The sequence below is a fragment of the Miscanthus floridulus genome, chromosome 5 (genome assembly GCF_019320115.1).
Source record: "Miscanthus floridulus cultivar M001 chromosome 5, ASM1932011v1, whole genome shotgun sequence".
NCBI classification, from domain to species: domain Eukaryota; kingdom Viridiplantae; phylum Streptophyta; class Magnoliopsida; order Poales; family Poaceae; genus Miscanthus; species Miscanthus floridulus.
The window spans coordinates 47,998,368-48,070,456 of NC_089584.1; the positions used below are offsets into that span (position 1 = coordinate 47,998,368).

Consider the following 72,089-nt stretch of genomic DNA (forward strand, 5'->3'; position numbering starts at 1 on the left):
CGCTAGAAGTTATTTTTAAAAATTCCGCTGCTATCTTCCACACTCTGGTATTTAGTATTGCAATAATGTACTTTTGAGAAACTCAGATGTATGAAATGGACTTGTATTGTAACTCGTTCTCATTATTGGATCCTTGGGGAAAATGTGGATCTTTCAGGCTCTCCCTCGGGGTGTGCCCGACGGACACCGCTTGCGGTAGCCTACTTTTGGGGTGCTTGGTGTCTGGTGGAAGACGAGCGCCTCCGTAAGTATGCTATTTCGGGCGGTTCTGCCACAGTTGGTACCAGAGTCAATAATGGTTACGAGTTCATCACCCTTTTTCAAAAACTTAAAAATTTGACCAACAAAAGTTTTACAAAAAGTAGGATGCGATTATATTAGGTAAATAAGTATAAGCCCTAGCAATATGGTCTATCTAGGATAGCGGCACTGGTTTTATCTAATCAATTTTCTGTAGGTACACTGACTTACGTTGCGTAAGAAATCGCTTAGTATCACGGAAAGTGAGTGTGCAATGTGCCAAAAGTTTGACGAATGTCGCTATATTCTGGCTTGAGTGAACGTATAGGTCGAAGCATGCATCATGATAATAGCATCTTACTTCAACTGAAATCCCCCTTCACGTATAATTGAATTAGTAAATTGATAGGACTAACTAACGAAAGGTTTAATAAATGTGTTGTCATCCCTCTGATTCCTTGCTTTTGATCGGGAAAGGTGATCTAATGGATGGTTCATCTCTCTTGTAGATGAATCTAAGGTCTGGACGTAGGAGCACTAGTTCTGGGGTGGCTCATGAGGGCCAGGGTGACAATGGCTGGGCCATTGAGCGCGGCAACGGGGGAGGTCAGGAGGTTCCACCTCTAGCTCCTCATCCGTTCCTGCCACCACCACCGCCTTCGCTGATGACTCCCACAGAGATAATGATGTAGCTGTTGGCTGCTCGCTAGGAGTCAGCTATTGCTCACTAGGATACAGCTCGTGCCATGGACATTATGGCACAGGCTGTCGCGGGCCTCGCCTGTGGAGGCCACAGGGGTCACGGTGGGAACGGGGGTGGTGCCCATCGTCCTAAGGGACTGTCCTCCTACTAGGACTTCCTCAAGACTCACCCACCCACCTTTACCCCATCTAATGAGCCTCTAGAGGCGGAGCACTGGCTTTGCACCATGGAACAGAAGTTTCGGCTCCTTGGAGTGGCCGACGAGCAGAAGGTGCGCTTTACAGCGCAATAGCTTTTGGGGTATGCAAGTGCATGGTGGGACACCTTCTAGGCCATGGAGCTGCTAGATCATCCGGCAACCTAGCAGGAGTTCTCCACCATGTTCCGAGAGTTCTTTATCCCTACTAGCGTCATCAACCAGAAGGTGACTGAGTTCTTGGAGCTACGCCAGGGGAATAGAACAGTGATGGAATATGTGAACAAGTTTAATCACTTAGCTTAGTATGCTGGCAGTCAAGTGGATACTGATGACAACAAGAGGGAATGCTTCTTTCGTGGTCTAGCTCCCCTCCTTTAGGAAAAGCTCTACACAGCAAACTATCATACCTTTGGGGCTCTGATGAACGCCGCCATTGCTATTGAGGGTTTTCAGCGGGAGTCATAGGCTAATTGGAAGAGGAAGTGGGTGGCAGCTAGATCCTCTAGCCACCCTCACACACAGAAGATATAGGTTGTCCGGCGGGGGCTCTATCAACCATCTGGTGGGCCTTCGTTTCGGCAACCCCAGTAGACTTTGCAAGCTTCCTCTACATAGTACCGTGCACCTCCACAGTAGGTGCAGCCACAGCAGTCTCAGGGACAGCAGGTCCCACCTTGTTAGGGGTTTGGGAATAGGCCAGGAGCTTGCTTCAAGTGTGGCAAGGATGGCCACTATGCCTAGGCCTGTCCCCAGAACTAGCCAGCTCAATCAGCTCAACCATCCACAAATTCTAGGCTTGTCAAGAGGACCATCATTAAGAAGAAAGTGCCTAGCAGGTTTGGCTAGGTGCACTTCATAGATGTTGCGCAGGTTTTACAGTAGGAGCTGGTGATGGCTGGTATGTTTACCATCGACTCCCATCTAGCTTTGGTGTTATTCGATTCTGGTGCATCACATTCCTTTTTGAGCATGGGGTTTGTAGAGCGGCACAACTTATCACTTATGGCTATACCATATGCCTATAAGATCTGTACTGTGGGTTCACAATTGTTCATCAATACCCGCACGGATATAGTAAGTTTGGTATTAACCACCCACACTTACCGCCTACAGTTCATGGTCATGCCTGGGCAAGGCATTGATGCTATTCTTGGAATGAACTGGTTGCGGGTGTATGGGGTAGTATTGGATATGTAGAGAAGTGTGGAGTTATGACTTCCTTCTTCTAAGGATAGGATGTCTCTTATTGTACCCTCAGAACCAGTCTTACCTGTTGCTGCCCATGCTAAAGTTGCTCCTGATCTTACCTCCATTCTGGTAGTATGCGAGTTCCTGGATGTTTTCCCTAAAGATCTTCCTAGGTTGCCACTGGACCATGAGGTAGAATTCTCCATTGAGCTTGAGCCTGGTACTGCTCCCATCTCTAGATGCACGTATCGCATGGCTCTAAGAGAACTAGCGGAAATGAAGAAGCAACTAGAAGAGTTAATGGACAAAGGTTTCATCCGTCCTAGTTCTTCACCATGTGGTTGCCCGGCTATTTTTGTGAAGAAGAAGGATGGCACCTTGCGGATGTGTGTGGATTACCGCCCTCTTAATGCGATAACCAGTAAGAACAAGTATCCTTTGCCCCACATAGATACTTTGTTCGACCAATTAGCTGGTGCCAAGGTATTTTCAAAGATAGATCTCCGATCAGGCTATCATCAGATCAAGATCAGGCCACATGATATACCAAAGACAACTTTCTCTACTAGGTATGGGCCGTATGAGTACCTAGTGATGTCTTTTAGTCTCACCAATGCTTCTGCCTTCTTCATGTACCTGATGAATTCAGTTTTCATACCGGAGCTAGATAAGTTTGTGGTGGTTTTCATTGATGACATCCTAATCTATTCCAAGAATGATGAAGAGCATGCCCGACACCTCCGGATAGTACTGACTCGACTAAGGGAGCATAAGCTATATGCTAAATTTAGCAAGTGTAAGTTTTGGTTAGATCGAGTGCAGTTTTTGGGGCATGTGTTGACACCTGAAGGCGTATCTGTAGATCCTAGCAAGGTTCAAGATGTATTGGATTGGAAGTCTCCCAAGTCTGTGCACCAGATCCATCAGTTCCTTGGTCTAGCTAGATATTATCGGCATTTCATTCCTGATTTCTCCAAGATAGCCTAGCCCATGATCAAGCTACTCTAGAAAGAAAATAAGTTTGATTGGAGTCCAGCTTGTGAAGAAGCTTTTCAATCTCTAAAGACTTTACTGACCACTGCTCCTGTGTTGGCCCAACCTGATATTGATAGGCCCTTTGATGTATACTGTGATGCCTCAAATACGGGGTTGGGGTGTGTGCTTATGCAAGATGTTCGTGTGATAGCTTATGCTTCACGCCAACTGAAGAAGCACGAGGTGAACTACCCCACTCATGACTTAGAGTTGGCTACTATTGTCCATGCTCTGAAGATTTGGAGGCATTATCTGTTGGGCAACAAAGTGCACATCTTCACGGACCACAAGAGCCTCAAGTATATTTTTACTCAGTCTGAGTTGAACATGAGGCAAAGGAGATGGTTAGAGTTGATAAAGGATTATAATTTGGAAGTCCATTACCACCCAGGAAAGGCCAATGTTGTAGCAGATGCTTTGAGCCAAAAGTCACATTAGGTTGAGGAAATACCTTTGTCTCTCAACCACACAGAGGTGTTAGCTCATACTGCATTGACCTCAGAATTGCTAGAGCAGATTATTCAGGAGCAGAAGGAAGACCCCGAAGAGATTCCTCAAAATAGGAAATTGATGGCCGAAGGTCGTGGCCCTCACTTTAGCATTGATGAGCAAGGGGTCGTGAGATACAAGGATAGACTGGTGGTTCCATCTAATGAAGAGCTGAAAAGAAAAATTTTGAATGAAGCTCACCATTCAAAGTTGTCTATTCATCATGGCAGTAACAAGATGTATCATGATCTGCACCACTTATACTGGTGGTCTAACATGAAGCAGGACATCACTTGGCACATCACGGAGTGCGACACTTGTGGCAGGGTTAAAGCAGATCATATGCATACTCCTGGATATCTACAACCCTTGCCCATTCCTGTTTGGAAATGGGAGGATATTTTCATGGATTCATTGTGGGTTTACCCTGCACATCCATAGGTTACGATTCTATCTGGGTCATTGTGGACTATCTCACCAAGTCTGCTCACTTTATCCTAGTGGACACTAGATATACTGCTAAGAGGTATGCTGAGATATATTTCAATCAGATTGTGACCCTACATGGAGTTCCTCTTACTATCATTTCTGATAGAGGATCAGTTTTTGTCTCTCGTTTCTGGGAGCAGCTACAACACTGTCTGGGTACTCATCTTCTTAGAAGCTCAGCATACCACCCACAAACTAATGGTCAGACTAAAAGGGTGAACTAGGTGCTTGAGGATATGTTGAGGGTTTGTACCATTTCTTTTCCTAAGAAGTGGGGTAAGTGTTTGAAGTTAGCTGAATTTCCATATAATAATAGTTATCAGGAAAGCATCCGCATGGCACCATTTGAAGCTCTATACAGAAGGAAGTGTAGGACGCCACTCAACTGGGTTAAAGTGGGAGACCACGGATACTTTGGGCCTGAGCTCATCCAAGTGGCTCGGGATCAAGTGAGCATTATTTAGAGTCACTTGAAGGCAGCTCAAAGCCGACAGAAAGCTTATGCTGATAAGCGGACAAGGCCCTTGGAGTTTGTAGCTGGAGATTATGTATATCTCAAGGTGTCTCCTATGAGAGGGGTGCATCGGTTTGGCATTCATGGCAAGCTAGCCCCTCGATATGTGGGTCCATATCAGGTGTTGGAGCGATGTGATCTAGTTGCTTACCATCTACAACTTCTAGATATTCTATCTGCAGTACTTAATGTGTTCCATGTATCACAACTGAAGAAGTGCTTGCGGGTTCCTGATGAAGCGGTGGAAATGGAAGGACTTTCTCTCTAGCCAGATTTAATGTATGTGGAGCACCCTATCAAAATCTTGGATGAGAAGGAGAGGGTGATCAGGAATAGAGTGGTAAAATTCTACAAGGTGCAGTGGCAAAATCATTCAGAGGCTGAAGCCACTTGGGAACAAGAGAGTTACCTATTGTAGCATTACCCTCACCTTCTCGCCGGCTCGGATAGTTAGTGATGCGCCAAAAATGTATTTCCTGTCTTTTTCTCACACTAGGCACACAAAATCTTGGGTTGAGATTTTGTTTTAGGGGGATAGATTTGTAACACCCTCAGTGTTATATTGTACTATTCTTGCTAACATCGCATGAGCATCATATTTATGTGCATCTGTGTATAAAACGAATTATAAATCAATGTTAGATACTTGAAACATTTATGTGAAACATGAAACAATGTTACACGTCATGTCACTTGATTGAATTTTGTCGAAAAAAAATGTATAGAACGTTCTGCGAACGGCGATGAAACATGTGCGGTCGAGGACAAGGATAACTCACTAGTACATCTCGTAGGTCGGATTTGGGATTCGACGTGAAATCGTTCGAATCGACGTCATTCCGCGTAAGTTTTAAAAAGGTCTACGAAGCCATCTTTGGCAATAATTATAGAGCGATCGGCTTAGGAAGTGGTATGATATCTGGACTCCGATCAACAGCCAACGTACCCTCTTATGCATCGAACAGTTGGTTTGGCCTTTGGAGCATCGTGTACAAGTTTTCAAGCTACTTTAAAAAGCGTGCACGGCACATGACTGGGCTCTGGGCGCGGTCACCACTTGGCCTGGCACCACTGCTGGCTTGCCAACGCACTCTCAACGCCGGCAAGGTCCCGTTGCCATGCCACCTTTGCCCCACCACCACGTCTGTGCACACACGTGGCCTTGCGCTGTGTGCCAAGGACATCTTCCACCATACGCCGACCGTCTGCGACGCGCGCTAACCGCGGCCATCGTCGCTGCTGGCCGTGTCCGCCGCTGCTGGCTCACCCAAACGCGCGTGCACTGTTGCAATGGCCGCATCCGCGCTGCCACCGTCGAGGCACCTGCGCGCTGGGTCATGGCGTGGCTACCTTGTCCGTCCGTTGGCACTTGTTGGCATGCGGGTCATAGCACCGCGGTTGACGCGCTACGCCCGGGCCATCGACCAAGCTCTGTTGAGCCATGCCTTGCCCTGCTTTGGCCATAGGCGTGTCGGGTCCCGCGCTACACTCCACCAGCGGCCACGCATGGCACTGCTCTGCTGACTCACCTTGGCTGTTCACCTGAAGGACGACAGCCTGCTCCGCCATCACCTCCGCGTCACTCACACTGTGTTTTCCTTGTCTAGCACTACCGCTGTGACGCCGTGCTAAGCCTCATCGGCTTGTAGCCACGGTCGTGTGGAGAGTCACCTGGAGCACGTCCCACAGTCCCCCATCATGGCACGTGTTTGTCTATTGCATTGACATCCGCAGTCGGACCGAGCCAAGCCACGCCAGGACCTCCCCTGCCTCCGCTGTCTTCGTGGCCGTCGGGGCAGTTCTTTCAAATTCGTCGTGCTAGAAGTGCCCTGTTACAAATTGACTATGTCCTCGACTCTGCTAGGTAGCCTGCAGTCCTACCGACCCCACATTGCTGCCTATAGCTCCGTCCTAAGTTTCAATTTTGTAACGCCACACCATTGGGTCCATAAGACTAGGGCGGTCTGCGCCATCAACTTACCTCGCAACCAAGGCACCCTGTGGCAATTCAGTGCACCACTAGCCCTGCTTTACCCTCCTAAGCAACCTATGCACCTCGGTTGTAGTGTTGTAGTAGTCCAACCTTCCCTAACACGGCCGTGTCATCGCCGTGCGCCACTGTAGTGTCAGTGTGCACGCGGCCAGCTCGGCTCGGGCCATCTCCGACCGTACCATCAACATGAAGGTATTCGTGGGTAGTCCCTTGAGCTCTCTAGCTTAGTTGCTTGCTCCATCTTTGCTGTCACTCACGGGAACACGCCCGCCATCGTAGGGAAGGGACCACCGCCGAGGAGGGTGCTCAGCACGGCGCCCCTGTTAGCCGTGAAGCCTCCAATCGCCGCGCTTTGTCCCTAAGGTAATCATTGGCCCCTTAGTTAGGTAGTAGAGGCTCTGATGATGTCGGCGTGACCGCCCGGTGCCCGCGCCGTCGCGCCAGTGAGCGCACAGGTGCCGAGGGACTTCGCTGCGGTAAAGAAGGAGAAAGAGGAGGGTGCAGCTGTAAAACCATAGACTGGTGGAATAGTGTCCTAGAGCTCGCTGTGAATACAAAGTACTTCGGGGGTGTCCGTGCATATTTTCCATCACACGCGGGTCTTCCCTCATCATGGGCCGTTGGCCGGCTAGGCCGTGCTATGGCGGGCCGAGGGGTAGGATTCGGTTTCCTTAAATTCCAGTAAATTAGAAATGTTTATTTATTTTAGTTATGAATTGAACTTTGATAAATCATAGTAAATTGCATAGTTGTCCAAAAATAGCAAGACTAATTTTGTTAGGTTCACAAAAACACCATCTATCTGTTAGTGTAGTTAAGTTCACAGTTAGTTGTTATGATGATAGGCTCGTAAATTCTAATTAGAAAGCTTGGTATTATGTAGATTCATATTTGTAGGAATATTTGTGGAAAATTGGTGATAGCTATCGACATAAAAATTTTACAGTAGGTTCCCTAGGCCATTATGTGCTAGTTGTAAATTTTGTAGCCTTAGAATGAGTTGTTAGATAGAGTAGCTATTACCTTTGCTTTATCGTATATTGCGTAAATTAGCATTAGGAGTAAGAATACCTATAGTTGCTATAAGAATGAATGTCATGTTTCATACTTGTTAGTGGTGATGGTATGTAGCTTAGCCTTTAGTGGGTAGACCTCACTTAGTAGTTTAATTGATGTACTTTTATTTTAAGAATTTCTATTGCCGTATTATTAAACGTTGCATCGTCATTTCATATAGATCATGAACTAGTAGACTTCATGCCCGTCGACAAGTTGGAGTACGACGAGGTGATCGATGAGTACGAGGAGGAGATCCTCGTGCAGGAGGAAGCCTAGGAGCCTGTTGGTGCTGACCCTACTGACCCGATGCCTGCCCAAGGCAAGCCCCAGAGCATAACCCATATTTTTATGATCACTGAATATATATATGTGATGTGCATTTAAGTTACAGGCATTTTGTGGAAACTACCTAGATAAACTTACTTACCCATGAGTCCTATTAGTACAGGCCAAGTAGCTGCTATGCTCAGGATACCAGTAGCATGAGTAACCTACCGTTACTCGCAAATAGATAATAAAATATGAACACTCATGATAAAATGGTGGAAAGGAAAATGGTGACCGGGCAGGGATATGGATTGGGTATTGGTGGGTATAAGGAGTTGTGTCATGTGGCCAACAGGGCATGACTTGGTTACACTTTTTCCCTGTCCGTGTTGATTAAGGACCGGTCATTGCATATGGCTCTAGGCAAGTCACAGATTATTTGTCCCGAGCACATACTTGGGTATGGGTGCTTGGAAGACTTGTTGCTCTCTTGTTGTGGATCTGGCTCTTTCCAGGCTGACTGATTGGAGGCAAGGATGGTGGAGGTCCTTGCACCACACGGAGTCCGGGACTCAGGATGTGGGGGCTTGGAATCTAAGTTTGGACGGGGACCTGGACACCCGGGACAGGAGAGTGATGGGTTAGTCCTGCTTGTGCCTGGGGCACAAGCGGGGCGTGTGTTTTCGGGGCACCTAGCTGGGCACATTGATTCATGAATCACCAGGAAATCTGGTACGACTTGTTTACGGTTTAGCACCATAGTAAGAACTAAAAGTGGAAAGGAGAAGAAATATAACTGATTGCTCAACTCTTGCTTGAAAATAGAATAGATGCTTATATAGACTGGCTAGATGATAGCTTAATACGGTTGATAATAATAATATATAAATAAGGATTCACTATTAGTATAGCTTTCTGCTAAAGAAAACCAGCAAACCATAAAGCCTATCATATTCCTTGGAGTCAGGAAATTATGCCCACTAGTCGGATAAGTCTTGTGAGTATATTGTGTACTTAGGGTTTCTTTACCCCTATTGCAGGTGATGCTTGAAGAGTACCTTTATATGGAGGATCCTTCTGCTAGGCTCAGACGGAATCCTCGCCTCTACCGCTAGATGTTATTTTTAAAAATTCTGCTGCTGTCATTCCGTAGTCTGGTATTTGGTATTGTAATAATGTACTTTTGAGAAACTCAGATGTATGAAATGGACTTGTATTGTAACTCGATCTCATTATTGGATCCTTGGCAAAATATGGATCTTTCGGGCTCTCCCTCAAGGTGTGCCCGATGGACACCGCTCATGGTAGCCTGCTTTCGAGGTGCTTAGTGTCTGGTGGAAGACGAGCGCCTCCATAAGTACGCTATTTCGGGCAGTTCTGCCACAAGCGTCCAGTCATGTGATGTGTGCCACTTGTCCCTTGCTTCAAACGTTGATTGCTCAATCTCAATGGTCATCAGTACATTTAGGTTGTGACTAGACACACTGCTTTGAAGTGACCAGACATAGAACCCCAGCGTCCGGTCATTTCCAGTAAGCATCCATTCACGAAAATCCATGACTAGACTCACCCAGCATCTGGTCACTCGGCATCTCCTCTGTGTGCTACCATGTCAGTAGGACCAGACGCACCCCGTCAGCATTCGGTCATAAAGTGACCTAGTGTCTGGTCGAAGACCAACGCCAGCGTCTTCACTCTTCCACTGATCGGATGCACTGGTCCTACCGAGACCAGTGTCCGGTCACTTACAGCGACTTCTGTCTTTTTTGTATAGAGCGTCGGTGGCACCGTCGGACTATCCGTACTCTATGGGCGAACACTCCACTGGTGAAGTTTCTAACCCTTGCTCAAATGTACCAACCACCAAGTGTATCACCTTGCGCACATGTGTTAGCATGTTTTCACAAACATTTTCAAGGGTGTTAGCACTCCACTAGATCCTAAATGCATATGCAATGAGTTAGAGCATCTAGTGGCACTTTTGATAACCACATTTTGATACGAGTTTCACCCCTCTTAATAGTACGGCTATCGATCCTAAATGTGATCACACTCGCTAAGTGTCAAAATGGCTCCTACTATTTATACATTTGCCATGAGCCTTTTGTTTTTCTCTTTTTTCTTTTCCAAGTTCAAGCATTTGATCATCACCATGCCATCACCATCATCATGATCTTCACCATTGCTTATTACTTGGAGTAGTGCTACCTATCTCATAATCACTTTGATAAACTAGGTTAGCACTTAGGGTTTCATCAATTAACCAAAACCAAACTAGAGCTTTCAATCTTTCCCTTTTTGGTAATTGGTGACAACCCTTACACAAAGATATGAATTGAGATTTAATTGAATCCATGTTGCTTGCCCAAGCATATTTACCATGTGTAAAAGGATATAGACAAGTTTCATGAATCCCATTTGGTAGCAATTGCTCCCCCTACATATGTGCTAAGAGTTTGGATTAAAGCTTGCACATATGCTTAGATAGTAAATATAGGAGACAATGTCTACCAAATGATGCTAAGGTATAAGAGATGGACCTTTTGAAGCGTGATACCAATCGGAGTGCACCAATATACCATCCTTAGCACCATTAGTAACTATACATACGCAAAAACTAGAATACCCCATGAGATCAACATTACAAGCAAGGGTCTAGTTTCCATAAAATAAACATAAATCTAGTTAATTTAGCCAATGCATGCTAGTTTTTCATTTCACCATTCAAGCATATAACTAGCATACACCACACAAGCATGGATAATTGAAATTTAAAACTTGTGCCATGCAAGCAAATATATGAAATACACATTTTAATGCAATATACAAGTTTATGAGCTTGCTCCCCCTACTTGTGTGCATTTTTTATTGATCCCCTTACAATGTCATTTCATTTCATTTGTTTGGTCCTTCTATCTTACTATCTTTGTGAGTTTCTCTCCCCCTTTGTCAACAATTAGCACAAAAAGGTGAGATCAAATTATAGATAGGTGGGGTGAAACCATGTGAAATGAGGATAATTTTCCCAATTTGGTTCAATCTAGATCACTTGCAAAAGATATTTAACTTGGTTTGATCCAAGGACAAGCTTCTTCACACCTCCAAATAAAGGGTTATCTTGTACCATGTTGAGTTAAACACTTATAGCTTATTTTCTAGATCAAACACTAGGTTTACAAGCCCACAAATATGTCATATGCTACCACTAGATCATTTCAAACATACAAGCAATAGTGATACCATACAAGCATCAAATTCATTTAATTTTTATGAATGAGCCTAGGATATGATAGGAATGACTAGATGCACTAAACAAGTCCTTAGCAATGGATGGATGACATGACAATCAACTTTACCTTGCTTTGTTCGAAGGAGAGGCATGTCATATAATGGGGGGTGCATCAACACATATTGGAGAAGTCAAGTATGTTCAATTCATTCCTTATTTTGCAAAACATCTTCTCATCAAGTGGCTTGGTGAAGATATCGGCAAGTTGATCTTCAGTGCCCACACTCTTAATGCAAATGCCCTCTTTTTGTTGGTGATCTCTTATGAAATGATGGTAGACATCAATGTGCTTTGTTCTTGAATGTTGAACTGGGTTGTTGGTGAGCTTTACGGCACTCTTATTATCACATAGCAATGACACTTGCTTGAATTTGATTCCAAAGTCACACAAAGTAGCCTTCAACCAAAGTAATTGAGCACAACAACTACCGGCCAAAATGTACTCTGCTTCGGTGGTTGAAAGTGCTATACTATTTTGTTTCTTTGATGACCAAGACACAAGTGATCTTCCCAATAGTTGACATGTGCCCGATGTGCTCTTTCTCTCAACCTTGCATCCCACATAATCGGAGTTCGAATATCCAGTCAACTCAAATCTTGCTCCTTTGGGATACCATAATCCAACATTTTGTGTATGCTTCAAGTACCTTAATATTCTATTTGTTGCCTTCAAATGACTTTCTCTTGGTGAGGCTTAAAATCTAGCACACATGCATACATTAAACATTCCATCCGGCCTTGATGCGGTCACATAGAGTAGGCTTCCAATCATAGACCGATACATCTTTTGATCCACCATGTTGCCACTAGCATCACTATCCAAGCTTCCACTTGTCCCCATCGATGTACTAATAGCTTTAGCATCATCCATTCCAAACTTCTTGAGCATGTCCTTGATATACTTGCCTTGACTCACAAATGTACCATTATTTATTTGCTTGATTTGAAGACCAAGGAAGTAGCTAAGCTCTCCAATCATGGACATCTCAAACTCACTTGCCATCATCTTACCAAACTTCTCACAAAAATCTTGATTTGTTGACCCAAATATGATATCATCAACATAGATTTGCATTACAAACAAGTCATTTTCAAGCTTCTTGGTGAAGAGAGTGGTATCAACCTTTCCCATCTTGAATCCCTTAGAGAGTAGGAAATCCCTCAATCTCTCATACCATTGAGAAATGTACTCTTCACATTCATTTGGTACAACTTGATGTTGTGGGCACAAGCATAGGCTAACAAGATCCTAATTGCTTCCAATCTTGCAACTGGGGCATATGTTTCTCCAAAGTCAATACCTTCAACTTGAGTGTATCCTTGAGCCACTAATCTTGCTTTGTTCCTTATTACTATTCCATCTTGATCTTGATTGTTCTGAAAGACTCACTTGGTTCCTATCACATTATGATCCTTAGGCCTATCAACTAACTTTCATACTTGGTTTCTTGTGAAGTTGTTTAGTTCTTCATGTATAGCATTGACCCAATCAACATCCTTCAAAGCTTCATCTATCTTCTTAGGTTCAATGGATGACACAAATGAGAAATGTTCACAAAATGAAGCCAACCTTGATCTAGTTTGCACACCTCTTGAAATATCACCAATGATAGTGTTTAATGGATGATCTCTTGCAACATTTGTTGGTTGAAGCACTTGCACTTGATTGCTTGCATTTGATTGATCACTTGGTTGAGATGATGAACAAGCCACTTGTTGTTGATCTTGCATTTTGTCATTACTAGTACTTGCTTAAACTTGATCATGAGAACCACTAGCTTGCACATTTGAGTTAGAGAGCACTTGATTTTTGTCATCTTCAACATCAATTACCTCTCTAGGCCTTATATCACCAATGTCCATATTCTTCATTGCATTGACCAATTGAGTGCCTCTTACATCATCTAGATTCTCGTCTTCCTCTTGAGAACCATTTGTTTCATCAAATTCCACATCATGAACCTCCTCAAGAGTACCACTAGCCAAATTCCAAACTCTATATACCTTGCTAGTAGTGGAGTAACCAAGCAAGAAACCTTCATCACATTTCTTTTCAAACTTGCTCAATCTAGTGCCTTTCTTCAATATGTAGCATTTACAACCAAAGACCCAAAAGCATGCTATATTGGGCTTTCTTACATTCAATTGCTCATAAGGTGTCTTTTCCATCATGGGGTGATAATAGAGTCGGTTGCTATAATAGCAAGCCATGTTAATTACTTTAGCCCAAAATGAATGACTCACATTGTACTCATTCAACATTGATCTTGCCATGTTAATCAAAGTTCTATTCTTTCTTTCAACTAGGCCATTTGATTGTGGAGTGTACTTGGTCGAGAATTGATGTCTAATTCCAAATTCATCATACAACTTATCAATTCTTGTGTTCTTGAACTCACTTCCATTGTCACTTCTCGCTTTCTTGATGGTTGTTTCAAACTCATTATGAATGCCATTGACAAATGATTTGAATGTTGCAAACATATCACTCTTATCCACTAGAAAGAATACCCATGTGTATCTAGTGAAATCATCAACAATCACAAATCCATATTTTATTTCTACCAATGCTAGCGTATGTGGTTGGTCCAAACAAGTCCATGTGCATCAACTCAAATGCCTTAGATGTGCTCATCATGCTCTTCTTAGGATGTGTGTTACCAACTTGCTTTCTGGCTTGACATGCACTACATAGCTTATCCTTTTCAAATGTGACATCTTTCAAGCCTCTAAGTCATGCTTGATTAACTTGTTCAATTGTTTTATTCCAACATGACCAAGCCTTCTATGCCATAACCAACCCATGCTAGACTTAGTGATCAAACATGTTGGCAATTGAGCTTCTCTAGCATTGAAATCAACCAAGTATAGATTCTCATATCTAAATCCTTTGAATATCAAGTTAGAGCCATCTACACTTTTGATCTCTACATCATCCACACCAAAAATGCACTTAAAACCAAGATCACATAATTGAGCTACCGACAATAGATTGAAGTTCAAGCTCTCTACAAGTAGCACATTTAAAATGCTCAAGTCATTGGATATTGCAATCTTACAAAGACCTTTGACCTTGCCTTTGCCATTGTCACCAAATGTGATACTATCAATCTCATTGCTCTTATTTTCATTGATTGAATTGAACATTCTTGGATCACCGGTAATGTGTTGTGTGCACCCACTATCAAGCACCCAATGCCTTCCTTCGGCTTTATAATTGACCTACAAAAGAAGATCAATTCTTTTTAGGTACCCAAATTTGCTTGGGTCCTTGAAGGTTAGTTACCAAGGTCTTTGGTACCCAAATGGCCTTCTTCTTTGGGCCCAAAATTGGTGTACCAATGAACTTAGCCTTCACACCATTGGCACCCTTAACAAGCATATAACAATAATCAAATTTAATTTAGGATACATTAGGTAGCTTGTTCTTGTTAATCTTGCAATATTACTCTACATGCCCAACTTGCTTGCATCTATTGCAAAACCGACCATTGCCCTTCACAAAGCTAACTTTGGGAGTGACAAAGGCCGCATTGCCTTTCTTAGAGGTATAGTGATGAGGACATCGCCAAGATGGAGTCGAGGATGACTCCAATTCAAGAAGGGGAGGATGATGAGGACATCGCCACGCTGGACATACCGACACCATGGTCTCCCCCAAGTTGCAATCCGTCCCCAACTCAGCTGCCACGTCGACCTCGGATTTAGCAGACACGTCGTCACTGTTTCGGTCATAACTTTCTCATACGACATCGAAACAGGCCGTTCTTGGATGCGTTGGAAAGGGGACGACGACGCCGTCGTTTTGGATCTAGTCCCAGCTCCAGAAGGTCCATGGATCATTCTATGTGACCACGGCAAGGTGCTGCATCACCTATTTGGGCCAACTTGGCCATGTATCGTGTCGGGCCTTAAGCCCAAGTTGTGGGCGCCCAACCCCTGGCCGTCCCCAACCCTAGGTCGAGTCTTAGACTATAAACACAGCCTCCGCCGCTGCTACACAATTGGGTTTTGTTTAGAGTTTAGTTTTCCATCGAGAAACTGAATCGTTCATTGTAACTGTGGTGACAAATCCTTTTACAGTGATCCAGGGCCCCCGTTCTTGATCTCCTCCACTGTGTCGATTAGTCCTTTGGAACCAAGTTCTTGAACCCTCTATTGATATTCGCGTCATTCATATTTGCAATTTCAGATTGCGTGTTTTACCTTCTTGCTTGTGCTCTTCGATTCGCTTGCAGGAAAAGCCTTCTTGGCGAGGTCAATCAAGTTGTGCTTGGTTGATAACCAACGGAGCAGTGGTGTAACGGTTGCAGGGTTCGAATCGCGTCTGATTTGAAGCCGGACCGCCAACGTCGAGATCTCCACAAATCGAACTTACTGGCTACCTCTCAGAAGATCGGGCCTATACTCTTCAATTGGTATCAGATATTTCAGGTTTCCCGCGAGGTATAATCTCGTTTGCCTTAGATTCATATTTGTTCATTACCAAGAGTCCACAAAAAGCCCAAACATATTTCAATTTCCGCTGTCCTATCGCCCTTTGTGCCTTTGCAATTTCGTTTCAGATTCGTGTTGTTGAGTTTGTGTCCGTGGTCGAGTCTTGTTGCTGGTTTAGGATTGTGTTCGTGGTCGTAGTTCAATCGCCCGTTGCTGTGCTTTTTGTTTTCCGCCGCTATCCCATCCACCATTCCCAAACAACAAGTCGAAGCCACCACATTACTTGACTTGCCCCGCTAGCCGCCTTGTGTAACTTCTCGCCGCCGCGCAAACCCTAGATAGGTTGCCAGCCGCTCTTATTTTGCCTGCATCGTAGCCCTCCTTACATCATCAGGTGAATACCTACTGTTGTTAGTCACAGTGACGATCCTGTGATCGCAGCCCTAACTGCCGCCGCCGTGTTGTGCCTCCCGGACAACATACCTTGAGATACCTTCGGTAAAACAGGCATAACTTTTCGCTCGTTTATCCGAAAAATCTGAAATTTTTTCAGCAGCTTCTTGACACCATTTGGAGCCGACCCAAACTGGGCTTTGCCCTCCTTGGTTTCATCAAAATTGCCAAAAAAATTCGGAAAAATAAAGAAAAAAAATTGTCAAAGTTTTTGCACGCTTTTCAGAGAACGTGTTGAATTTCTGTAGACCACATCCCACCTCAGTTGTAGGTGCCAATTTTTGTGGTTGCATCTTTTGTGATCCTTGTTCAGAGAAAAGTATAAAAAATAGTGAAAAAATAAAAAAGTTTGTGTTCCTACTAGTGCCTTTTGAAAAAATCTGGGAAAAAATTCAGGAAAAAGGAGAAATCCAGGCTATTTGCTTGTTCTTTGTTTTCACCTTGTTGCGCTACGTCTCGACACGTCTTAGCCAGCACCTGTGACTTGTACTTTGGATCCGGATTGAACAATCGTTAATCTACACTCGTTAATTGCTAATCCTTGCTGTCATATTGTGTGCCTACCCATAGCTCCATATATTCTTCTGTCAGCACAGGTTCATCTTGCAACTGTTACCCACGCTCGACAACAGATTGCTTCGCCACTTTGGTTTTGCTCCTGTTTGGCGTTGGTAAGAATACAGGCAAGACGGTGGTAAGCCGCTTGTGATTTTGCATTCCACTTTCACGACCATCACCACCACCACTTGTTTCCTTTTAGTTGATAGGGATAATACTTTGGTGTTGTCTTTTTCTATCTTTTAACCATGGCAGGTAATCCGACGGACTTCAATGAGTGTGTGTCCAAGGGTGAGCTTACAACGTTCATGACTGAACAACGCGATCTTATGACTGAGCTGACGCGCAACGTGAACAATCTGGTCACCCGCATTGAACAGCTTGAGCAACGCCCTCCACCTTATCGTGCTGATGATGAAGATGTGGATGCTTTTGGTGATGAAGATGCGTATGCTGACGGTGGTGCCCGTCGCCGCCTCAACTTCAATCGTCGCGGTATGGGAGGTAATAATCATGGTAATAATGATTCTTTTGCTAAAATTAAATTTAGTCTACCTCCTTTTGCTGGTAATGTTGATCTAGAGGCATATTTAGATTGGGAGCTTGTTGTTCAACAAAAATTTGATTCTCATAATGTTCCTCCTGAGCATAGAGTTAGACTTGCTACTAGCGAGTTTACTAATTTTGCTTTGTTCTGGTGGAGTGATCTTTGCAATGCCAATAATGCTGCTGCTGTGCCTCAAACTTGGAATGTTTTAAAGCAACGTATGAAATCTCGTTTTGTTCCTCCTTATTACCAACGTGATTTACGTTTGAAACTACAAACTTTAAAACAAGGTGATAAAGGAGTAGAAGCATACTATCAAGAATTGCTTATTGGTTTAGCACATTGTGGTATAAATGAAGATGATGATGATGCTAGTGCTAGATTTTTTGGTGGTTTAAACCATGATATACAGAACATACTTGATTATAAAGAATTGCGCAATTTTTCCCAATTGTATCATCTTGCTATTAAGGCAGAATGAGAAGTACAGGGACGCAAACAACACCAGCCTTTCAGGTCTACCAATGGGAGGAATTTTCAGCAGCGTTCCGAGCTGGAGATGCCCAAGCTTCCTGTTGCACCACAGCCATCTACACCTCCATTTCCTTCCGGGGTAAGTAAATTGTCTAATGTGTAGTTTCCACAGCTGAAGAAAGGTGCCACTCCGGGTGCTTCTACTAGCTCCTCCTCGTCCAGCTCTAAAATCATTTGCCACCGATGCAAAGGCATGGGACATGTCATGAAGGAGTGCCCCAGTCGTCGCGCTTTCATTGCTACCGAGGATGGATATGTAAGTGCTAGTGATGTTGAAGATGATTTAGCCCTTGCTGCTAACTTTGATGCAGATCCCACCGAGGGCGATCAAGATAAGGAGGCCATCACCATTGACTCCGTGGCTGCTGTCACGGACTACCCTAGCCTTCTTGTACAGCGTGTGTTGAGTACACGTGTGGGACATGAAGAAGAGATGAAGATCCAACGCCACAATTTGTTCCACATGTATCTCATTGTGCAGGGTTGTCGTGTTCTCACTATCATTGATAGCGGGAGTTGCAACAACTTGGTGAGTTCAGATTTGGTTGACAAGCTTGGCTTGACCACACGACAACATTCGTATCTATATAAACTTCAATGGTTCAATAATAGTGGTAAGACTAAGGTAACTAAATCAGCACGCATTAGCTTTTTCACAGGCTCTTATCATGATACTGCTGATTTTGATGTTGTTCTTATGCAAGCTTGTTCCATTTTGTTAGGTCGACCATGGGAATTTGATAATGATGCTTTACACCATGGTAGAACTAATACATACACTATCATACATAAGGACAAGAAAATTGCATTGCTGCCTTTGTCTCCTACAGATATTATTAAACATGCTAATGAGATTAAAAATAAACATCCAGTAGACATTGTTAAAGATAATGGGATTAAGTTAAAAGGAGGTGCTTTTCTTGCTACAACTTCTGCTACTGCTGAGTTATGTGATAATCCTGATGCACCATGTTATACTATATTTTGTCAACCTTTTATGTCTGGTGCATTGCCTGCTGTCACTAACCTTTTGTAGGAGTTCGCTGATAATGGGATGGAGTCGAGGACGACTCTAATTCTAGAAGGAGGGGATGATGAGGACATCACCAAGATGGAGTCGAGGACGACTCCAATTCGAGAAGGGGAGGATGATGAGGACATCGCCACGCTGGACATACCGACACCATGGTCTTCCCCAAGTTGCAATCTGTCCCCAACTCAGCTGCCACATCGCCCTCGGATTTAGCAGACACGTCGTCACTGTTTCGGTCATAACTTTCTCATACGACATCGAAACGGGCCATTCTTGGATGCATTGGAAAGGGGACGACGACGCCGTCGTTTTGGATCTGGTCCCAGCTCCAGAAGGTCCGTGGATCATTCTGTGTGACCATGGCAAGGTGCTGCGTCACCTATTTGGGCCAACTTGGCCATGTATCGTGTCGGGCCTTAAGCCCAAGTTGTGGGCGCCCAACCCCTGGCCGTCCCCAACCCTAGGTCGAGTCTTAGACTATAAACACAGCCGCCACCGCTGCTACACAATTGGGTTTTGTTTAGAGTTTAGTTTTCCATCGAGAAACTGAATCGTTCATTGTAACTGTGGTGACAAATCCTTTTACAGTGATCCAGGGCCTCCGTTCTTGATCTCCTCTACTGTGTCGATTAGTCCTTTGGAACCGAGTTCTTGAACCCTCTATTGATATTCACGTCATTCATATTTGCAATTTTAGATTGCATGTTTTACCTTCTTGCTTGTGCTCTTCGATTCGCTTGTAGGAAAAGCCTTCTTGGTGAGGTCAATCAAGTTGTGCTTGGTTGATAACCAACGGAGCAGTGATGTAACGATTGTAGGGTTCGAATCGCATCTGATTTGAAGCCGGACTGCCAACGTCGAGATCTCCACAAATCGAACTTACCGGTTACCTCTCGGAAGATCGGGCCTGTACTCATCATATAGCCTAATCTCTCTTTGTTGAGAGAAAACATTTTGCTACCCAAGCACTTTAGCAAGCGGGCATCTCCACCATAGGCATTGCCTAAGGCATGAGTGAGCTCATTCACCTCCTTCTTAAGGGTCTCATTTTCCACCATTAGTGAGGCATCACAAGTGAGACCATCACTCAAACGTGAAGTAGCAGTAGTAGTGCTACAAGAAGTGTTAGTGGGAGCAACTACAATGGGTTTATAAAAAGATTCATCAATAATATCACATGTTAGTCCCACATCACAAGACATAATCACTTGCTCCTTCATGGCTTCCTCTATTTTGACTTGCTCGATGAGAGAGGAGTGAGCCTTTTCAATCTTAGAGTGAGCTTTGCCAAGCTTCTCATGGGCTTCCATTAGCCTCTCATGAGTGACATTGAGCTCATCAAAGGATTGCTCAAGAAATTTGACTTTCTTGCGTAATTCTTTGCACTCCTTTCTCTTCATTTCAACGCAAGTGTGCACTTGCTCACACATATCCAAGAGCTCCTCCTTGGTGTACTCCTCCTCCTCCTCATCATCATCATCATCACTCCTACAAGCATCACTTTTACATTCATCATCATCACTCACATCATATTTTACCTTAGTAGGCTTTGCCATGAGGCATGTCGATGGAGTGTCAAAGATGGAGGGCTTGTTGTTGATGGCAATGCTTGCTAGTGCTTTCTTGATAGATTTATTGTTATCATCACTAGAGCTATCACTATCTGAAGAGCCATCACTATCCCATATGACCACATAGCCTCCACCTTTCTTATTCTTTTGGAAGGTCATTCTCTTCCCCTTCTTCTCCTTCTTTTCTTTCTTGTCCTTCTTGTGCTTCTTTTCATCCCCATCATTGTCACTATTGTAGGGACAATTTGCTACAATGTGATCAGGGCTCTTACAATTGTAGCATCTTCTCATATATTCTTTGCTTTTGGTGTGATCTCTTCTCTTTCTTGTACCATAGCCCTTCTTCTTCATGAATTTTTCCATCTTGCGTACAAAGAGGGCCATAGCTTCATCATGAATATCACTAAGATCATCATCATCACTTGATTCTTTCTTGGACTTTCCCTTGTTCTTGGATGATGATGAGCTAGCCTTGAATGCTATACTCTTCTTCTTCTTGTCTTCTTCTTCCTTCTTGTCATCCTTGTCATCCCCTCCCTTTCCACACGGTATATCTCTTGTGTCATGACATCATCTAGTACTTAGTTAGGGGTAATCTCCTTCAATCCTCCTCTTATGATAAGCAATCTCAACATCTCAAATCTTGGAGGTTGGCACATTAAGAACCGATGAGAGACATCATCATCCTTGATCTTCTCTCCCAAAGCCTTCAAGTCATTGACAATTACTTGCAACCGATAGAACATCTCCGGAATGCTCTCATCATCGTTCATCTTGAAGCTTATCAACTTATCCTTGAGGATGTACAACTTGGTACTCTTCACTGCCGGTGTGCCCTCATATGTTTTCTCCAATCTCCTCCACACCTCATTAGCTCTTTCACAATCCTTGATTTGCTCAAACACCTTGGAATCAATGGCATTGTATATAGTATTGAGAGCCATTGTATAGCATTACTTGTTGGTCTTATCTTGGTTGGTGGGATTGTCGGCATGAATGATAGCATAGTCATTCTTGGTCACCTCCCATACTTGATCATTGATTGAACCAAGATACATCATCATCTTTCTTTTCCAATAATCATAGCATGTGTCATTAAAGAACGGTGGTTTGCCCCTCACATAGTTGAACACAACTTGAGCCATAATTTGACACCAAAGTTGTTAAGCCTTTAATCAAACGATGACCATGGCTCCAATACCACTTGAAAGGTCCTAATATGGCTAGAGGGGGTGATGAGTATAGGCCCGATCTTCCGAGAGGTAACTGGTAAGTTCAATTTGTGGAGATCTTGACGTTGGTGGTCCGGCTTCAAATCAGACGCGATTCGAACCCTGCAACCGTTACACCACTGCTCCGTTGGTTATCAACCAAGCACAACTTGATTGACCTCGCTAAGAAGGCTTTTCCTGCAAGCGAATCGAAGAGCACAAGCAAGAAGGTAAAACACGCAATCTGAAATTGCAAATATGAATGACGCGAATATCAATAGAGGGTTCAAGAACTCGGTTCCAAAGGACTAATCGACACAGTGGAGGAGATCAAGAACGGGGGCCCTGGATCACTGTAAAAGGATTTGTCACCACAGTTACAATGAACGATTCAGTTTCTCGATGGAAAACTAAACTCTAAACAAAACCCAATTGTGTAGCAGCGGCGGCGGCTATGTTTATAGTCTAAGACTCGACCTATGGTTGGGGACGGCCAGGGGTTGGGCGCCCACAACTTGGGCTTAAGGCCCGACACGATACATGGCCAAGTTGGCCCAAATAGGTGACGCAGCACCTTGCCGTGGTCACACAGAATGATCCACGGACCTTCTGGAGGTGGGACCAGATCCAAAACGACGGCGTCGTCATCCCCTTTCCAACGCATCCAAGAACGGCCCGTTTCGATGTCGTATGAGAAAGTTATGACCGAAACAGTGACGACGTGTCTGCTGAATCCGAGGGCGACGTGGCAGCTGAGTTGGGGACGGATTGCAACTTGGGGAAGACCATGGTGTTAGTATGTCCAGCGTGGCGATGTCCTAATCAGGGGGGGTGAATAGCCTATTTAAAAATCTACAAATCAATTAGAGCAATTTGATTAGTATAACAAATAGCGAAAAATAAACTTGATCTAGCTCTACAAGGGTTGCAAGCCACCTATCCAACAATTCTAGTTGTTATGATCACTAGGCACACAATCTACTAGGTCACTACTCACTAAGAGCTCTCACAAATGCTACACTAAAGAGCTCCACTAGATGAACTTAATCCACAAAGCAAGCTCTCAATTCTAGCTACACTAAATAGCTTGTTATAGCTAGTTTGCGGGAATATAAATGAGTAAGTGAGGTGATTATACCACCGCGTAGAGGAGTGAACCAATCACAAGATGAATACTTTATCAATCACCAGGAGAATACCAAATGGCAAGAGACAACCAATTTTCTTCCGAAGTTCACGTGCTTGCCAACACGCTATGTCCCTATTGTGTCGACCAACACTTGGTGGTTCGACGGCTAAGAGTTGTTGCACGAACCTGGTCCACACAATTGGACACCACAAGAACCTACCCACAAGTGAGGTAACTCAATGACACAAGCAATCCACTAGAGTTACCTTTCAGCGCTTCGCCAGGAAAGGCACAAGACCCCTCACAATCACCACCATCAGAGCCGGAGAGAATCACCAACCTCCGCTCAATGATCCTCGCTGCTCTAAGCCATCTAGGTGACGGCAACCACCAATAGTAACAAGTGAATCCTGTAGCAAAATACGAATACCAAGTGCGACTAGATGCAATCACTCAAGCAATGCACTTGGATTCTCTCCCAATCTCACAAAGATGATGAATCAATGATGGAGATGAGTGGGAGGGCTTTGGCTAAGCTCATAAGGTTGCTATGTCAATGCAAATAGCCAAGAGAGTGAGCTTGAGCCGGCCATGTGGCTTAAATAGAAGCCCCCATGAAATTGAGTCGTTGGCTCCTCAGTCCACTGAAAAACAGGATGACCGGACACGCAAGTCGATCGATCGGATGTTGGACCCCAGCGTCCGGTCACGCGATGTGTGCCATGTGTCTCTAGCTTCAAACGCTGATCGCCCAATATCAATGGTCATCAGTACATTTAAGTTATGACCGGACGCGCTGCTTCGAAGTGGCTAGATGCAGAATCCCAGCGCCCGGTCGTTTCTAGTAAGCATCCATTCGCTAAAATCCATGATGCTCGACCAGACTCACCCAGCATCCGATCACTCGGTGTCTCCTCTATGTACTGCCACGTCAGTAGGACTGGACGCACCCCATCAACGTCTGGTCACAAAGTGACCCAGCGTCCAGTCGAAGACCGACACCAGCATCTTCATGCTTCCACTGACCAGACGTGCCGGTCCTACCGAGACCAGCGTCCGGTCACTTACAGTGACTTCCGTCTTTTCTGTATAGAGCGCTGGTGGCACCATCGGATTGTCCACACTCTATGGGCGGACACTCCACTGGTGATGTTTCTAACCCTTGCTCAAATGTGCCAACCACCAAGTGTATCACCTTGTGCACATGTGTTAGCATATTTTCATAAACATTTTCAAGGGTGTTAGCACTCCACTAGATCCTAAATGCATATGCAATGAGTTAGAGCATCTAGTGGAACTTTTGATAACCGCATTTTGATATGAGTTTCACCCCTCTTAATACAACGACTATCGATCCTAAATATGATCGCACTCGCTAAGTGTCTCAATCATTAAAACAAAATGGCTCCTACTATTTATACCTTTGCCTTGAGCCTTTTGTTTTTCTTTCTTCTTTTCCAAGTTCAAGCATTTGATCATCACCATGCCATCACCATCATCATAATCTTCACCGTTGCTTATTACTTGGAGTAGTGCTACCTATCTCATAATCACTTTGATAAACTAGGTTAGCACTTAGGGTTTCATCAATTAACGAAAACCAAACTAGAGCTTTCACGTTAGCTCAGCCCCTCTGGTTGTGGAAACCGAGGATGGGGTGACGCGTGAAACACGGTCAACCCCCATCAGACCCCAAGGGGCTCGGAGGCTCGAGCCACCCGATCCTAGATCGAGAGACCAAGGTTCGAAGGCCGACCCGTGAAGGGCCCGAGGCCACCTCACGTCAAACAAGAGCTAGGGAGAAAAGACAGATGAGCCTCAGCGGCCTTCGCCCAACCCACATAGAGGCGGATAGGGTCATCTCAACCTTCTCATTCGATCCAGCCTCTAGCTGAGCCCATAGAATCCCCATTGAGGGGGAATCTATTGGAATGCGGGTTAAGGAGCAACGAAATGCCACTCGAGGGCTTTGCCGACCCTGTCACGAGCGACAGAACCGGATTCCGTTCAAATATCTCCGTTAACGAGCTCATCAAGCGTGTCACTCAAGCCACCGAGGTAAGTGACATCGCCTCAACCCCTCTGGTTGCGAAAACCACGGATGGGACAATGGTCACAAAAACGAGCCGACCCTTGATCGAATCCCCGCCACACGCAGGGCTCAAGGAAAGTTGGACTTACAAAGAGACCAAGCGCACGATCATAGAACGATAGCTAAAATCCTAAGGAAGGGGGACGTGCGAGTACAAAAGTAGTTTCACTATCCCCTCTTCGGTCTTCAGTGACATTCGACCCTAGCAACCGCAAGGGGTCGGATCTCACTCGGGGGCTGATAAAGGTATTTTTTTTGAAACAGTCGTTACGTCGGACCTCTTCCTCATGTTAAAATTAGTGGCAAGGTTTGTGGGAACAAATAATCGAGCGTGCCTGGTCAGACTGTAAAAAACCCATGCCCTGATGTCTATGGTAATTTTGCTCACCAGCATGCGAGTGCCACCCCTTGTTAGAGGTCGACAGACGCATCGGTGGGTACTCGTTGACCTGGTTGTTGCGGAGCTGAATGCCGGCGCATCCCATCGACATGCTCAGCTCTTGCCTCTTCTCTCGCTTCTTTAGGAGGGTGATGGCGAAGAAATGCCGCCATAGGTCAAAGTGGGGACTAATCCCCAAGAACTGCTCACACAGGGTGACGAACTCTGTAATGTGTTGGATCCCATTAGGAGTAAGGTGCTACAGCTCCACATTATAGTAATTCAGCAACCCCCAAAGGAACTTGTGGACGGGGATGGCGAATCCTCGCTCGTGGAAGTGAGCGACGGACACAACATAGCCTTCGGGCGGCGACGGCGCGTCCTCATTGTCGGGAAGCCACCACTTCTCGGCGGCGGTCCATGCGCAAAGAAGGCTGCGATGAACGAGGCCCTCCAGGCATTGGAGGGTGACATCAGATCTACACCATGGCTCTATCGAATGATTGGGGAGGGTGGATGTGAACTTGACGGCAGCTGAGATGCGGATGCAGAAGTCTTAAGCGATTGACGATGGAGGTTGTAGATGCAAAGGCAACAAGGCGATGTACGAAACCCTAGGGTGAACCCTTTGGTTTTATAGGGGAGACAGATGCGAGGAAGGCAATCATCCGCCTGGCTCTCCGTGCCTACCACGATTTGTCACCACATCACCATGCGGGATATGCGCCCGTAATCCCTATCCTTTCCCATCAAAGTCACGCCGAACATTTTGCCTTACAGGCCAGACCAGGACTCTTTTACCGCAGATAGGATATAGGTCAAAAAGTGTTTCTTTAGCCCGCCTAGGCCCAGGAGTTTGAGGGTTGGCCCAATGGTTTCGACGGTCGTCCCAACAACGGGATGGGCCCGCAAGCGGTCAAAACTCAGGCGCGTGAGCTTCAAGAGAGTCTCGATCCACGATCGAGTCTCAACCGGGCTGACCCTGGACGAATCCCCACGAACGAGATACTAGGGTTCCCTTTAAGCTATCCAACTAGCAAAAAACACCAAATCTCATAGCCATACCCATGAAGGGTTCGAATTACCCACTAGGTGATTCTGTCCAAATCACCCAGGGGCTTGGGGGCTACACCCGATGGGTGCGCGCGCGAATCGAAATACCCCCAGGCGATTCTATCCAAATCACCCGGGGCTCGGGGGCTACACCCATCGGGTGCGCTCGCGTGCACCCTCTGGCAAGTCGAAATCACCCCCGGGCGATTCTATCCAAATCACCCGGGGGCTCAGGGGCTACTGTCGGGGACCGAATACTGGGGTACAAAAGAGGAGGAGCTAATAACCATCAAACGTTGATGCTTCCGAATAGACAAGAACACAACTACACTTCTTGCCCAACAACCGAAGGTTGGCTCCGCCTCGCCCGACCCCTGAGGGCCGGTTCCGCTTCGCCCGACCCCTAAGGGCTGGTTCCGCTTCGCCCAACCCCTACGGGTCGGTTCCGCCTCGCCCGATGTCTGGAGGCATACTCCGCCTCGCCCGACCCCTGAGGGTTGGACTCTGCCTCGCCCAATGTCTGGGAGCAGACTCTGCCTCGCCCGACGTCTGGGCATGCTCCGCCACGCTTGACATCCGAGGGCAGGCTCCGCCTTACCCGACGTCTGAGGGAAGGCTCCACCTCGCCCGACATCAAGGGGCTGGGCTCCGCTTCGCCCAACATCCGAGGACAGGCTCCACCTCGCCCGACGCCTGTGCGCTGCTCCTTCATAACCATGCGTGCGGATAAGGTAGGGCACTCAAGTCAGCCGCAATACTAAGGACCATACCCTGCACGCCTATAGGGAAGTACCATCAGGATATGACCAAATAGGCGCTTTAAGCACTTCTAGGCATGTCAGAGCCCCAACAGTGTTGCGGACACCGACATTTATCGTACAGTGTTATGGACGCCAGCATTTGCCCTCGGACACGAATCCTGACGGAAACATACGACAACCGCTACGATCCAAGAAGGAAACTCATGTAATCTACAATAACGAACATGGGGCCTCTACGCCATCTGCTCCCTATGGGGTCGTGGCTCGGCACCCTGGCGCGCCACGTCGCCCATCGGAGTGGTCTGGGACGTGACCACTTGCTGAACGAAGCCAAAGCACGGCCCTATCTGGATCAGTGAACGTGCTATCCCTGGCACCGTCTGCCATTTCAGCAGGGCAGGCTCAAAGGAAAATGAAGACCCGACACCTTTGAAGGACCTTCTCTGCCTCTAGTTTTTCCTCTTTCTTTTATTTGTAATCCCTGCTCCCCCTTGATCTATAAAAGAGAGGGCAGGACCCCCCACTAAGGAGACGGACAAATTCAACACACCACGCATCACATAACACACAGCTGAGCAGCAACCGAGCTCTCTGCACCCGTTTGATCTTTTCATCAGAGACTTGGAACTCGTCCCTCTCTCAACCGTGTGTACCCCCTACTACGAACCTTTCAGTGCTAACAACACGAACAGCAGCAGTAAACTGGACGTAGGGATATTCTGTCCGAACCAGTATAAACCTTGTGTCTTTTAGCACACCATCCGGGCTCAACGCGCAACAAATACAAATTTACTAGTTGGTGTTTATTCGAAACACCGACATGTTTTTTATGCAGATGTTGCATATGTTTCACACATCTGTTGCAACAGTATGTTTCAAATGTTTTAGCTGTTTTTCTGTCTTATATTGCAGCAAGTGGTTTCATGTTGCAAGTTGAAAATCTGAAAGTTTCGTGTGTTTCACACACATGTTGCAAGTATATGTTTCAAATGTTTTATCTACTTTCACATGGCCGGGGCGAGCGGACTGGGCGAGCGGAAACATGAGGTGATGCATCATGGGTCTATTCTTAAATTTAGGCTATGTTTTGTTCAGCATTTGGAAAGTGTTTTTCTATAAAAAAAAGCAGAACAAGAACCAATTTGGTAGAACATGAAGCTGCTTTCTCAGAAATAACTGCTTTCATGTCGTCTAATTTTCGCAGCATCTTGAACCGTGCTTTTGTTTTTTTCTTTTGGATTTTCCAAATGGGTGGAAATAGAGATGTTTCGTAGTAGTTTCAAGGAAGATATAGAGTGGGTAGATTTCGTAGGTGTTTCAGCCAAATAGTTTACAAAAAAAATTATAGAACATAGGTCATAATAGCTTTTTTCCATAGTTTACAGAATAAAATAGCGTTTTCATAACTCACAACTGATGAAATAGATTTTAGAGGAGTAACTTCATTTCTTATACTAAGCCCGTGTTTAGTTCCAAAAGAAGTTTAAAAAAAGTGCTACAGTATCCATCACATCGAATCTTGCGATGCATGCATGGAGCATTAAATGTAGATGAAAAAAAACTAATTACACAGTTTGGTGGAAAATTGCGAGACGAACGTTTTGAGCCTAATTAGTCTACGATTGAACACTAATTGTCAAATAAAAATGAAAGTGCTGCCGTAGCCAAATTCCAACTTTCCCCCCAACTAAACAAGGGCTAATGCTAATTATTAGCTGTGGAGAAATAAAACAGTGATAAATCAACACATTTTAACAAAGAATTATAAAATGAAACGATAACAGACGACCTCATCATTCCATAATGAAACAAAACACCGCAGTTGTTAAAAAAAACAAAACACCGCAGTAATTTGGCAAAATCTGATCATCGCAGGAAAGAAAAGGGAGAAATAGCTAAACCCAACTCAACGCGTCCGTTGGGTAAAGCCGGCCCAAAATAATTGAGCCGATGCCACGCTAGAGTCCTGTGAAAACGGCAGGGCCGGAGGCCCGGCAGGGCCCTGCTTTTCTTCTCCGGTTCCCCTGATTACGCTCTCTCACAGGTTCTCCCGTGTCCCCTCCCTCGTCTCTGCTCTCGTTGCGACGACTGGGCGATCGCCGCCGCCCGCCGCCCCCGGCTCCCCGCTCTCCTACGCCAGGTGCCCAGGTCGTCGTCGGGCCCTTCGCCGGCGATGAACACCCAACAGGTACGTCTACCCCTTCTCTTCTTTTCCCTTCCTTCTGTGCGAAACCGAGCGCCCAAACCCTAACTTAAGCTATTTGCATTCGGATCTGTTCTATCATATAGTATTATTAATCCTACCATATTTCCTTTTTTCTTTTTTGCAAAAGTTATCGCGTGTAAATGTGTACACCCATGTTCCTTACTGGGTCCGCCCCTGTTGCAGGAGGTTACTGAGAACTATGCAAATCCTAAGACATGCTTCTTCCATGTGCTCTTCAAGGTACACTGCCTGCAGTTTCTGATCTTATATGCAGCAGAACCGTGGCTAGGTTTTAGCTGATTCTGATTGTTTCTCTGTGAAGGCATCGGCACTGGCGTTCTACATACTGTCCACACTGTTCGTGAACAACTTCGTCATCATCTTTGTCATCACTGTGCTCCTCGCAGCACTTGACTTCTGGGTCGTGAAGAATGTCAGCGGAAGGATACTGGTTGGGTTGCGGTGGTGGAATGAGATTAACGACGAGGGAGAGAGCGTCTGGAAGTTTGAGTGCCTTGACGGAGAGGTTTGAATTTCGCAAATTTTCGTTCTTGCTTCCCTTGTTGCCTCTTTTGCCCCAACTGTGTACACCCTGAATTCAATTATTCTTTTTGTTGCAGTCCCTGGCTAGGATGAACAAGAAGGACTCATGGCTGTTCTGGTGGACTCTATATTTGACTGTAAGTGCTGTAGAGGTCACTATTTATTATTATATATTCAGATAGGAATCATAATTAGTACTATTAAAAGTTTCATGTTGCTTGAAGTATTGCTTAATGCACCTCTATATTTAGATGGCATGCAATCAGTCAGTTTCTTAGGCAAGTAACAATGAGATACAGAGCCTAGGTAAAACTACACCCACCCCCACCACCACTACACCTAAATTTACATGGAATGATGGAAACCTATAAACTCGGTAGAAGTATGCAAGATTCCTCCGCATAGAGTTATTAGTTAAGAGTACTGATGAGTACTCATATATATAAACTATAAAGTGCTACTTGTACTTCTTACTTGCTGCTGTCATTAAAATTGATATGAATTTATAGGTTCGTAGGAATTCTTGAAGATGTTGGTTGTAATTTTATAAGTGTATGGTTATTGTAAACTTTATTTCCTTTGAATCTTGGTACTGCTGAAGTTACCCTTCACCAGAAAAAAGGGGCTGAATCTAGGTATGCGCAGATGTGTGATAGACTTAGTGTTAGATACATGTCTTCAGTTTAATATATTTCTCTGTACCTGTATCCTGTGGGATAACCATCCAAAAACGAGTAGAGTATTTAATATAGTATCAACATGTGAATGTTTTCCATGTATGGTGCTAAGCCAGCTGTACATTTCACTCTTCTTTTATCTACTAACTGTATAGTAGTTTGGAAAAAATATGAAAATTAATATTTTCCTTGATATATAATTGCAATGGATGGAATATAATATGAATTGAATGGGTTAGCATGGCAATCTGTGGTTTTGAGGAGTTGGTCCAATGTGCCATACATCCAGCTCCCATGACCATGATTAAACCAAGCTGTTTGAAGCATAATAAGTAGTAACTTCTGGTTAAGCCTTTTCTACCAAGTTGTGGCAAAAGCACAAGTGTACATGTTCTATCAAGAGGTTAGACTTGAGCCAATGTGGTTGCTGGTCTGTTATAGTGGGAAATGAAAGTTTGGGGGCATTTCTATAGATTTTATATCTTTATATTTTATTTGTTGAGCAAATGCGGTTATGGTTCATTATTGAAAGTAGAGTCCCGGCGAAGGTTAGGTTTGAGAATTCATGAATCATTTCAATACCATGCTTGGAGATTACGGGCATGCTTGGTTCTTTTTCTAGCCTTGCCTTGCCTAGCTAGCCTTGCCTTATCCAGCCTTGCCCAGCCAAGAGAGCCATTTTGGCTCTCCCTTGCTGGCAAGGAAATCCTTGCTCGCACAGGTCCCGAGACACCCTGGCAAGGAATCCAAACAAGCAGCTTCACTGCATATCCTTGCTTGGCAAGGTTACACAGTAACTAGCCATGGATCCAAGCAGGCCCTAACACGATCACTATGGAAAATATCGATTAAGCGCACTGCTAAGTGCCCAGGCCATAGCTCTGTTTTTCTTTCTATTTTGGAGTAAAATGGACCTGTTGAATTGTCATAGTGTGCTGTGTTTCATACAGAACTTCAGATAATTCCATTTTCTTAATTTGGAATTAGGACAAAATTCAAATAGAGCACAATTCTGTCACAATAGATTGACTGGAAGGCAGAGGCTTGGATGTTGTGGAAACACCGCAAAGATTGTGTTCAATGGAACCAATGCTAGTATATCCTCAGACAGATTTTTTATAAGGAGGCTCACCTCTGGTGTCTAGCAGGTGCCAGGTGCTTATCTCTTGGAGGTGGTTGCCATGTAGGTGTTGGTGATTTGTTTGGTCAGTTTTTATTTATTTATCTTAGAATCGAATGTGACTAAAGTCCTGCCGTGTGGGTGCATTTGTGTGTGTGTGTGCGTTGTATACTCCATGTTCTTCTTAATGAAGTGATCACAGCTCTCATGCGTATTCAAGAAAAAAGGAACTGGGAAGCAGAGGTGAAGAAAAATATGGCAAACTTTATGTAGTGAAAATGATATTCATTTGTATCCCCACATTTTCCCATACTTATCTTTTTGCTTGATATGTAGTCCATCATAGAGAGATACAACTTAAGTTTAAAGTATTTGAAAAATACCATTCCTTCCATGTTTCAGGCTGCTGCATGGATTATACTTGGGATATTCTCGCTCATCAGACTTCAAGCTGATTACCTTCTTGTTGTTGGAGTTTGCTTGAGCCTCAGCATCGCAAATATTATTGGGTTCACCAAATGCAACAAAGGTGCACATTCTCCTGTACTTCATCCAATGCTACCTTGTTGGAAAACTCATGATTGTTGAAAGTAAACCACACAATTCCTTCAAGCTGATCAATCAGTCCTATAATTCTTTTCTGAATAAACTGATCAAAAGTTCGGTTTACTATTTGCAAAGTGGATAGGTAGCAGCAGAATATTGTGGACTATTCTTGTCTGGATCTGTTGCTACATCGTGAACCCTGAAGTTATCTTTCTATTGCTTCGTTATCTAATGCTGCCCTGATCAACTTAGATGGCCCCCTCTCTAGCTTGTTTTCTATTACTCACTATTCTTGTTGTTGACCATTTACTCCAGTCTAAATAATATGGGATTGATTTCACCTGAGCATCCTTTCAGAAATAGTTTTACACCATCTTGCCTGCATACTGTCTGCTTAGTTCTAACATGTAGCACATCTGACATCTCATGTGAACTATGCACAATTTCGTGGGTTGTCAAAGATGTTAGACCTCTTCAATTACATTACATACTTAAATTCATGCCTGCAACGATGCATGCCATGCTCTGTTCTAAGCTTGACCTTGTATTGCTATGCTTAGGCCTTGTTTAAATCCAGGGTGTAAAGTTTTGGGGTGGTACATCGGGTGTCACATGTGGGTGTCGCATGGGGTGTTGGAATCCAAAAAAAAAAACAAATTAATCCGCAAGACGAATTTATTAAGGCTAATTAAGCTGTCATTAGCACATGTGTTACTGTAGCATACCATTGTCGAATCATGGCCTAATTACGCTTAAAAGATTCGTCTTGCAAATTAGTCACAAACTGTGCAATTAGTTATTTGTTTAGTCTATATTTAATACTTCATGCATGTGTCCAAACATTCGATGGGACGTGAAGTAAACTCGGGAGCAACTAAACAAGGCCTTATATTGCAGATGCCAAGAAGAACATCCAGGATTGGACAACGAATGCCCTTCTATCAGGGAGCGTCAGGTCGCATCTGCAGTCAGCATTTGGTGTCTGAACAGCAACCTACTCCTACGACCTAGTTATACGTATGGTGCTGTACAATTTACAGATAACATGATTGGTCACAAGAATGCGTTTGTTTTGGTGTTTTCTGTTGGCTATGTGCATCTTGCTAGGCAGAGGTCGGAAGAACTTTTTTTAAAGCCGTGTATCGTATACTGCTATTGACATTTTAATAAAATCTTCCTTTATCAAAAAACAGTTTACAGATAACATGATAATGCATTTATATTTTATCCATCTTGTCTAGTTTCATCTCTTGCAAAGCCTTGCTGTAGTAGTATGCGGTTTATCCTGTCAACTCTTGTTCGTAAGAGGTATTTTGTAGTGTAGATGAGAGAGCAGCTTGGTAGAGTGATTAGTAATTTTCGTCTCTGTCTGTCTGCGTTTTTGGGCAACGTCAGAGATGACGTTAGCCAGAGCTTAGGTTGATGCGGCGTCAAGAGGATTGTGTTTGGTCAGGATCAGGCGTCCTACATTCCAACTTATTCTAGGTTTTTGTTTCCACAAAACCTGCTTTTTCTTTAGGTAGGCTTATTCTATATCTTTGCTTAGAAGTAACTGCAATATGTTGCGAATGCCTACTTATTTATCTTTCCAATAGTCGAGTGGCCTCAATCATTCTTCATCTGCAGGAGGAATTGAAAAAAAATCAAAACGAATGAGGGGTTCATCTAATTCCAAAACAAATTAACTCATGAATTACCGTGGAATTACCGATTTACAACCTACAATGTTGTGACAGTCCATTTTTGCAGTAGCGATTGGCAGGCCCTCATTTTCTTCAGACACTTCTCCATATATATGAATTCACGTGCTGCATATTATTAGTCCATACTGTATGCAACGCAAATCTTTGATATTTGTTCATCCCACAAGGATGAGCGACGTCCGGTGTATGCTACTGTAGATATTTGATGGGTCGCCCCCAAAGGTAAAAAAATGTTTCCGCGACAAACACACACGATTGCACCGGCGGTCGCAATGGCAACACGGGATTCTGGGATTTTTCGCTCGCCTGGGCCGTCTCTGAAAGCGACGCGTTTCTCTTTCTTGGAGCTTGTGTGCAGAAGCAGAATCCCTGCAAAAATTCAGAAATTCATTCAAGAACAGCGACGAGCCCATGGCTCTCAGCCAAGTCGCTGCATCCCCAGCGTTAGCATCACCTCTTCGGATCCGTGTGGGCAACAAACATTTTTCTCCTCTCTCACGCTGGCCGTGTCGTTTTCGCGTAAACCGTTCGAAAAAAAAGATATATTACCTATATATATAGCAATTGTTTGCTCGCCACATGATTTTGCCACGCGACTTCATCGGCGCACGACGGTGACCATTGCTCCAATAAGGACCGACCCCTGTGCAATAGTGTCGTTGTCTCGCACCGTGTCGTTTCTTAGCTCCCGATCCCTTTTCTGCCAGAAAACCCTAGGGAGCAACAAAATTAGCATTGCGGAGAAAAAGGTCACATGGTCACAGCGCACGCTGGAAAAAACGTCCAAAATGCCGGCCACGTCATCCCATAAACCTTATCCACTTAAAATTCCTTTCTTTCTTTTATTTTTATTAGTTTTCCTTGCTGGCCAATGTGGACTAAATTCAGATTTAGATTTCTCGGCAACCTTACATGCCAGACTGGTGGCGCCTAAATTCAGATTCAGATTTCTCGGCAGCCGTACATGCCTGAAGCTGGATTTTTTTTTCTTGTTCTTTTGGGTTCTGCATTACTCAAGGGAAGATTCTAAGGGCCTGTTGGGTAGGGATCTAGATTTTCATAGAAACATTTCAGCTCCAGATTCTTTTAGAAACGTTTTGGATGACGAATCAGAATCACTGTACCGTTTGGCTGCCGAATCAAAATAACTGTGAAACCACGTTTTCATAGATTCATGTACACGCAGCAAAATGCGAATCGCTTGAAACCGTTTCAAACTGAAACGTTTCAGCTATAAGCTGTTTGGCACCGTTTCTTCGGATCCTACCTAGAATCGGAAACGTTTCAGTCAGCCAAATGGTGCCTAAATATCAAGCACTTTATTTTTGGCGTTTGCTGACCGGGCAGCAAATCTCTTGGCTGGAAAATAATGCTGGCGCCAGCTTAGGAGAAAAGGTGTCCAAGAAACGCCTCCACGTCAACCCCCAAGCCTTATCCACTTGAAATTCTATCCCCATTTCTTCTTGATCGCCCATTGTTTCTGCCTTGGTTTGGTGCTTGAGATTCAGAGATATGAACATAAGTAGAAAGAAATGTGCCTTCAGATTAAGATCGTTTATGCATTTTGCACCTTTTGCGGGGAAAAAGTTGCCGGATTTCAAGTTACATTGACCCAGAAGCAAAATTACGTGGCTGGAAATGCTTCTGCGTTTAATTTCAAGAATCAATTGAAGCTAGTATTACTTATAGAAACAACATGTTTTTATCATGCGACTTGCTAGCGCCCCGACGTATGATCCGGACGCTAGCGTCCAGACGCTGCCCTTACAGGGGCGAGTGAGCACCTAGCGCATCGGGTTCATGACCGAGCGCACCAGTAGTGGGCCTGCGCTGCCCCCGGACGTCGCCCGCGCTGCTGGCCGCTTCCCACATGCATCCCATGTGCAACACCCGATCTACTTGTGAAACATTCAGATGCAACCGTTGCAACATACAACTTGCGAAAACGTCTGAAAACACGTGCGAAAACGTATGAAACACTTGCGAAAGAAGACAAATGAAACACTTGAAACAAGCATATACAACACTTGCGAAAAACACCTGAAAACATTTGAAAACCATTGCAAACATATGCAACATCCAGATAAAATACTTGCAAGCATACGTATGAAACTCCTGAAAACACTTGAAACATATGCTTGCAACATGTATGTATATGCAACATCCAGATCTACTTTTGCAACATTCAGATAAACACACTTGCAACATTCGTCTAGAATAGATGAAACATTTGGAACATACACTTGAAACATACGTGTATAGCCATTATAACATGTGTAACATCTCGATCTACTTTTGCAACATCCGTATGAAACACTTGAAACAGACATCTGAAATAACTAAAAGTCTAAAACACTTAAAACATAGGCTTGCAACATGTCTGAAAACGCCTAAAAAATACAGCATTGCCGGCGGCCACGGCGTACCTGGTGGGGAACTGCAGTGGCGCAGGCCTCCCCTTCCTATAGACAATGCGAGGTGGATGGTGGCACAGGCGCAGGCACAGGCCTCCCCAGGCGCAAGCGCAGGCCTCCCCTCCCTTCCCTTCCACGACGGGCGAGGTGGATGGGGGTGCGGCGCTGGATGGTGGCGTGGCGCGGTGCGGGCTAGCGGAGGGGCCGGGTGCCTCTCCGGAAGGGCCGGCCACGCACGAGAGACGCTAGAGCAGGCGCTTCATGCTGGGGAGGAAACGGGGAAGAGAGAGAGAGAGAGAGCGCCCTGCTGCGGGACCTTGCGGCGGCGGGGTCGGGCGGAGGTGCAGTGCGGCGAGGGGCTTGGAGCAGTTGAGGAGGACACCACGGGCCGGTGGGAAATTCTTCTTTTTTTAGAGGAGTCGGACGGGATGGGACGGGCGTGGCCGAGCATTTCCGTTTTATCAGGATGACATCAACGAAAATTTTGAGTAGCCCCTAGACATAGCGCATCGATGTCCCACATTGTAGGAAGCATGTACCTAACCTAGTGCACGGTTAATTACTGTACACTGAATTAGTGCAGAGCGAGCACTAGCCCCATATGTTTTGTTTTTCGAAGGGGCTGTACTACGTCTCAGAGAATTTGAGATGCTTTTGGCACGACCGTACCATGTGGGCACATGGGGTGATCAGTTCTCTGTCCAAATCACTGTTATCTGTTAAGTAGACAGGCGCACAACATTTGCAGGTGACACGCTACCTACTTAGGGCCTATTTAGTTCCCATCCAAAATGCCAAATTTTTCAAGATTTCCCGTCACATCGAATCTTTGGACGCATGCATGAAGCATTAAATATAAATAAAAAATAAAACTAATTACACAGTTTAGACGAAATCCACGAGACGAATCTTTTAAGCCTAATTAGACTATGATTGAACACTAATTGCCAAATAACAACGAAAATACTACAGTGTCGTTTGCCAAAATTTTCGGCAACTAAACTGAGCCTTATCAAAAGAGAAAGTAAACTGGCAGTTGTGCGCTGTGTCTCCAGATCCAATATGACACGTTTCCCATCTGTATAAATGGTGGAAGTCGCCGAGTAGAATTTGTACACTTGGCGTCCATTTTAAAGGTACTACGTATGAAGGGTGCATCTAATCTAATAATCTAGTAAGAGTAAAATACACTAACGATTGGTCCTTAAACTTGTGTTGCATGAGGATTCAATGGAGGAGAGTTGCTTTGTACCATCCAACTAAATCTACATTGTGCAATGCCATGGTATTTGAGGGAGAAACCAAATAAACAAATGATTAGGATGACAAATAGTAACACCATTTTCAGCAAATGTTAGAATGAGTACCACTCTTCTCTAAATGTCTCCCAGGGCGACGAGTACAGTGGTGGTGGTCGGAAACGACGGCGTGCACCAATGCAAAGGACAGACAGAGTGCGAGAGGAAGGAAGAAGGGATCGGAAGTCTGATAGCAGAATGTTGGCAACTTGAGGAAGAAGAACAAGGGAGACACAACAGAAGAGGCGAATTGGGGGAATTGAGGATTCAGAGTTATGTTTATAGGGTTCATCAGCCTGTTCGGTTGGCTGGTTCATATCGTTGCTGGTTCGTGAAGAAGTACTGCTGGCTGGTTTGTGTGAGAAAAAAATACTGTTCCGGCTCTGTCAAAATTTACGATCGTTTATGACAAGTCTAGCCAAACGAACAGGCTCTGTCACCTATGCTAGCTTGAGTAGTAGGGAATTAAACCTATTCTGGGCGTGCGCGCTCGCTTGGGCTGTCCACTAGGAACTTCAGGATCCAGCTCTGGTTCAGTATCCACTTCGCTTGTTGCCGGTTGGTAGACAGGGGTAGCTTCAGGCCCTATTTAAAATTTGACTAAATTTATGAAAATGCTATCATCATTTATATCTTTAAATATATTTATTATGAAGATATATTTTATGTAGTACATAATAATATCATAAATATTTAATTAAAATTGAGATTTATTGACGCTTTGAAAGCGAGAATGTGGCGTATGTACGGATGTAGACTTACACATATAGGAACCTGCTTGGAACCTTCCAAAGTTGAAAATTCCAGAGTCTGCAGCATTTAGTTTTGAGAAAAAGGCTCCTGGTATTTTGGAGAGAGAAAAAAATGAAACGAGCAGTCGCAAAAGTCACGTACACGGTAGATGGTACACGCTGCGTATGCATTTCACCGTGAGAATCCCTGGTACCGACCACCTTTTACCACCCATTTGGCCATTTACCCTTTCCGACCTTTCGGTCCCTATGTATTATATACAGTAACGATGTACCCCTCCGTGTATGCTGATTACGTTTACTATAATAAAAAAATGTTGTTCAAACTCCTGTTCGCGCCGCCTGTGCCAGTCCGTTGAATCGGCTATGATTATGATCTGCTCCGGGTAAAAAAAAAAATCTGGCAGGGATACCTAATTAAACGCGTCACGGGCTGTCGGGGGGCGAGCGGTGGACGGTGCGCGCACACGTGACTGACTTTGCGTACGCATGGCACCAACAGAGTAGTCACAGACAAGTGGGCAATGGCCTTTCCTAGAACTGTAGGGGACCCACAGTCAGGGATCGTGCCGGTGCCGTGCGCCTTTCGGTCAGTACTGGTGGTGGTAGTCTGGTAGCGATTCGACGGGTCGCGGCATCCCGCCCGTCGCACGAGACTTGTCATGCTGGCCCTGGGGGGTGTCCGCCCCGGTTCTGAGCGTGCAATTACAGGAATACCCAACCATCATTTTCGCTATCCTCCGCGGCTCCGCCCAAAGTCAAGAAATCCCTTCATCCAAACAATCTAACAATTTTAAGTTTGACCACAAAAGATCACTAACATTTATAATACTTAATCGATATCATTAGATTAATTATCAAATAAGTATTATTTTTATAGCAAATGTAATTAGAGACATAATGTTGATATTTTTTAGAGACTCTTTTTACTATATAAACTTGGTCAAGCATAGAAAGTTTAACTTGTCCGAAACCTAGAATTATATTCTTTTTGAGGCAGAGCGAGTACTAATGTATTACTGGATGGATCATGAAATATATTTTCATAATAAACATATTCTAAAAATACAAATATTGAGTATATTTTCTATAAACTAAAGTTTAACTTAGTCGAATTCTTTTGAGACGGAGGCGGTATTTAGCATATGCACGTGTGTTTTTTCTTGCCACCATATTGGCACATGTCGAAATACATGGTCCTAAAAACATCATGTTCATTAGCCATGTTTTCTTTTATGCCACCCGTCGAAATACATGGCACTCCATCTCACGAAAGTAAACATCATGTCATTTAAAAAAAGGCAACATATTTCTAAAATAAATGCGCATACACTTATACGTCGAGTCTGTTCGGTTCCCTCGGTTTCCCCATCAAGACTCTATGGACCAAACTTGGTCTATGCGGTTGGTTGAAATAGGCCTCTAGGCTAGGGTCCAACAATGCCCATACCATGTTGAAGCCAGGCCAAGTGAAAGTGAAGGGGGGGGGGGGGGAGGGGGGGACAGGGGGTGAGCATTTTCCCATATCCAGGCCTAAAATGAGAACCAAACACACCCATTGTATATAAGTTCACCACTACTACTACTATGTATGCACTTATATACGTCACGTCCTACCAAAACTTTTCAGAAACTAGGTCAACTGGTAGACGGTTACATCCCTACCACTGAAAATATAAACCAGTTGTAAAAACTTAAGTGGACATGTTCGATGATTGAGAAGCAAATAAGGTGATCTATACTAAATTCATGTAACACGACCTTTTACCATCATAAATAATTCTAAATCATGCCCTTTTGGACACGAAGAACTAAAATTAATTCCATTTTGTCTTGCTCATCCTCAAGCTAGCATGAAAACTTTCCATCTTATCTTTTTATCGATTAAAAATTTTTCATGATCCCTTTGCTCAAAGGGACAACGTAATACTGATCGTTCAGTATAATTATGGGCCAGTGAACCTTCACATATCTTGGTTCCAAAGTGGAGAAGCAAACACCATAAACCAAAGTTTATATTCACCGAGTGCCATCCTCCATGTACTCTCTCTGTCATTTGTCATTTTAGTTTCATCCTAAGTCAAACTTCTCTTTTTTTTGTGTAAGCTAAGTCAAACTTCTCTAATTTAACTAGATCTATAAAAGAATCATCAACATTTTAAAACATCACACATCACAAAATGTGTTTTGATAGTATATTTAACCATCTGCTTGGTCTGTCTACCTAATGTAAAGACGAGACCGAGAGATTTAGTCACATTTATTAAGTTTATACACAGTGGCAATCCAAAATTAGACCGTAAATTTCTTCAAGTGAATTACAAGAACACATCACAAAAATACATTGCACGAACATAATTTCCACGGTGGTAATTTCACCCAACCATGCAACCGTTTCCCCATTTAGCCAACGGGCATGTTGGGAAATATAAAAACTTCAGAACTTTAAATCCAGGGTGGACCCCACCAACCACCGCCCCCATCTTTATAAAAGCCCTCCCCCCGTCCCTGCTCTCCTCTGCGTTACGCTCACCACCTAACCCAAACCGAGCTGGCCTTTCGCAGATCGAACCCTCGCCGACCAAGTATTTCGCACAGGTTACCTTTGCCTGCATTGCCTTTTTGGGCGTAGCCCCCTGAAGGTTTCTCCGCCGCGCGCCCGTGTCCTTCGCCGGAGCTTGCCATATGAATGGTCAAACCCCGATGGGGCTCGCCGCCGCAGCAGCCGCAGCAGCGAGGCCGTGCCGCCGCCGCCTCCTCTCGTCCGCCTCCACCTCCGCGGCGTCAAAGACGGCGGCGGGCACCGCGACCCGGCTCTTCCCCAAATTGCCCCACCCGCACCAGCCCCCGTACGGCCGGCGCCTCCCCTTCCTCGTCTCCGCGGCGTCGCAGTCGCAGGCCGGCCCGGCCACCCCTGTACCGGTCCCCGTCCCCTCCGACCCCCGCGCCGCCGTTTCCGGCAACCTCCCTTTCTTCGACCGCGTCCTCTTCCCGGACTCGTTCCCGCTCGAGACCCCGCCTGCCAGGGAGGAGGAGGACGCGGCGGCGGTGCAGACCGATGAGGCGGTGGAGCCGGCCGTGCCCTTGAGGGAGGAGACGGAGACGGAGAGGGAGGCGTGGAGGCTGCTGCGGAGGGCGGTCGTCAGCTACTGCGGCGAGCCCGTGGGGACCGTGGCGGCGGAGGACCCCGAGTGCACGGAGACGCTCAACTACGACCAGGTTTTCATCAGGGACTTCGTGCCCTCCGCGCTCGCCTTCCTCATGCGCGGCGAGACCGAGATCGTCCGCAACTTCCTCCTCCACACCCTCCAGCTTCAGGTGAGCTGATCCCGATCCTGCTTACTAGTTCCTCGTCTGGTCAAAATTTAAAATTCCAAAAGAATTTAGTTCTACATGAAGTACTTAGTTAGTACTAGTGTCAATGGCGTGTACGGCAATAACTTGTTTTTGTTAGTTGTGGATGGAAATAGACACCGAAGTTTGCATCGCTAGGATATATTTGGGATTTTTTATTATATCATTTTCGGTCGTTTATTTATATGGGCAAGTGAAAGTTATCATTGATTTACTGAATCCGTACCAGTTTGTGGTTATTTAGGTCATGAGATCTTCTATGCAGATTTCTTTTCATGTGGGAAGTATGATAAGATTTCTATGTTGTTGTATTAATTATGTCAGCTTTCGCATAAGAGTGCCATGAAGTAACATGGTTTACTGTGAGCTTGTTTCACACTTCAAATAAATATAAGATTTTACCACAGGATCTCGGAGCTGTTTGGCCAGTAAAATGCAAAAGCAGAGGTTCCAATTGAATAATTAAAATTAGTAGTAAGTGAAGTTAAGATTTCATGGTATGAGTCTGAGAAGAACAATAACTAAACTTTGGACAAGCAATATGCTAATTCTATCACATGTTTTTGCAATTGTTGTTCTTTTGTTGAACTAGATAGATTGCAATAACCAATGCTAGAATGATGAAAGGAATGTGAAATGTTTTTCCTCTGAAGATTCTGAAAGCTGATTCAAACAGACTAAGACCATGTAACAAGATTTCACTTGATCTATACCACTAAGAGGCAACACTAATATTTTCTATTAAAGCGAATAAAAAAGATTTTGTGTTTGCTGAACTCCTCTCTGGTTGCTTGTTTATGTGATGTTTCTCTTGAGCTAGTCACTAATTACTCCTTTCTTTTATGATTAGAGCTGGGAGAAAACTGTTGATTGTTACAGCCCTGGGCAAGGATTGATGCCAGCTAGCTTTAAGATTAGGACTGTACCACTTGATGAGAACAATGAAGGATTTGAGGAGGTCTTGGACCCTGACTTCGGTGAGGCAGCCATTGGCCGTGTAGCTCCTGTGGATTCTGGTATGTATCTTGTTCCTACTTAAGCTGCATATAAGAATTCGTTTTGAAGTTACTGTTATCATGCATCTTTGATCTCCTACTTCAACCTTATTTATCTTTTTGCAGGACTGTGGTGGATTATTTTGTTGAGAGCTTACTGCAAGATTACAGGAGACAATGCTTTGCTAGAAAGAGTTGATGTGCAGACAGGAATTCAATTGATACTGAGTTTGTGTTTGGCTGATGGGTTTGACATGTTCCCAACATTACTAGTTACAGATGGATCATGCATGATAGACAGGAGGATGGGAATACATGGGCATCCTCTGGAAATCCAAGTAAGTTGAGTTTAATTGCAACAACAACAACAACAACAAAGCCTTTAAGTCCCAAACAAGTTGGGGTAGGCTAGAGTTAAAACCCAGCAGAAGCAATCAAGGTTCAGGCACGTGAATAGCCGTTTTCCAAGCACTCCTATCTAAGGCTAAGTCTTTGGGTATATTCCATCCTTTCAAGTCTCCTTTTATTGCCTCTACCCAAGTCAACTTCGGTCTTCCTCTGCCTCTCTTTACGTTACTATCCTGGCTTAGGATTCCACTATGCACCGGTGCCTCTGGAGGTCTCTGTTGGACATGTCCAAACCATCTCAACCGGTGTTGGATAAGCTTTTCTTCAATTGGTGCTACCCCTAATCTATCATGTATATCATCGTTCCAAACTCGATCCCTTCTTATGACCGTAAATCCAACGCAACATACGCATTTCCGCGACACTTATCTGTTGAACATGTCGTCTTTTCGTAGGCCAACATTCTGTACCATACAACATAGCAGCTCTAATCGCCGTTCTATAAAACTTGCCTTTTAGCTTCTGTGGTACCCTTTTGTCACATAGGACACCAGATGCTTGGCGCCACTTCATCCATCCTGCTTTGATTCTATGGCTAACATCTTCAAAGTTGAGTTTAATTTCTTATGGCTTAATTCACTGGATCCTGGAATAATGATCTATAATGTTATTCAACAATAGGAAAAATATGCTGCCATGTAGGGACCATTTTTTTTCTTGTGCAGGACTAATTTAATTTGTAACAAAAAGAAATAGTTATGCTATTCTTCCTTTATAAACCTAGATCTATTTGGCATATGAAGATCTGTACTTACAAGTTCTTTCTGTTACGCAGGCTTTGTTCTACTCTGCTTTACGATGCTCACGAGAAATGCTTGTTGTGAACAATGGATCGAAAAACCTCATCCGTGCCATTAACAACAGGCTCAGTGCATTGTCCTTTCACATCAGAGAATATTACTGGGTTGACATGAAGAAGATAAATGAGATATACAGATACAAGACAGAAGAATACTCCCATGATGCCACTAACAAATTCAACATTTACCCTGAGCAAATCCCTTCCTGGCTTGTTGACTGGATTCCTGAGAAAGGAGGTTACCTTATAGGGAATCTGCAGCCAGCTCACATGGATTTTAGGTTCTTCTCTCTTGGCAACCTTTGGGCCATAGCTTCATCTCTAACTACTCCAAAACAAGCTGAGGGAATTCTTAGCCTTATTGAAGAAAAATGGGATGATCTTGTAGCAAACATGCCCCTCAAGATATGCTACCCTGCAATGGAAGATGATGAATGGCGCATTATTACTGGCAGTGATCCTAAGAATACGTAAGCATCCTTGCTTGTAGAATCAATCTTTTGTTCTGTCCTTCCATGTCTTTCGGTTTGTCATATCTCCCTTTTGTGGTTCTCTATCTATTTTTTTTTAAGATTAAACTTCTCTTTTGTAAACATCACATCAATTGTTGACATGTGTCCACTTTGTGCATGTGCAGCCCATGGTCATATCATAATGGTGGATCTTGGCCAACCCTATTGTGGCAGGTAAATATCAACACAATGCTTTCAAATTTCTCTTTCATTTTCGTCCTTCTAGATCATTGCTGACTTATCCTTGTTGCTGTTCACATAGTTCACATTGGCGTGCATAAAAATGGGTAGACCAGAATTGGCCCGGAGAGCCATTGCAGTGGCCGAGGAGAGACTCTCAGATGACAAGTGGCCGGAATACTACGACACCCGATCTGGGAGGTTCATTGGGAAGCAATCCCGATCTTATCAGACATGGACTATTGCTGGTTTTCTGACCTCAAAAATGTTGCTGGAGAACCCAGAGCTGGCTTCTATTCTGACCTGTGATGAGGACCTTGAGCTGCTTGAAGGCTGTGCTTGCTGCCTGTCCACAAAGAGGACCAGGTGCTCACGCCGGGCAGCCAAGTCACATTCTGGGTGAAGCTGTGAAGCTCATGTTGTTCTTTCTACTGTGGGCGCACAATGTATACTACCGACTGAGAATTAACCAAGACACTCTTCAGCTGTAAATTAGTATAGGTTTATGTTAGATACCCATCCATTCATTTCCTCAGTGGCTGCTCATTCTTTTTTGCTGAGCTACCACTGATGGGAACTACCCTGGGTGATACTGGTGGTTGAAAGAAGAGAGCAAAACATATTCAAAGTTTGTGCTCTCATATACACAGAAAATGAAATCTGTTATTATTTGAGCCGCCTGCTGCTCGTTTGGGAGCGCTGTTGAAGCCCCTAACCATTGTATGTCTTGTTGGTACTTGAAAGTAATATGTGGTGTCATTTGCAAACCAAACTGTGACACTGTATCATGTTCATCTCATATTATTGTTACACCTTTGTTGTATTGGATTATGCTTGGATTTGCCATATGCGGTGTGTGTGTATGGTCAGCACATTGTGTTGTTTTTGGCCGATGAATCTGAATGCTGCAGCAGCTGACGAATCTGACACTGCTGTTGCTAAACTATTTGAACCAGACCATCTTGATAGTTCTTGTCAAACCTAAATGTTGGATTATGCTTGGATTTGCCATATGCGCCATGTGTGTATGGTCAGCACATTGTGTTGTTTTTGGTCGATGAATCTGAATGCTGCAGCAGCTGACGAATCTGACACTGCTGTTGCTAAACTATTTGAACCAGACCATCTTGATAGTTCTTGTCAAACCCAACTGTTGAAAATAAAACCCAGCGGGAGATGTCTTTAACCCAAGCTTGCTGAATCATCCATTCATCCCTACTAAACTTGACATAGTCATTGTTTTCAGTAACCAGAACCTGAAACTGAGTTGTGTTCTTTCACACCAAAAGCCGCATAGGGTGCAAAGTATTCCCAAGGGAGACAGGGCCATGCTATGCTACCTTAGCCACCAAATAGCCAAAGACAACTTGATGGAATGAACAGAAATGTATTGGTAATCTTTCTGCAGATACTAAAATATCACCAAAAGCTCCAAACTGGGTTTATGATATTCAGCCTGCCACGTCATAAAAATCCTTAAACAAAAGCTCTAAATAGGGTTCACTACTAACTTAAAACTATGGTAAGCACTTCTTTCGACTCATTTAACTTAAACTAGTTGGGAGTTAGCACAAGTTATCTTTCACTCCTGCAGAGTTAATGGAAGCTGAACATTCAGCCTTTTGTTCTTTACCACACACATGGACATAACACGTACGAGGAACCAGTGGAACAAAAACTCCAAGTTGACTAGTATAAAAATTTCATTTCTACAAGTAGCATAAGTCCAACGCCTTTCCCTTCCACTGATGATTCTAGAGTGCAAACCACCTACATATGAAAAAAACATAGAAACCAATTCAAAAAACGTACTTTAGTTGTTCAAAAAAAAATCTGAAATTTAGCACATCCATACTGCATACAAATCTGTACTCATATGCAAGAGTTGATACATGCTTAATATGGCATTGTTATATTATTGCCAACATTATCATTTGCATTAATGTTTGATAGTTGTTCTTCCTATACAATGCACAGGCATGTTTTATTAGTTTTTGTTAGAACCTGGAACAATCCATGGTCCAATTAATCAAACCATAAACTAAAATCTTATGCAATTTATTGTATAATCCAAATAAATGTATCTCCAAGCTGCACATATGTACTAGTGCAATCCCTGCTACCACGTGAAAAATCAAGAGGTCTTGCTCATAATCATTGGCAAACATACTAATCCTTGAAACACTTTAATCAGATATTTAGAATTTCAAATTTTATGGGTCCTTAAAGTTAGTCATGAAACTCTATTTAACTATACCAACAGCGAACACATGTATATTTGGATAACAAGAAATGAAGTGGTTTTTGACAAGTGTAGACCGAAAACTTTTTTGTAGGTATTATTCAGGGGAACCCATTGGCTAAGGCAATGGGCAAGACTGCAGCGGCATGATGATCTTCGAGACCAATTGACCCTTGCTGCACAACATTTGGAGACGTCGACATTGCATTTTTTTTAGTTCCAATGGGTGGTTGTCATCTAAGTTTATTGGTCTATAGTGGTCAGGATCTGCTTCACGCTTTGTTATCCTCGAGTCTGGTTGTAGACTCATTTTGGTTCTTGTGCGTCGGCCGTCGGGCCAAACTTTTTAATAATTGACCTGATTCTACCCTGGTGTAGATGAAGCCGAATATAAACTATCCTTTATCTAAAAAAATGTATATATGAATATTAAAGTTATGATATATTTATGAGTAAATATTTTTAAAAAGTTTATCAAAATTATATTTTAATTCGATATAAGCTTAATAAATATTGTCATAGACTTATATTATAGATGTCATGGTCATTATGAAATAAATTATAGCTTTTTAAATTTTATGAAATAGATAAAACATAAATAGATATTTACCATTTCTATCTCGTTCTCTTTTGTTTTTCTTCCGTTGCACTGCATGAGCATGTTCGCTAGTGCTCGATAAAGAGAAACAGAGGGAATAACATTTATCAACAAATGGCTCCAATCAGAAAATGCATGTGAATACCATGCTAATGTCAGGTGTTAGAAACATGTGTTATATTCTCCACTAAATCTAGCATTGCCATTTGAAGTCAAGAGTGTCCGCCTCTACAAAACTCAACAGGAATTCAGAAATATGTAAGTGTATCTCCATTGAGTAGGATTTACATCTCAGTAGCAAGATCAAGACTGTCTACCAAGCTCGACATGAACTCATCGATATATAACCTCATTTCCAATGAGTAGGATATACATCTTGGTAGCAACATCAAGAGAGTTAACCTCAACAGGAACACATAGATTTGTAACCATATTTCCATTAAGAGTAGGATCAATATCTACAAACTTCACAAGCTATCAGCCAAACTTTAGAGTCCTTGACATGAGAAGTCTTCTCCGCAGTTACCTGTAGATTTAAAGTTCAAGGTTTATGGGCATGGATAACAAAATAGCATTAGCCTCTCAACAATTCTTCAAAAGATGAATGCCATCCATGCGTACATAAACAAATTTATTGGAAATAAGAACCTGATTGACCAATGCCATGTGGCCAGTTAGCATTATATTAACTTTTGGATAACAGACATGATAATTCCATTATTGCACTGGAACTCTGAAGGTACAAAGCTTGTGACAGCTCAAATTAATCATAGTAGTTAAGTTCCCCAGGTAGAACAGAAAAAAGGTAAAACCTGTCCAGATCAATGCATACTCTCAGTTCTTTTGATTCGAACTACCCTGTTTTTAACCCTCCAAGACAAAATAACTTGTTTACTTCTTGCAAGACTCACAAGTCATTAGCAGCAGGTTAATGTGGCACAACCACATTCCATCCGTCAGCTATTGCTATTAGCAGTGCAAATGTTGAACCATTAAATTGCAATTGTTGTGCTCAAGTGGGGTGTGTGTGAAAAATAACTTCTATATTCTTGTGTATAATTGGAAACAAAAATCCACTGTGAGAACTCATCCATGATAACTTATAGTTAGTCATAACTTCATTTCAGGTTTACATAAATCCTGCAGGCCTAAAGAAGTCTAATGTCTCATAAAAGCACAAGGAATTGTTTTCCCTGTAGGTATTCACGAGTCACAGAACTTCAGTTTTCTGCAGAGTGATGAGCAAGAATCGAACTACAACATCATGGAATGAAAAAAGTTCTATTCACACAGATACGGACAAATTCTTGAGATAGTCATTATATTGCATTCCCTTACTAGCATAATCTGGACTAAGACACGCAGCATACACAAAAAAATGCACAAAGTAAACGCAAGTAAAAAAAATATTTCTGAACTGTTAAACTGACAAGGAAAGTTTGTTACCTAGTTTAGGTCAATTTTCAGTTCATACAGATCACTTGAAACTGTACTCTGATTGCACTCTGAAACTACTCTCTCAAGGTCAACAGGCACATTTGAAACAAACACAAGAAGCGGCTTCTTTCTTGGAACAGGAAGTAACTCATTCTTGCCCTCCAGTATACCTAGGACTGTCCTCATGACAGGTCTCTCTTCTGAGAACGGATTCACACAGCTCAAACCTAGAAGAAGTAGCCTCATCATTTGCTCATTGTCATACTGTCCACTAAGATATGGATCCGCAGCATCCAGAAGCTTGACTTCTGAGTGCAAATTCCAAACCCAATCAACAGTATTCAACATGTTCATACTGCTGGGAGCTTCTATCTCTATTGGCCGCATGCCTGTGCAGATCTCAAGCAGCACAACCTCATAGCTGTAGACATCGCTCTTTTCTGTAGCTTTACCCATCTGGAGATACTCAGGTGCAAGGTAACCAAGAGTCCCTGCTGCCAGGGTCGACCGAGGACTTGTGTCATGATCCTTTAACCTCGCAAGCCCAAAATCTCCCAATCTTGGACTAAAACACGAGTCAAGAAGTATGTTACTGCACTTTATATCCCTGTGGATCACCTGCTTGTCATGTTCTTCATGTAGGTATGCCACCGCAGAAGCGATGCCAACAGCAACGTTGTACCGCTGAGACCAGTCAAGGGTGACATAACGCTCCGTGCCTGTTCGTTTCGGCTGAATTGGCTTATAAACCATGGCTGAAAGTACTGCTGGCTGGTTTGGGGTGAGAGAAAAACACTGTTCAAGCGGTGGATTATAAGCCAGATACGAGCGAATAAGCCGAAACGAACAGGCCGAAGGGTGGAGAGCCTCATCTAGGCTGCCGTTGGACATAAACTCATAGACAAGCAGCAGCTCGTCCCTTTCTGTACACCACCCTTGGAGCTGAACCAGATTGGGGTGCTTCAGGTCAGCAATAATGGTAAGCTCGGCACTGAACTCATTGTACTCTCTGGATTGCTTCGACCTCTGGACCGCGTACGTGACCCCAGAGTGTGGGCACACTGCCTTGTACACTGTACCGAAACCACCGCTGCCTACCACCATAGAGGGATCGAATCCATTTGTAGCCGAGAAGAGATCTTGGTACATGAACTGCCTCGGTTTACCTGTTATCTTTGCTCCGTTTCCCTTGTTAACCACTACAGTACTCCACCTCCACTTCTTCAGAGACATTACCACGAACACCGTGAGTGCACCAAGGAACACAATGGACAAGGGGACGGCAAGCCCCAATACTAGTTTCCTGCGGCGCCCACCCTTCAGGTTCAGGGTGGTTACCCCAGGCGTCGCGGGCGTGCTGGGGATGCTGTCGGACATGCTGTGCGCGGGCCGGGATGCCGTGTCGACAGGTGGCGTCCCGGCCGTGAGGAAGGTCCAGCTCTCGACGACGAAGCCGCCGTCGCCGCTGCTCGCGTTGTCCGACGACACCTCGAGGACGACGAACATGAACTCGGAGAAGCGGACGCCAAGGTCCGCGGCGTCTGAGGACAGAGCTGGCGTCCGGGGCTGCACGCTCGCGTGGCTGAGGAATACCTCGAGGCGCGCCCGGCGCGCCTCGTAGATGACCCAGGAACCGACCCCGTTGCCGTTCCGAAGATTCACAGCGCCGGTGGAGTTCCCGGCAAGTCTCTCACCGGCGGAGTACGCGGAGACGAGGCCCTTGGACGCGTCCAGGGTGACCTCGAGCGGCAGGGACCGGTTTTTGGCCGTGGCGCCGACCGTGAGCGGGTCGGGGATGAGGAGGAAGGAGAGGCGCGAAGCGGGGTGCGTGGAGGCGGGCGCGGCGAAGAGGAAGGAGGTGGAGAAGGAGGCATTGGGTGGGAACGGGAGCGGGCGCGGGAAGAGCGCATGGGAGGAGGGCGGCGGGAGCGAGGCCCCGCCGAGGAGGGTGAGGCTGCGGAGGGAGAAAGATGGAAAGGAGAACGAGATGGGGGTTTCAGCCGCCTTGGAGGATGGCGCGAGGAGGAGGGCAGCGGTGTCGGGTGCAGGCGGACTGGTGAGGTTGTTGGAGCCATGGAACGGAAGTTCGGAAGAGAGCAGCAGAGAGGGTGGCGATCGAGGGCCGGGTTTACATTTTGGAGCAGAGACTCTGTATACTTTTAGAACAAATATACGTTTGGTAAAAAATCCAACAGTTTTTTAATTAGATATTCAAATACAACTACCCTCTGTCTCGAATTTCTGGCTAGCAAAAAAAAAAAGAGAGCGAGGCTAACTTTTTAGAATACACACGAGATATAATAAAATTATTAGAAAGTAAATATATATAAAAAACGGTAATGCTTCAGAGCATTTGTCCGCCCGGACGGCTATCCAGGATGAAATGAAGCAAGCCTAAGCTAGCGTGCAAACATTGGCCATCCGTATGGTACATTGTCATCAGTCATCACATGCATGACGTGCGTTGGATAGTTCAAATGGGCAAGCTGTGTAGTTGGAGCTTAGAAAGTACTCGTTGCCGTGTTGACAGCGTGTAAAGACGCTCTCGCACACCGTGGCCCAACAGGCCTCCTGCTCTCTACGTCTCCTCCTCTCTCTTAAAAATATCTCCACACTTTGCTCGTCCATCGGCACCGTGCGGTCATCCGCTCACCCCAATCCATATCGCTGCCGCGGCCATCTCCTTGCGCGTGCCACCATCCCTAAGCCGCGTCGCGCCACTCTTCCTCGCCGCCGCGGACAGCTCCCCGCGTATGCACCCATCATGCGCCGCGCCACCCACTCCGCCTCGCCGCGCCACTCACTCTGCCTTGCTGCGCGGCCATCCACCGCCCCGCCGCCCCACTTTGCCTCGCCGCCGCGACCATCCACTGCTGCGCCCCACTCCGCGTTCGCCTGTCGCGGCCACAGCGTGCACTGCGCCGCCATCACCCTGATGCCACTAGGTGAAGGTCATCGCTGGCTAGGACATTGTCTCCCGCGGTTTGTCGAAGACACCACGACAAGAAGAAGCGCGTGTTGTAAGCGTATATTTCAAGTGTTTCAGAGGTATGTTGCAAGTATTGTATATGGATGTTGCAAAAGTAGATTGTGATATTGCATATGTTGTAATAGCTATACACATATATTGCAAGCATTTGTTCAAAATGTTTCATCTATTTTTTAGACATATGTTGCAAGTATTTTATCTGGGTGTTGCATATGTTTTCACACAGATGTTGCACGCGTTTGTTCAAAATATTTCATCCATTTCAGATGCATGTTTCAAGTGTTTCATCTTGATGTTGTATATGTTTCACACAAATATTTTACGTGTTTGTCCAAATGTTTCATCTGTTCCAGACGTATGTTGCAGCAAGTTTTTTTTTGTTGCAAGTGTTTTCATGTTTCAAGCGTAATAGGACGGCCAGAGTCACACGACGCACATTTGTCGGCGGGGGTGCAAGCTCGATACGAAGTAGGCGTAGGTGGTCCCCTCGTGCATGATATGGAGTGGGGCATAGGCGGTACCCACCTGCATGAGGGAAGCGGGGCGGAAGTGTGCAGTTCCTGTGTACGAGTGGGTGGTGCAGGCAGGGCGAGGCATCCAGGCGATGCGAGCACAGGAAATGAAGGAGGTCGTGGGAAAAGGAGATGCACGCGACACGTGGTGCAAGCGCGAGCGTCCAAACATCCCGGCACTAGCATCCCCGTATAAAAAATAATTTTTATTCAAGTGACTCTAGTCAGAGTGGACTCTTAAAAATACTATTAGTGATTCATAGAAGAATGGAGGGTCGGATGGATAAGGTGCTATGGAGTATCCACTCGCACCAAATTGACTACTCCCTCCATCGCTAAATAAATCAATTCTAGTCCGAAGTTAAACTTTTTATGTTTGAATAATTTTATAGAAAAGGACACATATATTTATGAAGCCAATAAGCATATTGTAAAAATATATTTTATGGTGTATCTAATAATACTAATTTAGTGTCATAAATCTCTATATTATATTGTATAAATTCAATTAAACTTAAAAATTAACTTAAGACAACTCTAGGAATTTACTTATTCAGGGACAAAAGTAGTATCTGATAAAATTTTATGCCCGCATCTATTTCATCTGTGTCTGTAGGGTAAGATTTTGTATCCATACTCGTGCCTGTCGGGTATGATACTCACGGGTACCCGTACCCGCAAATTAAATTATCATTATAATACATGTAATTGTTTATAATTTTTAGCATTGATAGGTGAAGTGACATAAGCCCAGTTCGTTTGGCTGATAAGCCATAGCTGAAAGTATTGTTGGCTGATTTGTTGTGAGAGAAAAATACTGTTCGTTGGCTGAAAAAGTACGGCTTATAAGTCAAGCGAACATGGCGATACTCGCATCTATATCTACGCGTAGAATCTTGTACTCGTTCCATACCCGCATGTGAAATTCCAACGCCTACAACTATCGACTACAGTACCATAGGTACTCGGTAGGATTGCTATCCCTAATAAAGGCTCGAAGAGGTCTAGGCGAGGTAACCGAAAAGGTTTTCTCTATGGTGATGCCGCACCACTAGCCTCGCTAGCAACTTGCATACAAGGCCAATGAACTAGGCCGCTGTCATCGCTACCAACAGTTCGAGCTGATCCCCGCTGTCAAGCGACACCTCCTCTTCTCGCTGAAGTATCTAGAGACAGAATCACTGAGGCGGCTGTTTGGATTGAACCTTAGGTTAGTTATTTTTACCGGGAAGCTAATGTGTCTCCAAGTAACAAAAATGTTACACTTGAGAATGCTTTTCCTGTCAGGCAGGTTTCCATAAAGTATCTTCTAGATATCTGGGGATGCTTTTCCTGCTAGGCAGGTTTCATAAAGTATCTTCTGGATATGCGGGTATCGAGTTTTGCTCTCGGCAAGCATCTGGCTAAGGAAGTAAACCCGACGTTGGACAAACTATATGTGCCCAGCTTCTTCTCTTTCAACTGCTATAGCTACACTAACCACCTGGGTGGTGGCTGCTCTATGTAGAGCAGTAATGGCTCCTCATTGAGGGGAGCGACTAAAATGGGAGGTTTAGTGAGAAAATTCTCGAGGTCATCGAAGGTTTCCTAGGCCTCCTGAGTCCATCATATCACCAGTTTGGCGTCTTGCAAAGAAGTTTATACAATGGGAAACCCCTCTCGCCTAGTCGTGAGATGAAGCTGCTTAAAGACGCCAGGCACCCCATTAGCTTCTGGGCATCCTTGATTTCTCTAGGTGGACCCCATGTTGAGGATAGATTTTACCTTAACAGGGTAGGTCTCAATCCCTCGTGCTGAGACAATGATCCCAACAGTGAAGGAACACCAAAGGTGCACTTCTCCGGGTTTAACTTTATATCAAATTTTCAGAGGTTATCGTTCGAGTGGTCCCGATTCCCGAATGAGGTCCTCAGCCATTTTTGACTTGACAACTATGCCATGGACATAGGCTTCTACGTTTCTACCGTTCTACGCATGCAAATAGCGCTGCATGCACCGCTAGTATGTAGCCCACACATTCTTTAGCCCAGAAGGCATTGTTATGTAACAATATGAGCCGATCGGGTAATGAACAATGTAGCTAGCTAGTCATACTCCTTCATTCAAATATGGTGATAACCAGAGTAGGTGTCGAGGAAACAGACAACTCAGAACATGCAATGGAGTCGATGACTTGATCTATATGAGGTAAACGATAAGGATCCTTGGGACATGCCTTGTTCAGGCCCGTATAGTCGACACACATTCTCCATTGATTTTTTCCTTAGGTAAGGATTGGATTTGCTAACCAGTCTAGATGCAAAACCTCCCTAATAAAACCTACATCTTTAAGTTTTCCTACTTCCTCTTCTACAGCTCTACACTTCTCGTCGTTGAACATTCGTAAGCATTGCCTAACCAACTTAGAACCAAACTTTATCTTTAGGAAGTGCTTGGTGACTTCTCTCAGAACTCCCGACATGTTTGAAGGTTTCTATGTAAAGATATCTAGATTTTTTTAGAGAAAGTCGATGAGCACACCCTTCTATGCTTGAGGTAGTCTCATCTTGACGCTTGTGGTCTTGTCATCCTTCTTCCCCTCAAGCTGTATCTTCTTCAAGTCGTCTCCTAGGATGAACGTCGGAGGTGCAGTTGAGAGTGGAGGTGGTAGAGCCAACTTGGGTGTTACGTCTCCTATTTGTTCAATTGGTCCTGCTCGAGCTGACGCTCATACGCTTCAGTGTGAAGGATGCGATCAACATGCTTGACGCATGCTCTATCACACTTGTAGGTGTTTGGGATGAAGCTTTCGGTCATCGTGATGATGCCACGTGGGCCTAAAATCTTGAGCTTGAGGTAGACATAGTTTGGGATAGCCATGAACATGGTGTAGCATATATGGCCTCACAAGAATGGCATGGTATGTCTCGCTAAAGTCAACCACCTTGATCGTGAGCATCTCTTTGCAGTAGTTTACGGCACCACCGAAGGTGACTATGAGGATGATGGTGCCCAAAGGCATCATGCGTTGGCCTAGGACGACTCCATGGAATGGCACCATCGACGGGTGGAGCTTCGATGGATCAATGGTGAGCCCGTTGAAGGCGTCCTTGTAGAGTATGTTGATGCCACTGCCACCATCCATGAGGACCTTCGTCATATTGATGTTATCGATCATCATGCTGACCACCAAGGGGAACCGACCTACCACAACAATGTGGTCAGGGTGGTCACTCCCGCTCTTGTCAAAAGTGATCACTCTCTGGGACCAACAAGGTAGATGGGAGTGGCGGGTGCGGTGGTGGCCAACTTCTATCACCGCCTGTCGTCGTAAGATTTGGGGCCGCCAAAGATGAGCATGACCTATCACAATTCGAACTCATGACGATCAAAGCCGTCTTCTTTATTAGTGGGCTTCTTAGTGTTCGATTGGTCCCCTTTACCCTTCGCTTATGAAGCTGCAAACTGCCTTTTAAAGGTAGTATAGTCTTTAGCAAGGTGAGTTACCTTAAAGCCATGATTTTGACTTGTTCATGATCTTGTCGAACTTGTCCTTGTTGCTCTACTTCTGCTTGCCACCGCCCTGTCTGCGGTGCCAATGAAATCGTCTTTGCACTTGCGATACTTCCTCTTTGGGGAAGAGGGGGCTTTGCTGCTTCTTTTGTTGGTAATTCTGGACCCTCAGATCAAACCGACTTTAATAAATGGCGTAGATACAATCCTTAAGGTGGTGGAGAATCGACATATGAAATGGGGGCTGACACGTGGGCCCCAGGGGCCGGCCGGCCTATAGGTGGGGCTGGCAGTGCCTTGGCCTTCGCTTTGATGTGGTGTCTTTCCGAATCTTCTGGGGTAGTTTTCGCTGCGGATAAGCGCGATTTATTTGATGATTTGATCCTCCTTGATGTTTTTCTAGATAAACCCTGCTGAAAATGCAGATTCACCAAAACTCGTGAAAATTGTCAGTTTAAACCCCTAAGTCTATGTTGGTCATCATTTTCATGCATGATTTCAAGTTATATTGACGGTTTATGATAGATGATAACTACCATCAACAAACTCCTCCAAGATTAACCATTGCTCGTCCCTGAGCAATGTCAAATTTAGCAATGAATCAGTAATTTAGGATCTTTGAAAACATTGTAGCAACTCTTCAAAAGTACACATGGGTTCAAACAAAAATTCTCCTCTGGATTAGAACAACTTATCTGACTTTCAAACTTATTAATATTACCTTCAACCATGGGGCTTGTAGCCTTCACTTGGGTCTTGAGTAATTGAAAGACAGAACGATCAAGTCAAGCACTATGTCTCAAGTTCTTTTTAGTTATTGACTCTTAAAAATAGAAATTTAAAGCAAACTTTATACACACTCTTTTTATTTGGTTTTCATTTTTTAGATCACACCTTACTAATATAAAAGGCAAATTTTTATTTTGTTTTTGAGTTATGCATTTTTTCCTTTTAATATATAATAAAGACAAACTTGGAAAACAAATAAAAGGAAAAGGAAACAAAATACTAGAAAAGAAAAGAAAACTTACCTGAGGTAAATAGGGGCTCCTTCCCCAAGCTGGGTGTTGCTGTGATCGGTAGATTAGAATGGTGGGTCAATGTTGAGACCCTAGAATAGGTAATGCCAATTCTCGTTTTCCTACTCCTGGTGCTGCTTGATGTTGGTGATGCGTTCTCCCATTTCTACTTGCCATTGGGAGTGCTGGTGAAGCGTGTTCTGGATGTCTTGCTGCATCTCTTCGATAGTTGTTAGCCTAGTGTCGAGGCGGGGGTGCTCCATCTGCTACTCATGATAACCCATGGGCTGGTCATGGTAACCAAAGGCAGAGAAGCACATACGTCTTCTCTGATGGCCACTCAAGACTTCTTCATATTGCTGTGTCGACACATCATTTTGTCTCGTGCCGAGGACATATGTAGCAAGTCGGAAGGGTCCGCTCGATGGAGCTGGAGATCCGCCTAGCTTCAGCGCAAGGGTGGTCGATCATGCGCACTCCTCCCAAGACGTGCCAGTCAATTTCATCCTACAATTGACAGGAGAGAAAGCTTATCAGTAATTAAGGGCGGAACATGCCGGTGTTGCCAGATAGTCCCGAATGTGTGGCTCTGAGAGCCGATATGAAAGGAGATTGACTAAATAGCCGAGTCCAGCATATTCATAAGAATAAATCGGTTAAAGCTCATGGGGTTGTGTAAGAAGAATTGGTTATCATTATGAATGTCGTTGTTTAACCAAATACTGGTCACTGGCAAAAAGATATCAACAGTAATTAGTTTATGCTAAGCCAATGACTACAAGTAACCGAACTCCTTTATAAAAGAAACAGTTCATCATCATTCAACCATTTAATAGAAATAAATCTAATGAACATATTAGATCTCATCTATTGCTATGACCAGTGGGGCATGAGGCAGAATCAAGCAGGCCATAGAAACAACAATAGACTCGACGACCCTAACTTATTACTAGTATCAGTGGGGCATGAGGCAGAATCTTGCAGGCCGTAATATAATAATAAGATCAAGGGGCTAACACATCTTTTAACCTATCGCTACTTCAACGATCTTGTGATGCGAACTGTTCGTGAAAGCGCTCGATATCGGCTAAAACAGCCGATTCAGGCATAGCGCACAGTTAAGGTCATGCCCTCTCAAGAACAGATCTACCAAATAACAATCCCTACTCCACGGTGCTAATAGTGGGGTGTGAGGCAGAATCACATAGGCCATGATAACGTGCCATGGAACAGTTTTCGCTAACCAATAGATCTACTCAAGATCAAACATGCCTTAACCGCACGCTATGCACGATCAAGATTGATGTAAAACAGCGGATACAACATAACTCATCATTTAAAGTACAGATTAGATCAGTTTTAGATTAACAAATGATGGGTTAAAAAGGATATAAGGCCGATCTAGATCATTTCCAATTGGGCGAAGTGATATTGTTGTAATTAAATAAATAATGGAAGCAATAAGCATATCGGTAACTTAATGAATCTATCCGAAGGAACACCACCCTTAGATAGAGCCAATAACTTGACCTTGATCTAGTTCATGCAGTGGGGGTCGACCGGATCGATGTAACCATACTTGAACTAGGCAAGAATCGATAACTAACTTATACCAGAGTCGCAGTGGAGATCGACTAGATCGATGCAGTCGTACGAACAGAGGTATAAGCCATGACGGTACTTACAACAAGCAGTGGAGGTCAACCGGATCAATGTAGCTGTACTTGCTAAAGAACTCGCTGAGATCTACTCTACTCCTACTCCTAAGGGGTGGCCAGAGCCAAAAAAGTAAATGACTTGTATATTGGATTGATTGTGTCTTTTACAATAGCCGAGGTTTGATATTTATACCCAGGACCTGTGCATGACTCCTGTCTAAGCACGACTCATCACAATTTTTGACCCTAGAGAAAACATTCCTAATTTAAGATAACTTGGACTCTTTTTCCCCTTTTTGTAGAGTCCAACATGCCTTGTCCTAGCGCCGATCATAGCCTTTGTCGTTATCCGCTGGCGCTATCTGAAGAAATCTGATTCCAGTTGTGCATCTGAATCAGCTGGTTCTGATCTACACGCAATTGATTCCTTGATGATATGATCTTGGGAACTTTCGAGTCCCTGTGACTCTTCTTCCAAATTTTAGTGTAAACACTTGCCCCCAATTTTGGGATAAAAGTAATTTTATTCCAAAATTATCATGACTGTGCCCCCGATAGGTCTGTAGTCATTGGTAAAATATCTTGATCTGGGGTCTACTGTTTGTTGCCACCTATGCCATCTCATGAGCCCATGCTTCAAAAACTTTTACGAGAGCATCATTGCTTCATGGGCACTTGAATTCATCCTTCGAGGCCAGCTATAAAATGTCTATCTGACCCTGGCGAGAGCAACTCAACAATTCAGCCATATTTCTCATCTACCTATCTCCTCGAATGCTCCTGACCCCGCTGGACCCTCCATGGTCTATCCTTTTGCTATGAAGATCTTGAGCGGCTAGAAGAATTCTCGTGCATAGGGTGATTGTGTCTCCCATCTTAGCACCTTGTCAAGCAAGAGAATCAGCTACCGTGGTTAGAAGAATCCTTGTGATATCACCTGGGTCTTCTCTCCATGCTCGCAAAGCTGTTCTAGTGTTTGCAAGGGCTAAAATGCGTGGACACTTTCCCCTTGTTTGCTTAATCAAATGCCCATCGGGAAAGCCACAAGCTTCTTTCCAGCGGCTTCGAGAAATCAGCTGGGCATTTGTTAGACAGGCGGCCTTTTCCTTCCCTGTCGCAATTTTATTAACGGGCCGATGTGACTTGGTTTATGATGACTTTCAACCCTATGGGGATTTGAACTTCCTTCAATCCAAAGAGGCCTAGGTGGGTTGATTGTTGGTCAATGTAAATCTTTTGCATCTATCCCATGGCATTCTGTAACTTGGGAGAGCAATACGTCCGAATCTGTTATTTCTTCATTATCTGTTCCTTGAATTCTCAGAGCGTCGATCCTTTTCTGTATCTGATTTCAATTTCACACCGCTAGCAAAATCTATCTCTCTGTCTTCCTAGGCTATATATACAGGCCACGGCTGGGGATCAAAAAACAACTCGCTTCACCTCAAACCTTCCACGTCCTTAGTATAGTTCTTGCTTCTTCGTAGGCTTGAGATCATGGAGAATAGCAAGAAGTTTGCTGAGGGGGCCCTCAATGGACCTGCATCATCGCATCAGCTCCTTCATCGTTAGGAGGGTACAACTCATGGTGCCCCCTCTGCCTCAGGGAATAGGACTAACTTCGTTTGGCCTTTAGGGTCCTCTTCGTTAACAGCTTGTCGCTAGCTCCTTTGTTATCAAAGGAGGCGAATTGACAACAACGATCTACTTGCCTCTATTGATCGGCATGGCTAGAGTCTCACTGAATGTCTCTCCCTCACAGAATCAGCTCTAGCCATGGTTCGATGTCGATCACCTCCTGAGGCCGATTCAGTGGAGGATAGGTTGGCTAAGGCTGAGGTCAGAGTCATGGGTGAGATATCTGTCATGACCTTTGCTCCCTTTTACTTTCATCCTCAAGATTCTGATCACCTTCCCTTTGAATCTTCTTAGATTTGTCTGCCCAACTAGAGAGCCTCCGATTGGTCGCGGAGCACGCGGCGGGATTCATCAATGCCAGAGGCGCAGCCCCGTTGGTTCGCCTGCATGATATCCTAAATCGCGTCAGGGAGATCGCTTTGTATGGCGTGCGCCATGGTGCCGCCATGGCGCTGGCTTCTACGCAAGCTCATTGTGGTCATGAACTTTGGTTTCTCCCCCATGGTTTTCCAGTAGCGACGCACCCTAGGGATCATGAATGCCTGATTGAGGATTTCTTTAGTGATGCTAACTCTGTAGCCTTTATCTCCCAGGCCAATGATATAATAGCCAAAGTGTTTTCTGGCCCGTAGTTTGCAATAGGTGATATTAGCAAACGATTCCTCTGTCTCGAGTGATTTTTTTATTTTGTTTCATACTTCATACTATATGCATCACTTTGTCCATGTTTGCTTTGCTCCTGCGGGCGATACACATTGTACCGGCTTTTACCCTTCTGGATTTATTTTCTCACCAGAAGCAATACCCTTCTGGTATCGGCTATTAGAGCTGTCAACTGAGCAAATTGGTTGTCAAGTATTAATCCAAATATTAGGGTAATATTCCTTTAAATATTCCCCATTCGATTGCTCTGCCGAATCCTTCTTCCCCTTTCAGTGTTTCCAAAATATAAATATTACCCGGTGCACAACGCTTGATCCGATAAAGTCCTTCCCAATTAGTTGACCACTTTGCTAGATTTGCTATCCTTTGACCTGATCGACGATTTTACTCTCCAAACCAAATCTTTCTCAGAGAATTGCTCATTCTTGACCTTTTAATTGTAACATTGCAATCCTCAGTTTATGGGCTTCAATGCTTTGCAAGAGCACACAGCCAAAGGCAACACAAATCTTTTAAGCTATTCATCACAAAATTCTTGCAGACTTCGACATAATGCACCTCGATCCGGTTTGAACTTCCCAAGGAGGGACTGTATTATGGCTATACATGGGTTCATAAGGCGACTCTACCAGCCCTTTTGCCCTTGGTCATCAAGGGTAATTCATCCCTAGCCTTCTCAAAAGTCTCATCTCCCTTCTTCATTTTTGAAGATCATGTCCTTTGTTCTGGTTGAAGAATCGATTTTGAAAATAGCCGATTCCGGACTCTCAGTTTTAATTCTATCTAGGTTTGAAAACACGACCTTTATTAAGAGAGCCCTTCAATCTTCCATCCTTAGTCATATGGCGCTATATTCTCTTCGGCATTGATGAAGTGGTGTTTCGTCTTTTATTAATTGCGGTTGCCTTTTGTGCGTCCCGAGGCGTCCGCCTCTTCACTTCATGCCTTCAAATACCAGCCGAGGGCTTCGGCCTCAAACACATCTCCATTCACAACTATTCCTTCGCTCTCTTCTGCCTACCAAAACTCTATAGCAATTTTCTTCCTTTCTTCCATAGATCTAATCATCTCTCATGGCCAGCGAAGATAACCGAGGTAAGCGCACGGTGGAGGAGATCCCGGCAGAAGACATGCTGATGAACTAGCATCTCCAACGCATGCGGTGAGATTAGCAACCTCTATTCATGATGATGATCTATTCTGACTCACCTATAGGTCCGTTGTGAATGACAGCCTTCATCCTTTCCCTAGGACCGGCAAACCCACTGATGTTGCATCCTCCGCACCGGCTTCATCGTCGGGTTCTTCCAACTCATATGACAACGATGATGCCCGACGCTTCTTCCAAGAATAGAGGGCGGCTGAGGACCGCTATTCCAAGGTGATTCAAAACAACGGCTAGCTTGAGATTCGTCTAGGGGTCTTCCAAGCGGCCCTTAATGCGGCTGAGGAGGAGGCTAGCGCCGTTCGAGCACGGTTGGCTGAGTCTGACACCGCGGTAGCAGGTAAGATGAATTCCATGAACGTTTCTATTCTGGTTTCCATTGCCTTTGTCTTGATATTCTTCTACAATCGCCAGCTCAAACGGTGCAATTGGAGTCTCTCCAATTGGCGGCAAACGCGGCCGTGGATGCCGTCAATGCTAGGGGTTCCCTCATTGATGCTCGTCTCCAAGACATCTCGGCCCACGTCTAGGAGATTGCCCTTCACAACATTCATCATGGCGCGTTGGTAGCGCTAACTGTGGCACAGGTCCAAACCGGGCATGATCTCCATGCCATGGAGGTTGGCTTCCCGATTGGCGATGGCCCTGAGGGACATGAAGATTTGATAGAAGATTTCACTACAGCGGCAGAGGCCATCGTGGACATCACATCCGCTCAAGATGTGGTGAACAAAGTCTTCGACTAGATTATAGTTAGGGGAACCAATGAACAAAGACTTCTCTTTCATGAATGCGCCTCAGTGCAATGCCCTTGTGTATGATTGTTTTTGCTTTTTGTTTTTTGCTCTATAGGTGATACATATCGTATCGGCTTTTATTGTCTTTGAAGATTTTTATTTTTTGAACTAGAGGCGATACCCTTCCTGGTACCGGCTATTAGAGTCGAGAACGAATCAGCTATCAAATATTGACCAGATGTTAGGATAACATCCCGCAGAACTTTTCATATCAAAGGTTAAATGGTTAATCAACCTAGGTCAAGCATTCTATTAAGCGAAATAGAACTTCTTTAAGAAATCCATTAGCTCTGAATCGCACTTACAATTTGACTCAGCATCCACGTATGTCAGCCTAAACTCATCTCTAGGACTCAATGCTTTTTTTAATCCAATGGCCGACGTGAAGCCATGATTTTTCTACTAAAACAAACTCTCAGAGCTGATCGCTTGCATCAACTATTGGTTTTCATTACTGATCTTAATGAAGCCTCCTTCCCATGATTTGCCAAAAAAACATTCAAAGTCTCCTAGTTCCCAAAAGACTGGATCGGCTGTTGCGATGCTCATGGACTCATCAGCGTGAACCAGTTCAACATCATCCCCATGCCATTGAATCAAACACTGATGCATGGTTGACGGTATATAGTAGTTTGCATGAATCCAATCACGACCGAGGAGTAAACTATACGACCCTTTTCCATCGATGACGAAGAATGTGGTGAGCAGAGTCTTGCTTCTGATTGTTAGTTCGACGTTTATTGCCCCCTGGGTCTTAGATGTATTACCTCCAAAATCCTTAAGCATCATGTCAGTCTCTATTAGATCTTCTGGTCCTTTGCCAAGTTTACGAAAAGTGGTGTAAGGCATAGATTAATGGAAGCGCCTCCATCCACCAACATCTTGTTCATCAGCTTCCCATCAACAAGACCTTTCATATATAAAGCTTTTAAGTGCCGATGTTTGACTGGTTTGTCAAATATTGCTTGCTGTACAACCGTTAACTTGGCAACTATTTCCTCATACTCCGATTCATTGAAATCCAAATAAACTTCTTGATCTACCAGAGCTCTGAATTCTGATGGCAATAGAAAAGCCATTTGGATATTAGCCGATGGTTGCTTTCTATCGGCTGTTTGCTTGGTACGCCATACTTGAGGTTTACCGGATGCCTGAGCCTATTCCATATCTTTATTCCTTAGGCGTTGCACCCTTCTCTTCTAGCTTCTTGTTAAACCTCCTGGACACCATTGGCCCTCCTGCCAAATATATTTTCTTTCGTTGCTTTCCCCTTCATAATCAGTCCAGTCCTAGTCAACAACTCTTTTTCCCAGCTGATTATGAACACTTCCATTTTTAAGCACCGATCCTTGTTATCATGATGATATGCATCTTGAGTATGGATAGACCGGCGGTTGGTTTGGGATTGCCTAAACTCCCAATACTGATTGTTGCATTCTGGACAGTCAAGTTTGGTAGGCAACTTCAAACCTTCATTCCAGCAATGTCTGAAGAAAGGACAATTCCAATGTAATTCGGCTCGTTTCCTTTCATACATCTCTTCTTTCAGTTGATGCTAGTATGCTTGATCCTTTAACCAATGCTGATCATTCTTTTCCTTCTGCCACTGCCACTTATTCAATAGAATTCGAGATGTAACCCGTGGCTTTGTCGTCTCCCCCTGCTCGTATCGACTCTTTTGCTCGGCATGACGTCTTCTAATCTCTCTGTACTTGTCAGTCGATATTTGCATCTTGGGATCGACTGTTCCATCTTCTTTTGATTTGGTTGATGTTAGGACCCTAATTTTTCCTTTGAATTGCTCAGCATCAACCATGTTTTGATCTCCTAGGAAAGGATTATCATCAACTTTCATTTTCCAAGGCATATCAAATTTGAGCCTCCCCTGCTGAATAGCCCTCTGTATATGTTGCCGGAAAATTCTGCATTCGTTGGTGGAATGAGAAGTAGCATTATGGAATTTGCAGAACTTCTTATTCTTTAATTGATCAGGGGGCAACATGACATGACCATCAGGCAACTTGATTTGCCCTTTTTCAAGCAAGAAATCGAAGAGCTTATCTAATTTGGTGACATCAAAGTCATAGCTCTCCTCGACTCCTCTTCCCCAAGGATTTGGCACTATTATTGTCTTCTTGCCCCAATTCCATTCAGCCACAACAATCTCTTCTTCTTCATCTTCATAGCCATCATCGACTGAGTATGGATCATACGCTTTGGCTACTGTGGTACTCTTCTAGAACTGGGTATCTCTGCGCATACTCTGGAATTGGCTATTGAGCGCTGCCACTCGTTGAGCCAATTGTCCCAAGTTGTCAAATTCTTGTCCCAGCAGCTTTTCTTTCCATATTGGCAGCATTCCTTGAACAGCTGGAGCAGCCAATTGATATCAGCCAAATTTAAGGAGAAGCACAAGTTCCTGGTTTCTCGGAACCTCTGAAGAAATTTAGTGCCCGATTCATTAGTCTTCTGTCTTATAGTTGTCAGATCGGTAATCTTCTTTTCTCTAATCCTAGTGTAAAATTATGTATGAAACTTCTTCTCTAGGTCAGCCCAATTGGCAATGGAATTGACTGGTAGTGATGAAAACCATGTGAAGGCTGGCCCTAATAAGGACAAGGAGAAGAAACAAACTCGATGGGCATCCTCAACTGATGCTTCACCCAGCTGTGTAAGATACCGACTGACGTGTTCTATCGTGCTTGTACTATCTTGGCCAGTGAACTTTGCAAACTCTGGGAGCCTGTAATTTGTGGGAAGGGCGACCAAATCATACCATTCTGGATATGGGCATTTGTACGAAAAGGTTAGCCCTTTTGGCTTCAGACCGAACTGATTCTTCATCATCTCGGTCATCCTCAGCAATATTTCATCAGCTTGCGCATTTGGATTCCTCTACACCTGCTGACCCATCTATGGATTGAAATCCCATGTGCCTTGATACCCTGGATTTGGCATCATGTGAAGGGTGTTATAATCTATGCCAAAGTGATACCCTTGTGGAATCTCGATCTGCTTGGTCCTTTGCTGGCTCGTTGCTTGAAGTCTCTGATTGTAGACATAAGGATCTATATATTTATGGATCCTTTGAATTGATGGTGCTATTTTTTGAGCCGACGACGGTATGTGGCCTGATGTGCCAAAATTGATCACTTGGTTCTAACTTTGCCCTGCTGGCTATTGCACATGCTGTATTGATGGTCCATGATTGTACTGTGTTTGATTTTGTAGTAGTTTCTTGAGTATGTTTAGATGAACCCTGAACTATCTGGACATCACCACTACCAGTTGGTGCTGCTTCTTGATGGCTGGTACCGACTTGATTAGTCCCTTGGGTCGATGGATCTAGAATGTTGTAATAAGCCGGCCCACCTTGACCAACTAGAAACCCATGAATTGCCTCTCTCATGGCGTTGTGGAATATGTCCACGAAAGCTTTGTTATGGCTTGATATGGCATCACGAACAGATTTGTCAACAACTTCTTTAAAGAAATGCCTGTCTTCATCTTTAGTTGTATCCATCTGCCCATGCAATAGAACTCTTGGTAGTAAAAATTTCTGAACAATTATGTTGTCACGTGTTTTGGTGTAGGACAATAAACACTTGTTCTAAAACTCTTCTATAGCTTTACTGATGATACCCTTATCCCTATCAGGTAGATCTTCATAATGCAGCATAAGGATGTTGTTGTTGTTGTGAACCATCATGATGATTGTGGGGTCCCACTGGGCATGCCAGAAACATGTGTCGACACAGAATTTTGTCCCATGCTGAGGACACACGTAGCAAGCTGAAAGGGTCCGCTCGATAGAGCTGGAGATCCGCCTAGCTTTAGCGCAAGGGTGGTCGATCCTACGCACTCCTCCCAAGATGTGCCAGTCAATTTGACCCTGCAATTGACAAGGAGAGAAAGCTTATTAGTAATTAACGGAGGAACGTGCCGGTGTTGCCAGACAGTCCCAAATGTGTGGCTCTGAGAGCCAATATGAAAGGAGATCGACTAAATAGTCGATTCCAGCACATTCATAAGAATAAATCGGTTAAAGTTCATGGGGTTGTGTAAGAAGAATCGGTTATCCTTATGAATGTCATTGTTTAAACAAATACTGGTCACTGGCAAAAAGATATCAATAGTAATTAGTTCATGCTAAGCCAATGACTACAAGTAACCGCACTCCTTTATAAAAGAAAGAGTTCATCATCATTCAACCATTTAATAGAAATAAATCTAATGAACATATTAGATCTCATCTATCGCTATGACTAGTGGGGCATGAGGCAGAATCATGCAGGCCGTAGAAACAACAATAGACTCGACGACCCTAACTTATTACTAATATCAGTGGGGCATGAGGCAGAATCATGCAGGTCGTAATACAATAATAAGATCAAGGGGCTAACACATCTTTCAACCTATCGCTACTTCAATGATCTCATGATGTGAACTGTTTATGAAAGCGCTCGATATCGGCTAAAACAACCGATTTAGGCATAGCGCACAGTTAAGGTCATGCCCTCTCAAGAACAGATCTACCAAATAACAGGAGTAGGGTATTACATCATACTGACGGCCTAAACCTATCTAACTTGTGTGTCTCTGTTGCCTTCTTGTTCTTGATCACATGCTTCTCTGTTGATCAATCTACCTTCGTGGGATATCCCTCGGAGGACTGCAGACGATATTTTGTCGACAGTTGGCATGCCTGGTAGGGGCTTGCGTGCTGTTTCCTTATCGAACAAGATGGCTTTTTCCATAGGCTCTTCATCCCTCCCGTAGCCCGGCTAGATCTTTACGGTCGGATCGATCTCATGGATCATCAATGCTGACGGAGTCGGAGAGCTCCTCGAGCTGGTGTAGATCGATTTTGCGCCGATCACCCCCGCACCTACGATTGCAGATCTAATCTCAGAACCACCTCTAAGGTCACCTTCATCGATGACTCGCCACCCGCTTCCTCGCTACCAGAGGAGGCAGATCAACAATGATGATCTAATTGCATCTTTCAATTGGGTTGGTCTGAAGCTCGCCGATTGCCTCTCCCTTGCCGAGTCAGCTCTAAACACTCTGGTTCTGTAACAACCCAAAAATCCATGCACCAAAAACACCAACAACAAAATTTTTTCTTAGAACTCCCATGTGATGATGAGTGTCATGTATAGTAACCCAACCTAAGAGATGCATTAGGTCTAACCCCAACCCAAGTTAACACATAAGCATGGCATGTCATATGTTAATTGTGTTTATTTAAATGATAACAAATAAAGTATTGCATACATTGTTAAATCAAATTATGATCTAGAATTCTAATTGCTCTATGTTATGCTTATCAACTCCTTTGAAGTAATAAACCATGAAGCAACTAATCAATCAAAGCAAGGAATAAAAGATTAAAAGAGAATTATTTCTATTTTTGTATAACAAAACTACACCTAATTTTTGTTATACAAAATAGCTAAATAAAATATCCTAAAACTCCAATAAATTAGGTGCACCAATTTGGGATTCAAGTTCTAGAACCAAATTCGAATTCAAACAAAAGAGAAGAAATGAAAAACAAAATAGAAAAAGAGGAGAAAGGATGTAGGCCTCGCAAGCCGCCTCGGCCTGCTCGGCCCACGCCAGCCAGCCAGCCCAACCGGCCTGCCAACCTTTCCCATCACGCGCGCAGCCCACGAGCCAGCCCAGCGCATCGCCCACGCCCGCGCACCCGTCTGCCTCGCTCGCAGCCACTGCCGCTGGACCCCGCATGTCAGCCACCCCCGTCTACAGTGTTGTCTTCCTCACCCACGCCTCAACCGCCTACGTGATCAGTGCCCGATAGCGGTGGTAGGGGCGGGCCAGGGGGTCACGCCTGGGGCATGGCCTTGTCCCCTTGGCGCCGCGCCCATGCAACCACGCACGGCCATTGGATGGGATGCACGCCTCCGATCCTCCTCAATCTCCAGCCATCAAACGCCGGGCTCCATGGCCAAGCTCGGCTATAAGAGCCCCCGACCCTGGTTGCCCTAGCGCTCGTCCCATCGCCCCGCCGCCACTTGGTGGCCAACCACTTTTCACCGAGAGTAAAAGGCTGAGGAGGAGTTCGAGAGAGGAGAACGGAGCCACTGCTAGGAAGAGGACCGGGAGCACGCCGGAGTTCGGAGCACCGCCGCGGATCAAGCCAGAGTGGACGACACTGCATGACACTGCTTCCGGAGCAACACGGCCGCAACTCGTCACTGCACCGCCATCCTCTCTTCCACAGCACCTACGGTGAGCCCCGGTTCATCCCCTGCTCACCATCGGACCTTGCTACCCCGGCCATGGCGCTCCATACCATGAGCGCGTAGGCCAAGGCCATCTCCGATCTCTAGGCACACAAGCACATCACACTCACACGCACGTCGCGACCACCCCCGAGCCCTTGGATGCTGGAGACCTCTCCAAGTCCCACGGACGCTATAGCCGAGCACGCATGCCACGCTCATGACACCGCCGCCATGGCGCAGCCACCACTAGAGCACTAGACCACCTCTGATGCACCAGACCACCGGTCCGAGCACCAGACCACCTCCGAGCACCAGACCACTAGTCTGAGCACCAGACCATTGGACCGAGCACCCGACCACCGGTCCAAGCACCAGACCACTGGCCAGAGCACCGACCACCGTGGCCAGTACTGCTGGGAGCGCCTGGCGCCTCCTTGACTCGCCTGTCCTGTTTGCTGAGGCCACGGGTAACTCATGCGCACGCCGTGACCACCCCGCTGGAGCCCCGTAGTGACCCGCGCGCCTCGCCGTCATCACCATGTCGCCGTGGCTGCCGGGAAGACCCTACCGGCCACCTGGAAACCAGGAGTCCTGCCCTGAGCTCTAGACGCCCTCACCGCGTCCACACGGAGCCGTAGAAGCTTACACGCCCCACCAGGGCGCTTCACCAAGGCCGTAGCCACCTCAACAGCGCTGCCGTCGTGTCCGAAAGGCTGCCGCCATGGCCGGCACGCCACAGGACCCCGCACGCCATGGTAACCCCACCAATGAAGATGCTGAGGCTTGGCGGAGCTTCCACCCACATCAATTGCACACCAGCACCGCCACGGAGGCTCACCAGCGAGCACGTCGCCGGTGGGAGCACAGCCGTGGGAGAAAATAGGGGAGACTTCCCTCGTCGGCCATCCACGCCTGCACTCGGTGCATGTGAGCCAAGCCGAGAGAAATGATGATGGACTCGGTCCACCATGGACCCTGCCTTAGGTCTATGGACCGTGAACATGGGTCCACCATGAGCCATGCTCATGCCCACAGCCAGGAAACGAAGCCCAGTAAGAGCCCAACTACGCCACGTGGCAGTGCCACAGCACGCCACGTGTCCGGGGTCAGCCCGGCCCAGACCGGCCCAAATCCAGCACTGTCCAGGCCCAGTTTGAACCCGGCCCGTATTGACCATTGACCGGTCAATGTTGACCGTTGACCTGGTCCCACATGTTAGTGGCACAAACACTCTGGGCCCACACGTCAGATGCTGATGTTATGATGACGTCACGCGGGACCCACACGTCAGAAGCCCACACAGCAAGGGTGACGTCACGATGACATCAGCTGCTGACGACAGCAGCCCTGGCCCCACACGTCAGTGACCCTGACCGTTGACCGTAGACCGTTGACCATTGACTCACCGTTGACTAATGTTGACTTTGACCGAACTCACCTGTCAGTGACCCAATAGCCTCTGGCCCCACCTGTCGAAACTGACGACGTTGATGACATCATGCTGATGTCAGTTGGACCCCGCCTGTCAGCTCAAAACCGAGACGATGACGTCATGCTGACATCCGCATGCCACGTGGACCAGTCACCGCGTGACACGTGTCAGCCCAGGATTAATTCAGCCTTTTTCCATTTTCAAAAATGATTTAAACTTTGGAAATTCATAACTAATTCACACGACCTCGAAAAAATATGAAACCAGGACCAAAATTCATCTAAAATCAAGCTCCACGCTATGAACCCATGTTTGAGTGCATTTGGCTCTTTTGAATTTCCATTACATCTTTGTGCTATTCTATGGACGTCGCTAACGCGACCGAAATGCGATCGTTTGTAGACTCATAGGAGAATCAGATGGACGAGGATCGTGAGTACCGTGAGGAGTACGGAGATGACTACACTGAAGGTGCCACATCCCACCCAACCTTGCAGCACCTATTACGCATGGCTAATATAGAACTGCTATTGCTTTACCTTATTATTATGATCACACTATGATAGGACTTGCATAGTAGTATGCTTTCTTGATGGCCTTTACCTTGACGCAACCTTGCCCCTGCTCACCTAGCTGTTAAGCTAGTCACACGCTTGCTACTATACTTCATTGTTATTACTTCTACTACACTTGCACTACATTAATACATGGTGGAAACTGGTGTTATCTGGACTATGGGGAGAGTGCTGCGTGTATGACTTGGGTGCATGGATGGTGAGGGTTGTGTTGATCAAGTTGGAGTATACGACGAGCCTGGGGCAAGTCTTGCCATGGGGTGCTACCTGGGCACCCCTGGAAATGGATACCTGTGGTGGGTAAATGGTATATGAGGTGGTCCTGGGTGTGAACCTGTGATGGGAGGAGCCCGGGATGGAGGTGCTGTGGTGGCACGGTAAATGGAAACCCTGATGGAGACATTCTGGCTTGGTCAACCCTAAGGACTTACTAGTACTCAGATTCACTAGGAAGCCTTATGTACCACTCGCCCTATATGGTGCGGGATGACCAAACTACTTGGTAGGATATTGCCACTACTGCTAGGTTGATAGCGGACAGTGTAAGGAGGTACGAGGCGTGGAGGATTTCCCCCACACCCTTTCGAGACTTCATGGAGACCTTGTGGACCCAGCTCATGACTCATAGTTTCAGCCACCCCAAACTAGACTTGGGGTGTACCAGGGTTGAATGGTAGAGTAGCATTATCCTAGGCTAGCAAGCGGCTGGAATCAGCCTAGTTGACGACGGTCAGCAAGGAAGGTGGATCTTGTGGTTATGTAAAACCTCTGCAGAGTGTATGGTTGATCGATCGATACATGTGCCGACTTGTCGGCTATGGACCTTTCCTGGGTTTCGCTTAAACTAGATAGAGAGATGAGTCCTTCTCTTCTTCCCCCGTGAGTGAGTGT

At 44.8% G+C, this 72,089-nt stretch overlaps 2 protein-coding genes and 1 pseudogene across 2 annotated transcripts; 2 read left to right on the forward strand and 1 right to left on the reverse strand.

Annotated features, from left to right (window-relative positions):
- The first annotated feature begins 29,242 nt into the window (after window positions 1–29,242).
- Window positions 29,243–33,505, forward strand: LOC136452133 (Golgi apparatus membrane protein-like protein ECHIDNA). The gene is made up of 6 exons (XM_066452771.1): window positions 29,243–29,411; window positions 29,613–29,669; window positions 29,752–29,955; window positions 30,050–30,109; window positions 32,172–32,298; window positions 33,213–33,505. Exons 1-6 carry the CDS (start codon window positions 29,397–29,399, stop codon window positions 33,299–33,301), a joined length of 552 nt encoding a protein of 183 aa, XP_066308868.1. The 5' UTR covers window positions 29,243–29,396; the 3' UTR covers window positions 33,302–33,505.
- A 6,489-nt stretch (window positions 33,506–39,994) lies between these two features.
- LOC136449933 (neutral/alkaline invertase 1, mitochondrial-like) lies at window positions 39,995–45,561 on the forward strand. The gene is made up of 6 exons (XM_066450160.1): window positions 39,995–41,800; window positions 42,687–42,852; window positions 42,958–43,169; window positions 44,015–44,508; window positions 44,676–44,724; window positions 44,813–45,561. Exons 1-6 carry the CDS (start codon window positions 41,168–41,170, stop codon window positions 45,131–45,133), a joined length of 1,875 nt encoding a protein of 624 aa, XP_066306257.1. The 5' UTR covers window positions 39,995–41,167; the 3' UTR covers window positions 45,134–45,561.
- Window positions 45,562–47,607: 2,046 nt separating this feature from the next.
- Window positions 47,608–52,041, reverse strand: LOC136452134 (probable L-type lectin-domain containing receptor kinase S.7; annotated as a pseudogene).
- Between the last annotated feature and the right edge of the window lie 20,048 nt (window positions 52,042–72,089).

Excerpts from the sequence above, each read along its gene's own strand:
- LOC136452133 (XM_066452771.1), top strand. Across the intron at positions 29,956-30,049 it reads TTGAGTGCCTTGACGGAGAG|TCCCTGGCTAGGATGAACAA; the intron begins GTTTGAATTTCG and ends TTTTTGTTGCAG. Across the intron at positions 30,110-32,171 it reads GGTGGACTCTATATTTGACT|GCTGCTGCATGGATTATACT; the intron begins GTAAGTGCTGTA and ends TCCATGTTTCAG.
- LOC136449933 (XM_066450160.1), top strand. The coding sequence starts at position 41,168 with ATGAATGGTCAAACCCCGATGGGGCTCGCCGCCGCAGCAGCCGCAGCA. Across the intron at positions 42,853-42,957 it reads TGTAGCTCCTGTGGATTCTG|GACTGTGGTGGATTATTTTG; the intron begins GTATGTATCTTG and ends ATCTTTTTGCAG. Across the intron at positions 44,509-44,675 it reads GGCAGTGATCCTAAGAATAC|CCCATGGTCATATCATAATG; the intron begins GTAAGCATCCTT and ends GTGCATGTGCAG.